We start from the raw sequence: 71,355 nt of genomic DNA on the forward strand, positions 1-71,355 counted from the left end.
GTCCCTTTCTGTCCTGATTCTCCAGGGCAGACGATACTTTGAGTGTGACTCTGCTGGCTGAGCTGCCTCCTACTGTGTTTCCACACTGCTGTCTCCTTGGTTACCTTTCCGTTAAGACGCTCATATAGTAAAAGTGGGTTTGCAGCTGTCCTCACTTCCTGGTTGATGATTGAACACTTCATTTCCTTTTGCCCTTTAAATAAACTATTATCAAAACACCTTACCTTAAAAATATCCTCCTTAAAATTACTTAAAATATTCACTTTAATGTTCAACACAGTCACATTGTAGTTGTCAGTAGATAAAATCTACAACATGGATTTCTTTTATGCTAAGTAAAGTGGAACAATTTTAAAATGTCTGGCTTTTGTTACACACAGAGGGGTGCGTGCGTGCGTGCGTGCGTGCGTGCGTGTGTGTGTGTGTAACAGTGTCTCACTCTGTAGCTTAGGCTGCTCTTGAACTAGCAGTTGTCCTCCTGCACCAGCTTCCCATGTGCTGACCCATCACACCTGGTCTCTAGTTTTCTGTTCAGTCATATTGTTATTTTGGGAGAGAAAAAGCTCAAACATTTGTTAAATATTGGCCATATGCTTTGAAATGGATCTCTCAGTGTTTACTAACTTCCAGAAATGATCTGCAAGTTGACATATTTATTCAGCCTTGAAACAGATGGGCAGCAGCAGCAGGAAGAAACAAATCCTTTCTCAGAACCTGATTCTTTCAAAAAGCTTTCCCGTTAATACTGAATCGTGGTCATGTGACAACTCCCATAGTTGTGTAGAAACTGTTTCAAAAAAAAAAAAATGTCTGTTCAGTAAGGACAATTCTCATGTCCCTGGGGAGCATCCTTTCCAGCACTTTGTCTGCATGCTAATGTGTTCCTACTATTTCTGTTTTGCTGCCCCTTTCTCCAGAAAACCAAAAAGGAATCTAGAATGACCGCTTGTGTTGAAGTCACTCCTAGCTCCAGGCCTGTCACTGTTATGTAGGTTTTATTGCTCTGGAATTGTGTAAAGACCAACCATGTTTGGCTGCTGCAGCTGGCTTCTTTCGCTCCACTGTGTTTGCGAGATCTACCCGCACAGCTGTAGAGCAGCCCCCGCCCGTTTTCAGTGCTGTATTGTATTCCAGTGTTCTGTGATGAGTCAGTGTTCGCGATTTCAGTAGGGTGGACATTCAGATTGTTCTCATGCCTTCTTTCTTGTGTCTTTGGTGAATGAATGCCTTTGGTTTCTCTTGGGCCTCACCCAGGTCTGTGATCTACGGTGTGGCAGACAGGGTTTAGCTCTGGCACCTGTTACCGTTCCTCCCAAGCTGTGTGCGCCTGCTCCGTGTCCCCGCCAACATCTGATGTTGTTGGGTTTTAGTTTGAGCCACCTGGTGAGCGGGCACTGTAGGAGTTGAGTGTGCTGTGTCCTTTTTGTTGTTGTTCAGTTTCTGTTCATGCTGGAGACTGAGCCCAAAACTTTGTACACATTGAGCTACAGGCAGCCCACAATTTCTATGTGTATTGCACAAAATTGTACAGATTTCATGAGCTGATTTTTTACATTTTTGAGGGGCATTTGACAACTTTCTATTACCTAAATAGAGTTTTAAAAATATTAAAATCTCTCTCTCTCTCTCCCTCTCTCTCTCTCTCTCTCTCTCTCTCTTTCTCTCTCTCTCTTTTGTGTGTGTGTGTGTGTGTGTGTGTGTGTGTGTGTGTATGTGTGTGTGTGTGTACCACAATTTGTTGTCTGGAAGTCAGACTTGATTCTCCTCTTTCACTGTGGATCTGGAACAGACCTAGATTGTTTAGCTCTTGAGGTAATCGTCTTTACCTGCTGAGCCATCTCGTTAGTCCTAAGTGACCTATTTTAAATTTATTTATATATTTATTCTTATGTGTATGTGTGCTTTCCCTGAATGTATGTCTGTGCACCATGCACATGCAGTTCCCAAATAAGCTATCAGAGGTGTCTGATCCTCTGGGACTGGAGATACAGATGGTTGTGGGCTCATGGTGTGGGTGCCAGGAATCAAACCTGATCCAACAGGATCTACATCAAATTGTCTCATCACTGTAAATCTATAGTTTACACAGGTACATGTTTGTGAGTGGGAGCTACACTTTTAACATGAAGCTGGGGGCACAGGCTTTTGTCTCTTTTCAAGACTTTTCCTCTCAATCTCTGTGTTTACATTATCAGCTCAACTTGGCCCTTTCTGTCCTTTTCCCCACAGTCCTTTTGTCTTGATAAGGTTTCACTATTTTGCTCACACCATGTTTCAGAAGGGGAAATCAGAAGGATGGCTTTGCTTTCTTAATGTGAAATAGAACACAAGCCATGAATGGAAACTCTTTACGTGTTTGTGCTTGGGATGAGTACAGCATACCAGACATCTGATCATTACGACCTGTTTCTGCTGCCTCTGCATTTGCACACTCAGAATCGTGGTGCTGGTGTGGAATTGCCACAATCTTTACCGCACACTCAGGTGGATCTCAGAATGAGAGGACAGCACAGTTGTGGGCCTGTCTATTACCGTTGCTCTCCTGCACGAGTCTCTTCGAGGTGCTGTGGAACTTTGACTATGAAATAAATAGTCCTCCTCCTCCTCCTCCTCCTCCTCCTCCTCCTCCTTCTTTTTAGTGTCTAAGACTCTGTTATGGAGAAAGGAAAAAAACAATTAAGATACACCTCAAGTTCTAAAAAAGAAAACCTTTGACATGGAAGACCGTCTTTGCACCTCAAGCTTGACTTGTGTAACACAGATCTCTTGGAAACAGAGAGCATGTGAAAGGATTGAAACAGGAACAAAGATTATCAACGATAGCTGGATTTTCAATATCTTTAATAATCTTAGGTTACTTCACAGCTCTGGAAGTCGACTGAAGTAAAACAAATGCTTCTCCCTACAACTAGAAGCACAAATGAATTTGGTTTGACAGAGACACAATTAGTCCCTTTAGAAAGAATCCACTTTTGCCTCTTATAGAGGCATCTTGATGTGCACGTGTGTGTGCCTGTGCACATGTGTGTGTGTGATTCTTCTATGAGCCAACTGCATCTTGCTAGTTCCCGCCTTAATTGATAAGATGAAGCAATCTCCATGTTGTCTTATAGTGATATGACAGGTTTGATTTACTCTCTTGAGATCTTTAACCATTGTGACCCTCCCCTGGAGGAGGAGGAGGAGCTGCGCTGGCTAGGAGACATTTCCCTTCTGCTGTGCACCTTCTAGGTGGCCAGAGAGGATCTCAAAGCATTGGAACTTCAACTTAGCCGCTATTTCTCTAGCTCCCCACCACACACCTGATTGCTTCAGACCGAATGCTTTGCTTGTGTTTCTGGCTCCCTCTGGCTGGTAAACAGTCTCCCCTGAATCATGGCAATGATTCAGTTTTGTTTTTTTTAATTTATTCTACATTGAGTGACACATGAATCTTTGTTTAGTCTTTTTTCTATCTATTGTAGTTTTTTTTTTTCCATTTAAGACAAAAGTCCTACTACATCTCCCAACTGGCCCAACTTTTGTATCCTATGTCAGCTTCCTGGGTGCTGATAATATTATTTTTAGATGCTCTCTTTGTCTACTTTTAATTCAAATCAATTGAGTCATGTGTCTATTAGGAAGAGCAGACCTGGGGTTGGGGATTTAGCTCAGTGGCAGAGTGCTTGCCTAGCAAGCACAAAGCTCTGGGTTCAGTCCTCAGCTCTGGGGGGGGGGGAAGAGCAGGCCTTTGATATCTTAGACAAAGTTCCATTGTGCCTACTGTAACCCTTCTATGATTTGGTCTTGAGGAGTAGCTGATTTCACAGAGTGAAAGGTGTGAGTTCACAGGGTGGCGATGGCAGCAGCGGCAGCTCGATGCACACTTTTAATCACAGCAGTTGGGAGGTGGAGGCAGGCAGATGTCTGGGTTTGAGGCTTGTTTGAACTACACAGTGAGTTCCAGAGCAGCCAGGGCTACACAAAGAAACCCTGTCTTGAAAAACAAAAGCAAGAAAAGCCATCTCTCTTGGAGAGAATTAACACGTTAGATTATAAGGTCCCTCAGTTGAATGGAACCCCATTCTGACTGGCCATAGAAATTACAGAGTTCATATAAATTGGATATGCTTAAATTACTCATGAAATAAGGAAATTAGATTTCCAACAGCAATTCAGAGTCATTTTAGAGTAGGGGTTAATATAATATTAGTCTTTGGTAAGATTAATTTAATAATTTAAAATGTAAAAAGCCATGTTGCCTTTCTTGTTTTTCCTTTTGCTTGTCAGCAGAGTGGGTAATATATTTTGCAGTTTTAACATGTTTTGTTTATTGTTATTACAATATTAAATCCTTAAAAATCCTATGTACTGATGAGATCCCAGCTGTGCCTACCCAGCGTGTTAGGAAAGGTTCTGGAGCTCAGATTGTAAATTATCAATTTGTTTTCTAAACGTACAGTTCATCTTTCTTCATGAAAACTTTCCTTGCTTTTCAATATACAATACATGCATTATTTTATTTTACTTTGTTTCCTAAACTTTTCCTAAACTCATAAAATAGGCTATTGTTTACCAGCATAGATGGTGGTATATACTTATAGTCCCAAGGCTGAAGAAGGAGGAGTGGAAACTTAAAGCCAGCCTGGGCTACATAGTGGCTTCCTGAGCTGTCTCCAAAAAAAAAAAAAAAAAAAAAAAAAACAAAAAAAAAAAAAAAAAAAAAAAAAAAAAAAAAAAAAAAAAAAAAAAAAAAAAAAAAAAAAAAAAAAAACAAACACCCTCCTATTATTTATAGTTATATATTAGATGGGATTATAAAATAGGGAACAGTATTGAACAGTATGGAACTAAACTCAATCTCAACTGGCACATGTTTTGTTTAACAATAATTGTTTGCGTATACATACTCTTTTAGGTGACTTTAAATTTTGGGTGATATTCATTTCAGTTAGGTCATGGGTAATCTCTAGATGTTTACATGGTTTTGATTTCTAAACATAGATTTGCACCTGGCTTGTATACTGCAGAAGGCTGCATGGCAATTTCAGAAGACATGGGTTGGTGTCCATAGGATGCTGAGTTACATGTGGCCATGGGCTTTGCTCCTCTGCTAAAACAACCGTTCCAATCTGAGTCCCTCTCAAGTCCCTCTCTTTGTGTTCCTGTAGAGTTCTAAAAGTTAATGGAGTGGTTGAGTCTATATGAGAGTCAATAGTGACATCAGTCAAACTGTGCGTGGGATTGTCTTCTACAGAAGGGATCCCCCATCCCCAACACTGATTCCTACACTTCTTTCACCACAAAGTGGGAGCTTTGGATTTTCCTTGGGCTCTTTCAGAAGAACCTGATCATCTCAGCTCAGTGTCTGCTGCTCAGAGATCCCAATCTCCCCACAAAGGCTACTGGGGTCAAACAATTGCATGTATCTGCCTCATGCTTAAGCTCTCTTGGCAGCTAAGAGCACTCAGCTCTGCTCAGAATCCATTTATTCATTAGTAACTTAGGTGCTGGGAGGGAAATAGATATGAAATTTGTATAGAGTCATGTTGTTTTAGGGGATTGTTGTGACAAAGAAATGGTATGACTGGGAGGTGTCTGCATAGTAGTTAGTGTACACCTGTATCCTAATACTTAGGAGGCAGAGTCAGGAAGATCAGAAGTTCAAAGTCATCTTTGGCTATGTGGTGAGTTTGAGGTCAGCCTTGGTTATTCAAGGCCCTGTTGGAAAAGCAGCAGCAGCAGCAGCAGCAGCAGCAGCAGCAGCAGGGAGAGGAAGAAGAGGAGGAAGAGGGAGGAGGAGGAGGAAGAGGAAACATCAGATAGTCTTTGTGAGCATCCTGCATAGTACCCAGACAAGTGATTGTGTTTGAAGTCTGTCTTCTCTGTTGGTTCAGGTCCCCTTCCCAGGCTCCAGGGTACCATTTCACATTCTCAAGGAACCTCATAAAACTGCTTCCAAAGGACACACTGGCAATGCCATCCCCACCCAGGCTGGACTCCACAGAGACTGCATTCATTTTGTTCTGGTCCACAACAGTGTAGACAACTTGTCCAGCTCCCGGCCAGGCAACCAGGCTCCTGCCCAGTAGAAATAAGTTTACCCGTTGGCAAGGTACCAATGCTCTGTCCACCTCCACTATCTGGGATCAGCTGGCCCAGCTTCACTCTGCAGGAGTCAAGTTTCCAGAGTCCACTGAAACAGGAGGAACTGTACCCACCTCTTCTGTTAGCTAACCCAAGTCTGGGTTGCGGATACTAACAAGGATCAGAAACGCAGGAAAGATGGGTCAAAGATGCATCCATCTCTCAATGTGGCCTGGGGATAGTGCCAGTGCAGGTGGCAGGGGAGGGGACAGCTGACAGAGCACTGGAAAAGAAAGAGAATGCATAGGTGGAGTCCTCTAGTCCTGTCCTCAGAATCTGGGGCCTGGGGGACAGACCCTCAAAGAGCAGTTAGGCAGGGAAGGGCTTCAAGCAGCAGCCACTGGGGTGAGTGCAGAGATTCATGGAGAAGGGAGGTCTGAGGGGTCCAAAGCCTGACCACACAATGTCCTTCACACTACATGATCCAGGAGAAAGGGTGCTGGCTTCATCAGATTCTCAAATGATCTCCCTTCAGTTCACAATATGAACCATGGTACGAGTGGGATCAGTGTATCCAGTTTTTGTATGGAAGCATAGCTTGCTGCCTCAGTCCATCCTTTGCCCAGGTAGCAAGTATTGCTGGGAAGTTCTCCAGAGCCCAGCAGGTCCTGTGTCAGAGCAACCCAAGGCCACTCATGTATATACACTGAAGCACGTGCCACCCCACTAACCCCAAGGCCACTCTGCTCAGGCCTTGACCTTGTGAGCTCAGGCCTTGGAAGCTGATAGTATCCTCCACTCTTGCCAGAGTCAACAGGGCTACGTGCCTGTTGTCAGTCTTTTCTGTAAGGGAGGGGAGTGCCACGTTGACACCTGGTTAGCAGGTGTGTTCAGCTTTTGTCTTGACCGGTCCAATTGGCTTCCACTCCCTATCTTTTTGCCCTTAAGGGACTCACAGTGGATCAAGGCCCCTTTCCTCTGCCTTCTGCTCTCTGAGATTTCTGACAATAGCTACAACTCTTCCTGTTTTAGCCCCTTGGACACTTTCCTTCACTGACAGAGATCCTGTGCTTCTAGAAACCATTGGGCAAGAATGCAGAGTCAGCCCTGAGTGGGCATGACAGGGGTGCCAGTCCCTGCTGTGATGGGCCAGCCTCTGCAGAGGCGGACAGAGGGCAGAGGGGAGCAGCACCTTTGCAGGTTGATTCTATGGGGTGATGTCAGTCAGTTTTCCTGCACTGTGATGAAACACCTGAGACGGTCGAACTGAAAAGACAGAGAGGTTTACTTGTTGCATGGGTTCACAGGCTTTAGAACACATGTGTTTGGCTCCATTGCTGTGAGGACTGTAATAAGTCAGGCACAGGGAGCGAGTGGTCTAGAAAGTATTCTCACACCATGGCAACTAGGAAGCAACGGGAGAGTCCTACCATCCTCTACTGACCTAACTTTCTCCCACAAGCCCCAGCTCCTAACGTCTTCCCAAATCTTAGGGACAGCAGGAGGGGATAAGAAGTGCCTTACCCATAACTACCTGAGACCTCTTCTCTTCAAGCTCAGCTTGCAGAGTTGGAGGTAATGTGGCCTGCACACCCACTGTGGTTTAGATCTTAGTTATTCCCCAAAAGTCCTTGTGTAGAAACCACGAGTCCTACCTGCAGACCCTCTAAGAGGCAGGGCTTGGGGAGGAAGGAAGATTTCTAGGGACCTATCTCGAAGGGACTGTTAGGACATGGCCCCTTCCTGTTTCACTTGTTGCTTCCTAGACACTACGGTGGGAGGACTTTTCTCCAGCCCTCCCTCACTCCGTGTCTGCCTGCTACACCCCCACCCCATCGGAACTTTAACATACACACTGCCCTTTTGCTGCTTGCTATTCACCGTGAGACTCACAGGCTGCAGCACCCATGTTACCACTCCCTCAGAGCTTGAGACAGATGCAGACCCTCAGGCTCCACCTCAGATGCCTACATCCAAATTAATTAACTTGTGAACCAATGGTATATTAGCTACTCTGCTCATTGTGTGAGAGTTGTCAGCATTAAAATGGAGTGGCTTGTGTCAAGCCCTGACTAAAAATAAAAATAAAGGCAGAAGGGTCCCCAAAGATACCTTGTACACGAATGCAGTACCAAGGACCAAGAGAACCACAGCCTTGTTGAGAGACCCTTGTACCCCTAAGCAGAGAAAAGGTCTGCAAAGATGTGTGCCCAGTTACTGTCCAGCTTATGACGAGTACCAGCCTTGTTACTGACCCTTGTGGTCATGGATCATTTTGCCTTGAGAAGTCTTCCGTTCTCTCTCCTTGTGCCTTACTCCCTGACAGTGATGTCTCACATTGTTGCAATGCTCCCTGCTTCCTCCCCAAGAGCATTGCCAGCCTTCAGTGTCTCTCTGCCTGTTAGGTAGACAACTCCTAGCCAGTGACAACGGCATCACGAAGTTGGCTGACTGAGCCACAGAGACCTGGCTTTATATTTTGCCTCCCTCCCTCCCACCCAGGAAAATTGCTATATATTTCTCAACCTCTCTGAGCCTGTTTTTTCCTGCTGGAAAATGAGTACCATGGAGGTACCTGCTTAGGGCTGGCAGGAGGATTTGGTGGGTGATGGTATGGGAAGTTTCTGGTGCCTGGCAGGTGTGGTACATGGGAACTCTCCTTCCTTGGCTACATTTCTAGTAGATTCTCTGAGGGCGGGGTTAAGGGTAGGTATTTTTAGAAGCCTCAGGTAACTCTTGTGCAGGGCCAGGTGACACTGCTTCCTATCGCTTACAGTACCTGACACACCTGGCACCGTACCCAGAGAGTGTATTTGTTCACTGGGAAGGGCTGGCTGGGATTGTCAGGTAAAACGTCACCATGGAAAGGAGATGCAGTCTACAGATGGCTGGTGGGAGCCATGGCCTTAGAAACTGCTAAGAGACAGGGCCCCATCCTTGAAGCCAACCGTGTCTTCTCCACTGACGTACAGCTATGGGGAAAGGAGAGGTCTAAGGACGGAGCATCGATTTCAGATCAGCCACATGAGGAGCTTGGTTGGAAAGGAAAGATCCTGTAGAGAATAGGGAGAGAAGGTGGGGTTTAAGAAAGGATGGTGTGGGGGTTGGGGATTTAGCTCAGTGGTAGAGCGCTTGCCTAGCAAGCGTAAGGCCCTGGGTTCGGTCCTTAGCTCCGGAAAAAAAAAAAGAAAAGAAAAAAGAAAGGATGGTGTGAGCAGTGCTTCAGGAATGAGTCAGCACATGACATTTTCTAAGGGTTGATTTTTATTATTATTAATTATTATTATTTTGGGGTGGTTTTGGGTTTTTTGTTTGTTTGTTTTGAAATTATAAAACATGCGACATACAGGAAGTGCACAAACCAAACACGTTTGACTAACCAAATACAAGAATGCGCGGCTTCCCCAGTCTGGCCACCACCAAGGACACCGCCGCCCCGCCCCTTTGCCTCCTCACTTCCCAAAGCTCCAACCTCCTCCCTTGCCTTCTGCAGCAGTTAAGCTGTTTCCACGAGGGAAAGGAATCCTACTGTATGTCCTCTGCCCGGAAACTCCACTCTTCCGTATGGCTTTTTCTCTTGTTGTTGAAACAGGATCTCTCTGTTGTGTAACTTGGCTGTCCTGAAACTCACTATGTATACGGGCTGGCCTCTCACTCAGAGGTCTGCCCCTCTTTACTCCCCGTGCTACTACTAAAGGTTCCACCACACCTGAATTGCTACCATTTGGATCACTTTGCTTGGGGTGGGATGGGAGGTATCTCTGCAAATGCCACAGACAAGAGAGTAACAATCTGCAGGAAGCAAGAAGGAAATACAGTTTAACACAACTCAGTGGTCAGTGTTGGTTCAAACAAACTTCAAGAGCCTGACATTGGGAAGTTTAGTTTAGGAACATTTACAGTAAAATTGGGGGGAGAGCTCCCCATATAATGTAATCCTGTATGCACAGTAAAGCCTGAGGCATGGCTATATTGAAACTCTTCTCAAAATACACATCACCTCTTCCATAAAAACAGGTTCTATAGATAGACTATGTGTGTCACCTTAAGTGCCTGGGGAGGATCTGGTGTGGTCTTTGTCACAAACAGTGCAGAGGTCACCTGTCACCTAGAATAGTAACTCTGGTCCTGCTTGTGGGAACTTGGGGGACTCCAGGTGTTACCCGTTCCTAAAGATAGCACAAAGATATTAGGTAGAATATTAGGTACCTCCATTCCCAGCCTTCTGAGTGGAAAACAGGTTGTGCATCTCTCCTGCTGAAGAAACAACCCGGCAGGTTCAATGATCCTGATTTTCCTAGTGCTTATACATGAGCACAGGGATTTTGTGCTTCAGACTGTTGAGATCGGCTCCTTTAAACCTGAGCTCCTGAGCTCCTGAGAACCGAACCCAGGCCCTTGTGATTGCTAGGCAAGCGCTCTACCACTGAGCTAAATCCCCAACCCCTCTCCTTCTTCTCCTTCTTAACCTCCTCCTCCTCCTCTTTTTCCTTCTTCCTCTCTTCCCTCTCCTACTCCTCCTTCAATCCAGATTATACACGTACACGCATGCATACAAAGCACTCATACACGAAAAGGTTAATAAATTACTTAATTAAAGATTAAAATCGGGGCTGGGGAGATGGCTCAGTGGTTGAGAGCACTGACTGCTCTTCCAGAGGTCCTGAGTTCAATTCCCAGCAACCACATGGTGGCTCACAACCATCTGTAATGGGATCTGATGCCCTCTTCTGGTCTGAAGACAGTAACAGGATATTCACATGAAATTAAAAAAAAAAATTAAAATCACATTTTTAAAAAGCCCAAAAAGAGAGTTCCTCTTGGTTATTTGTTTCGAGGCAGGACACAGCTTCACTCGTTATGTCCTGTGCCTTAGCCCAGTCGGGCCTCACCTGTCACCTCGTTGGCCCCATTTCCCTGTTGAATAGAAGGGGTCACAGCTAAGTGAGCTGCCAAAGATGGCGCCAACCTTGCTGCAGCAAACCTTTTGGAGGTTCCATGTCCTCGAGAGAGTTCATCCTTCTCCTAGTCTGTCTGTCTGTCTGTCTGTCTGTCCAGGGACAAGATGCTCATCAGGATCACCCGCACTGGGCTGATGTGTTCTGATGGGACTGGGAATTACAGGGAGTTGGGTAAATTCCTGGCAGCCGGGATTCAAAGGGGTTCTGGAGGCACAGACAGATCCTTCAGTTTTGTGAACTGCTCCATCCAAGGGACTCTGAATGGTGCCAGCCGGGAGACAGGAGGGGGAGCATAAAGAACCACCTGACGGAGGTGTCTGCATCCTGACATGACCTGGATCAACACAGCAGGCCCTGCAGTCACCACGGGCAGAATGCGGCAAGTGCTCAAAGTTGCACAGTTTTGAGGTTCATCGGTTCACGCTCCAGGTAGCCAGGTGTATGAGCTGGGAAGATGATCACCATCACTCTCTCTGGCCTCGCCCGGCTGTCTGGCTCATCTCAAGGTTGCCTTGGAAGTGGCCTTTGGGTATGGAGCCAATCTTCCTAAGTTTGAGGTAAATGGCAAGGGGTTGTCTGTAGCTGCCATTCAGCTGGCTCACATGTAGGTTCTGTTTGTTTGTTTGTTGACAGAGTTTCTCTGTATAACCCTGGCTGTCCCAGAACTCATTCTGTAGACCAGAATGGCCTCAAACTCAGCAATCTGCTTCCTTCTGCTTCCCAAGTGCTGGGATTAAAGGTGTGCACTGCCACTACCAGCCATTTTCATGTCCGAGAGTCCTTCGGGATATTGGGTATCCATCTGGTGTTAGGTACTTGAGCTCAGGTCCTCAAAGGAACTTGTAAAGTAAGACTCATCCAGCAGTGTGCTCAGTCAGTAGAGGGAGAGGCAAGCAGGTGCATGGCAGACCTAAAAGTTAGAGACAGAGAGAGAGAGAGAGAGAGAGAGAGAGAGAGAGAGAGAGAGAGAGAAGAGAGAGAGAGAGAGAATTTATAGAGTTTTAATTCTGATAAATTACTCCATGCTTGGTCCATGGAGAACAACATCAAAATGTGTGTTACTCCAACAAATAGCAAATTCTGACACTCAAAGGTGCCAAGGAAACGAGTTAACTGCACACACAAACATTCCATGCTGTTCCAGCAGAGGGCGCCTTAGGTTCTACTAACTGTGGTGGGTGGCCGGCCAGCAGTCAGAAAGCAGACTTGTTTTCTTAGACCTTCTCTGCTGTGGTTTGAGCAAGGAGCTTATAGAGGTGGGAAGCCAGAGGTTGGAGCCCAGAATAGAAACCAGGAGACTCCAGCTCATCGCCAGCTCTGTCTCTGGCTGACTGTTAAGGAGCCAATAGTGCTGGCTTTTGATCCAGTACCAGGCAAGGGTTATGCCCCAGCTACCACTTTATAGCCCCCTGCCGACAGCACACGTTGCTACAGTAGCTGTGTCCCAGGAAATCAGTGGAATCAATATAAAGCCATGGTTTTGCATGCTCCACCTCCAAGCCCCTGGGAAATCCCCTGCCTTCTAGAAGTAACAGTGACTGTCTTCGTTTAAACAGAAACTTCTTTGCTTAAAAGAAATCAATGTGTGCCTCCTGCGTACCCTGGCACATTGTTATGGCGGTAGCTTTAGCTTCTTGTTCCTCAGACTGGCAGCTGTGGAGGTCAGGGCGGTTGTGATCAGGGGAGGAGTATTAAAGGTGATACTGCGAGTCTCCTTGGGCCCCCTGAAGATCAGAGTGGGGGCGATCGCCTGCTGAGGTCTAGGTTAAAAGGATGATCTGGGAGGCTGAGGGTGTCGCTGGCAGAAGCTGGGGTGTGGCCTCACAGAGAAAACAGGTGATGGGCGAGCGTCTGTAGCCCATAGACCTGGGGGTCTTCTGCTAGGCAGCTGGCTCTACTGTGCATTAATTACTCTTTCGTGAGCCTCTGATTCAGAAGCTACGATTTCTAGGCCCTGTTCTTAGAATCGACCAGAACAACTATGTCCAGGAGGGAGGAGATAGCAGAGCCGGCAGGAAAGCCTAGTGTATAGTCTGAGATTTGGAGCCAACAGCGTGTGAAGGTGCACACCTTAAATCTCGGCATTTGGAAGGCATGAGAGTTCCAGGGCTACACAGAGGAATCCTGTCGTGGGGGCTGGGCAGGGAAGCTCCCTCCCTCCCTTGGATTTTCTTGTTCCTGTTCTTCAGCCTCCTCTCTTCTACATTCTCTGTCCCTTCAGGCCTTTTCCTAACTCTTTTTTTCCTCTCTTGTGTTTTCTGGGGCTTCTTGCAGGGGCTGCCCTGTGGAGCTTAGCTTCCAGCAGAAGGGCAGGGACTCAGCTACTTACTGGGAGAGTGACTGGCATGCAGACGCCTCCTGCTGTGGTCACATAGAATGTGCCTGGGCCATCTCCCAGAAGAACGGCAGCCTTGGCTCCCGTCCCATCAAGCACAACCAAGAACCACAGCAGGCACCACTCTGCACCACGTTTACAGACAAAAGCTGGCCACAGACTTGTTTGATTTCGTGTATGTATTTCAGCCAAAAGGTTTGTGGTCCTTCCGACTTACGTATCCTGTATTGAATTGCTGTACCCGATGTCATGCACATTTAAATGTCCCGGAAGAAGTTAACGACACCAGCAGAAGTTGTGATCTTTTCTTCTCACACCAACCACGTTGTCCTGTTGACTGCCAGAGACTGATTTGGCACACGTCAAGTCCCCGTGGCAGAAGAGAGTCCTTGTGGCTGATGGAAGATTCTGGGTCTGCTTAAGGGCTAAAGGCACAGCCTTAAATTCATAGTTGCTAATGGCCATGGGCTTGGTTCCTTATGTACTTCCCTCAGAGGTCATGTTGGTCCCTAGGACTTGTTCTGGCCCAAATACCCGTGAGAAGTGACACAGTTCACCTCCAGCTGGACGGCTCAAGGGTCAGGAGTGGGAGGAAAGAAGAAAGGTCAGAGAGGAGAAGCAGACATACTACTTAGGTGGTCTAGTATTGTTTCTGTTGCTCTGATAAGCACAAGGAACCCAGAGGAGGAATGGCCTGTTTGTCATTACAGTTCCAGGTCATAGTCTGTCATTTTGTGGAAGTCCAGGCAGGAACCCAAGCAGCTGACTACAAATATATCACGGTCTTGAGCTGAGAGAAGTAAGTGTGCCCATGCTGTCTGCTTGCTTTGCTAACTTTCTACTGTCCAGTAGCTCAGGACCCCCATGCACCTCTCACAACGAGCTGGGTCTTCCTACATTAATTAGCAAGCAACACAATCCTCCAATAGATGTGTCTATAGACCAACCTGGAAAAAAACAGTTACTTAATGAGGCTCTCAGGTGAGTCAGGTTGAGAGTTAAAACGTATCACAGCTATTGTCACAAGTACTGCAGAGTGGGTGGCTCAAACAGTAACCCCTATTGTCATGATTCTGAAAACCAGAAGTCTGAGTGTGAGCAGGGCTGGCCCCTCTTCCTGGGTTGACAATGGCCATCTTAGCCTGTGTCCTCACATGGCCTCCGTCTGTGTGTCTGTGTCCTACTCACCTTTGAAAAATAAAGATACCAACTACGCTTCTGAATGACTTCATCTTAAGCTTTCACCCCCATAAAGACCTCATTTCCAGATATGTCTATTCTTAGGTCCACGGTGTTTCACCATCCGACCTTGGCAGAATGAAGTCCAGCTTGTGACACCTAGAACAGCCATTGTTTCCCAGTGGCCACAGTAGGCCCAAGACAGACACAAACAATGGCTTCTGAGGAATTCCCGGAATGAATTCAGACCCAGCTACCCAGTAGGAGATCCCCAAGCCTGTGAGCTCCATTGGCCAGAGGAGTTTGCTTCTCACTGTTGTCCCTGTGAGGTGACACCCCAGTCAGGGAGAAGAGTTCTAGGAATCACTTCCACTGGCTGTCTGGTCTGCCCTGACTCCTCTTCCCTTCCTATGGTTCCAGAAGCTCTCAGTCCTCCTCACCCCTTTTCCCTTTTTCCCTTCTTGGAAGTCTCAGAGTAGCTTCCCTTTTCCCAACCATTTAGGTGGGCACATGGAGAAGTTATGTGTCCCAGCACTAGCCTCTTGCAATCCTTCCAAACAAGGCTTGGGAGTGTAGGCTTGGCCAGGCATGATTTTGTAAGACTCTCAAGCCTAGCGGGAGTCCACTGAAGGAGAGCCTACTGGAGGAGGCAGGAGCCTGGCTTGGCACTTGTGCTCATTTTCTCTGGAGACTTATCACCTTCCTTGGCAAGTGTGTTCTCACCTGAGTGCCTCTTCATCCCTGAAGCGGGTGAGAAGCAGGCACCATGGGACCATTCTGTCTAACAGATGGCTTAGGAACATCTCAAGAAGCCTCTGGAGTCTTGCCGCCACCCATGGCTGGTAGAAACCACTCGTGGCATAGCAGGACTCACCTCCTTGTGGCAAGTGGGGCGACCACTTATAGTGCTTTCCTGCTCTTCTGAGGTTTCCTTCTTCCAGGATCTCCCTGTAGGCTGGGCTCTGTGGCCACTTGCTTTGTGCCTAGAACAGGGTATGTAATAATGGCCACATCTATAGCCTTCTATTGGAGCAGCTCCCATCAGAGAGGGCCTGGGGACTGGGCCTGTCTGCACAGCCCCAGCAGCTTAGCTACAAATCATTTCCCTCAGGGTAGCAGCAGCTCAGCCTTCCCCCAAGCTAGTACAATCACAGAGAGCAGGGTTCTGACATGGACAGTGGACAAGAGGGGAGTCCTCTGTACCCACTGAGGAGCAGGAAAGGCTGTGGGATCATTTCCCATTCCCCAGCATCCAGATGGGCCATGAGATTCAGGGTCTGGATGTGGAAGCTGTAGGTTGAGCTGGTGACAAAGCTCCCAGCACGCTTAGGCCATTGGCCCAGCATAGTGAAGCCACAACTGGGCTTCTGAACAAAGGGCTGTGTCACTTCTGAGAGGTCACATCCACCTTCCTCTGTCTAGTCAGCTCCTAGGAGCATCTCTGTTCCTCCACTTCCCTGTGTATACATTTCTAGAGATGATGGGGTTGGGGGTAGCTGTTAAACCCCACCCTAAAAGTGAGCAATGCCCTCCAATAAGTGGGCAGAGAAATACTGCCTGCCCGTGTTCCTCTTTGTCCTGACCAGCCTGTATATTGCTACTGTAGCCATCCTCCACTGACGTCAGAGTCCCTTGGCCTTGGAATGCAGACTCAACACCAGAGGCTCCATGGAGTTTCCAGGTCTTCAGCATCTGAAAGACTTCTCAGACTGAGTAGCTACTGGGTTTAAACATGCAGATTACTATTACTGGACTACCGGAGTCTGTCTGTAAGCCGGTGTAATAAGTGCCCATATGCAATAGATATGCATCCTATTGGTTCTTTCTAGAGAACCTTGTCTAGTACATGGTTACCTTGTTCAGCTGGCTTGAAGAAGTCGACATGCATCCTAGGCTTTGGTGTGAAAGAGTCCGTGGTCCCTGTGTAGTAGTAGATTTTCCTTTTCTCTTTTCTCTCTTTTTTTTCTCTCTCTCTCTCTTCCTTCCTTCCTTCCTTCCTTCCTTCCTTCCTTCCTTTCTCTTCTTCCTACTCCTTCTTTTTGAGGCAGGGTCTCACTATGTAGCACTGGTATACTGGCTGCTCTGGAACTCACTAAATAGACCTGTCTCAAACTCACAAAGGTCCACCTGCCTTTGCTTCCTGGGTTCTGGGATTAAGGTGTGTGCCAACATGCCCAACTTAGGTGGTGGACATCTAAGTGACAGCTGTACTCCCTCACCTTGTGTCCACAGGTTTCATGCTATGGCTCTTTGAGAGAGCCTAGTCAGACCTGCTTAATCTCAGTGGAGTTGCTGACAGGTGTTCCACAAAATGGAGTTTGGGACCCACCTTGACCTCTGACTTGGCCTTCCTAGGTTATGAAGACACAACTATTTCAAGACCCCACCTACCATGGTACCCTTGGTCCTCTGTGGAAGAGCAAATGCCCAGATCTGCTCTGGAAGTGCCCAGCCAGAATCCATTTCTCCAGGACATCTCCACAGCTCTCTTGTACTAATTTCACGTCTATGAGTGAGTGGCTGAAACATATGCTTCCCCAAAGTACAGTGATAGTACTTATTAGAATCACTATGGAAAGGCCACTACAGGTTGGAAAGGGCCACCCCTGCTTTGGCTTTAGTCAAATGCAGCCATGATGGCTACATGGGGTGTGCTCACATGGCCTACAGGATGGGACTTCATGGTAACCACCTCCAAGTGACCCTTCTTGGAAAAAGGTGCTGAAGAAGTTCTCCCTCCCTTCCATATCTTCATCTAATTGTTCAATTCATCCATGCATGCATGCATCCATGTACGCATCCATGCATGCATCCATCTATTCATGCACCCATCTATCCATGCATCCATTCATCCATCCATCTATCCATGCATCCATCCATGCATGCATCCATCCATGCATGCACCCATCTATTCATGCATCCATCTATTCATGCATCCATCTATTCATGCATCCATCCATGCATCCACCCATCCATCCTCTTGTTTATGTTGTAACTATGACAAGTAAAAAGGCAGTAAATGTCTCTATTTGTATATCTCCTTTTGAAATATTTTTATTTCACTTTTTCTACAGTAATATAGAAACAAATAATCATAAAAATAAAACTGTAAATTGTCCATTGATTATGTAATAGCACTTGGTATTGCTACAGGGGTAGATCTTGGATGAGGCCAGGTTATGGCCAGGCCTGGCCAGGCCCTCTAAGCCTCTGTGATTGCTACTGAGGCCATGAAGGCGTTGGACATGACCTGTGGCAGCACAGTGGATAGTTCATGTCTCGCCTGGGGGAGGGCGGATGGAGATGGCTAATGAGGGAACACCAAACAGGACAATGAACATACAGTAAGGCAGGAAGCTGGCTGAGGAAGGCAGCGGATGCTGCCACTGGCCTACAGACATCTCTGCAGCAATTCTACAGTCAGAGTGAACAGTTAATGGTTTGAGCTCACCACGGAAGGCAGGCAGCTAACAGGTACTAGGCTGCGGGTAAGAAGACAAAACAGCTTTCCCCTCCAACTTTTCAATCCCCTCCACAATTCCCCTCCTCATCCCAAAATAAGATTCCTTTGGGATGAACAACTTAAGCTGAGACATCTAATCTATTCAAACCCATGCCCAGGACAGTTTCCCCAGAGAATAGAAGCAGGAGGAAGAGGCTGGGTGCTTACCCAGCTGGCTGAGCGCAGAATGCTCAGTCACATAGTTGCTGACCACATCCAAGTCGAGCACTGTGCTTTGCTTTAAGCTAAGGGTATCAGTTACTGGAATGACTGATGACTTTTATGTTTTGAGGCATGGTCTCATATGGCCCAGGATGGCTTGGAGAACTTACTGTGTATCATAGGTTAGTCTTCAACTCCTGATCTTCCTCCCTCCATCTCCTGAGTGCTGGGATTAAAGACATACATTACCATGGCTAATGATTTAATTTCTTACAGTTTGGCATTGCTTTTAGAATATGGAATGGGCCTTCTCTTATGTGTTCTCAGTTCACCAGGGGTGGGGTGTGGGGTGACCAGAAGCAGAAATGATGGGAAATAAAGGTCTCTTAGGACTTGGCAGTGTTTTGTGTAGTCTCTAAGGAAGGAACTAGGGTCAAGGCCTCTGGACTTCAGGGCTTATGAGAAATCTTGGTGACCTTGTTCTACCTTTAAAAAGGGAAATACAAATTGTTGGCTCTTTGTAATCACAAAGAAGAGACCATTCAGTACTATCTTTCCATTCCAGTCTCTCCCTGGGTGTGTTGTGGCGTGTATGGACAAAGCCCATGGGGATTATTAGGAGGAAGAAATGTTATATACAGGGAACAGTCAGTGTAGACTGCAGAGCTATGACAAGTGGTGAGCGCTAAGGGTCCACCATCTGGGCATCATGTGTCTCCCATACCTCCAATACTAGTGATTGCTAGGCCAGAGAAGAAGGAGTAGGGGCTGAGAGGGAGGGGGAGAGAAGCTGGCAACTTGTGGGTTTGGCAGAACATCAGTGCCATCTTTTGGGGTTCAAGTTGGTTGGTGAAGATCTGACTCACAGTAATTTTATACCTTAATATTCTATAGCCATGGAGCATCCAGGTAACTAGAGGGAAGTCATTCTCTTTTTGAGCTTCACTTTGCCTTTCTGCTCACGAGCAGGCCTCACTAGACACACCCGGAGTCTGAGAAACTTGTGTTAAGAGGATTGTGGCCAGGTGCACTATACCAGGTCTTCCCTGAACTGAAGAGCTTAATTAACATTTTACTGATCTCAAGCTTGATGCTAGGGGAAAACTCTCAAAACTAAAGCCCAAACTCTGTTTGGCTTACTCAACTAGTTTTCCATTTGGATAAGACTCAGACAGGTATTAACGAGTTAGCAACACATTAGTTAACAGTCGTGGTCAATTGAAATCCATTGCTTAGGTTAGGCACAGTCTTGGGAAAGACTCAGGATGGACTTCTGGGATACCTGGGGTCTTTGGTGTTGAGGATAAGGTGATACAGGTGACAATATCTAGTCCCACCAGGAGGCCTCTGTCATGCCCCTACTGTAGTATTCACTTATGGGAAATCTATCTCCTACCTTGCCTAGTTTAGCCACCAATGGCCAGTGGCCTGCTAGGTGTTCTCCAGGGTTATGGGTGGCAGTGAAGTAACTGAAGTGATTGTGACGGAAGACAGCAGGGCGTCTGGGTCGCTCTACCAAAGCTCTACAAATTACATGTGTCATATGTCATGGAGCAAGCTGGAAATAGCATGGCCTTGTGGTGTCAGGGCTGAAGTTCAAAGTAGCTGGGCAGAGTTCCTTCCCAGGGATGCTGGCAGCCACGGAAGAGAAGCCTGCTTTCCCACGTGTCACCTTGTTATTCCTTTAAGTTTTCCTGTCCTACCACATCTCTGCTGAGTCTCCTACTTAGGGGCAATTAGAGCTAGCACTAAGAAGGTGGTAACAGAACATGAGAGATGGGAATAATTTACATAATCTAATAATCTCAGCTCCCCTAGAGTAGAGTTTTCTCTAAGAACAAGCTTTGGCAGGGGTGTGGGAGGAGTGTCCCCTATGGGATTCGACATCATAGCACCAGTGATTCTAGGACACAGGAAAGAGGCCACAGAGGGGAAGGCCACAGGGATCCTGCTGAGAGCCCTGTCCTACATAGTGTCTGCGACTCTTTGGGTCTGGAACACGAAGACCCAGGTATAGAAAGCTGAAGCCCCTGGCATACTACCACCAGGTCCTGGTGCCTTTCACTCCCCAGCATGGCCTCCGGGAGACCCACTGTGGGTAACTTGGGCTGAGCCCTCTCTTTCCCCCTTGACTCTGGCTCCCCTTCCATCCCAAGGCTTCTCAGCAGAGAGAGAACCTTCTGGAGTTGATGTTCATTTTGGTGACGCCAATGAGCTTGAGCGGGGTGGAAAGGCTGAAGGAGGATGCCAGCGGGGAGTCGCAGAAGAGGTCGGACAGCTCGTCCCGCTCCTCCAGCTCGAAGGCAGCGTCATTGAGCATCCTCCTGTGCAGGCGGCAGGTCTGCTCGATCTTCATCTTGTTGATGTCTCCTCGGAGGCGCATGAGCTGCCTGGCCAGCTGCTGGTCCTGGAGCCGCATCTCTGCCTGGAACGGGAGAGGCCAGACTCGAGTCAGCAGGGGGCCCGGCAATCACGAGTAGCTCTGTAAACGCTGCTGAGGACACTCATTAATAGGAATCCTAACTGACGTCATGGATCATTGACAGATCCATCTGGCAGCAGGCACACATCCTGGCCCAGAGAGGTGAAAAGACACTGACTGCAGTGGAATGGGAAGGCATTACTGCCCGATGAAGCTTTGTGCCAGGCTAGCAACTATGTCTAAATCTTGCTCTGTGCCAGTCCTGGCTTAGAGTTGCTTTCCATCCACTCTCACTCTTTGGTGTCCAAGGGGGATATTCAGATGGAGGGAGACTTCGAGAGTAATAGACACCAGATTTGGTGACATAGCTTCTGGGTGGGAAGGGGGATGTATGGGCTGGACAAAGGGGGCTTTCTACTGTGACAGTGCCAGTTAGGTCATGTATGTGGGCTGCCATAACATGTTCTATTAATTATTTGAAAGTTCATACATTTTATAATGTATTTTGATCATATCCATTTACTACCACCTTCCTCCAGCTTACCCTAGTACCCGCCCACTCTTACAAAATCCATGTCCTCAAAAACTAAAACAAAAACAGAAACCCTGACTCCAGTTAGTCCTGCCCATATACAAATGGGTTTGGGGCCATCTACTGGGGCATGGGATAGTACCAGTGGTCATATTCTTAAAGAGGTGTGGCTCTCCCTCCCTCTGCAGCCTGCTATTTTTTTCTTTCATCAGATGTCACCAATACACATTTTCTTAAAAATAAAGGTTCCTAAGAGCCAATCATGAAAGTGAGCTGGTATTTATTCTCTGTTTTACTATGAACCAGACAAAGCTAACACACTAGAGCTAATCCTCACGATAGCCTATGAAGTGAAATTCTTACTATGTCACAAGTCACAGATGGGGACGTTAAAGTCAACTATCAAAAGGCCCTTGGTGGTAAAGCTAGGATGGGAGCTCACGAGACCGACAACCCAGTTCTGCCCCTTAGGGAGAGGGCGTCTAGGAGATAGAGCTGACCAATGCCTGGGGACCCTGGAGAGGGTTTCTGATATTTTCAGCACCTCTGTTTCCTATTAAGAAAGGGATGCACTGCGAGCAGCTCTCAGCAGTACTTTTCAAAATCCATCAAACCCTGGGTACCTCACAGCCTCCCCAAGGTACCTGCTGTGAAGGTCTATATTTTGCAAGTCAGGATACTGGAACTCAGAAGGCTTCAAGGTGTCCCTCAGCCAGTCACCCAGCTGTGACTTGGCAGAGAAGGAAGGCAACTGTGGTCTCAATAGGCTTCGCAGGCAGCCAGTTTCCCATTAACCAAGCTTTGTCACTGACAGGCCACCAGCTGTTCCTACTTGACCTGAGACCCAGTCCCTCCTGCCATTTACTCTGCCCACGCCAGCAAGTGGCTATTGTTTCAATACTTGTGTGTGTGTCCTCAGACTCAGCTCTGTGGCCTACCAGGTGCCGGGAGCCAGGAGGGACTCCCAGTGCTTATGCAAATGAATGCAAATGTTCTCATTTCCGCATTGGGTTTGGAATACAGAACAATTGCCTGGGAGAAAATTAGTGAGCATTCAGCGTGTTCTCTCTCTCTCTCTCTCTCTCTCTCTCTCTCTCTCTCTCTCTCTCTCACACACACACACACACACACACACACACACACTTGTTTTTCTTAAATGTGAAGGGCTAAGACTTCCAAATTTAAAACCAAAATGAAAAATCTACATAACAAAACATTTACCATCTTGTTCTTTTTGAAGCACAGTTCAGCAGTGTTCAAGACATGCATTGCTGTGCAACCATAGCCACCACCCAACTCCAGAAAATTTCCATCTTTCTCAACTAAAACATGTGCTCATTAACAAAAAGAAAATTTCCCATCCCCCCACCTCCGGCCCCTGACAAGCCCATCTCTGCCTGTCTCTCTGAGCTAGCTGATGCTAGAGAGCCTCCCCACACACACGCACACACACACACACACCCCGCAGGATTCTTTTTGTGTTTGTGCTCTTGTAATGGGCTTATTTCATTTCCCATCATGCTCTTTGGGTTCACATGACTGAGAGGCTTTTTATACTAAATTTCCTTAGCAATGCTGAAGGGACACAGGTCACTATGGATATCAAGATCCCCTCACCCCCTGGCTCTCTGCACTTGACCTCTACTGTTTCCCTGTCTTTTCCCCAACCCCAGGCCAGAGGCATCACATTTACTGTGTTAGAGATGAGGAACTTAACCCAGGCCCTGTCCTCCTGGGAATGGTAACACTCCGATACCCCCGGAGTCAAGCAGTGGCTCTCCCAGGGGCTAGGGGCAGCAGACTTCTTGAGGAGGCCCTGTTGCAAGTGGGGCTCCTTTCTTGGTAGCTAAACCAGTCACTAATGCTTCCTTCATTTCTCCAAGAAGGGGCTGAAGAAGTTTCCAGACCAGACAAGAAGCTGTATGTACCTAGAAGCTGTACTGGTTGAAATGTGGGTCAGTAGCTACCTGTGTTTCTCTCTAGGCCAGGCCAAGACCCAGGGAACACCTAGGCTGGAACACTGGTCTTAGACTCCAGCCGAAGGAACTCAGCTTAACATAGGTCGAATACTGTCCTCTAAAGCTCAGTGTAGAATGTTCTTATTTTCCATCCCTCCCTCAGGGTGGCTTGCCCTGCCTCTGGGGAGACAGGCACAGGCTGGATTCAGAGGTGTGGTCTGTACTTCCAGTAATCCCATTATCGGGGCACAGTGCCTGCTGAAAGGGTGGTGGTGCCACTGGTGAGGGTCAGGATTAGGGCTTAGGAGAATGGTAGGGAGAGGGTCTTCAGGGGCCTGAGGTTGTGGAGAGAGCCAGTGCTGTGTTTCAGACTCTTCTGGTGCCTGTGGATGCTGGCAGTTTGGAGACAAATGAGAAGATTCTTAGGAGAATTAGCTTGTTTCTTCAGGTAGATGGCAAACCCCCAAGGGTAGGATTATCTAATTAAACAGTAATTACAGGGCTCAGAAAAAGAAGGGAGAGGTTTCTTGACTTCAGAGCTCCCTGTGGAGTGAGGAGAGGCAATAGAGATGCTGAAGGAAAATGAAGAAAGCTAGAGAGGAAAAGAGAGTCTGCTGGGAGAATCCGGAACAGAAAGCTCTCACGTGAATGTGCCCTGCTTACTGGAGAAAGATCACACTAAGTACTTTCCTAAGGGGAAAAGCAAAGCTCATGCCTACTTTGTACTGGGAGCACTGACAACGAAGGCTGCAGAAATCCCCTGGATGTCCCGAATAAACTCTGTGGTTACCATATGACCAGGAGTTTCACCCATGTCAACTGGAGGCAAGGACTCCAAAGAGACCTGTGACCCATGTTCATAGTGGCACACTCAACCACAACATAGATGAACACAGTCTCTCCACTCTCTGGATGCTATCCAGGCTTCAGCAGGAGGAGATTGGAGACTTGCCACAGCATAAATGAACCTTGGGGCCATTATACTAAGTGATACTAGCCAGACACAAGAGGACAACTGTGTGACCCATGTGTGTGGAGCTGCTGGAACAATCGCACTCGAGACAGACAACAGAAATGTTTTGCAAGGGTGTGGAGATTGGGAATCAGTGTTTAAGTGTCAGCACAGATAGAAAGTGAATAGCAGGACGGAGGACATGTGCCTAGTCCCTAATTCTGGAGGTTCTTCAGATGTTATCTTAGTCTGAGAGACTCCATTTGTCTCTAACAGATGCTGGAAAGAATTGCTGTGAGAGCCAGGAACCCAGCACGTGTGAAGGGGCGTGTTTCATTTCCACATGGTTGGGCCATAGAGGCCTAATTCTTGGGGATCGCAAACAGTCTTTGTATTCTGCCAGGGTGTTTGTCTAGCTTCCCCTAAAGGTCAGCCATTGTTATAATAAGACATGTATAATGTCAGACATTGTTATAATCAGTACCGTGCTGGAGTCTGTGTAGAACCAGGACAATGCAGCATACTTTAACCTTAGTTTGACCCCTGTGAATCCTGAATTGACAAAGGTGAAGGGAGGCAGGTGGTTTGGGTAAGGTGGAAACTTGAGTTTCTGGGAACCTGGAGAAGGAAAAACTCGAAGGTTCCCAGAAGAAGCTCCACATTGTGAATTGGTTTCCAAGGGGAGTTGTGGACTCAGGTAGAGGGGGGAGTGTACTTCATGGAGAGGTTGTCTCTGCCAGGAGGTACTGGGCCACAGAGTTGGGAGTAGCCTCTCCTGACAATGGGGGAGGGGTGTGTGTGTGTGTGTGTGTGTGTGTGTGTGTGTGTGTGTGTGTGTGTGTGTGTGTGATCTGTAGCCCCTTGCTGTGGGCTGTGCTGAAGAGCTGGTACCTTGGCTCTAGTCCCCTGGGCTGGTTGAGTAGGGAGGAGGGAGCCTGTTATTATTGCTTCCTGTCTGGACTTGGTCTCCTTCCTGGGCCTGTACTGATTGGGAAAGCCGGAACAGAGTCCAAAGCTAGGAAGAGAGCTCTGGGCCCTTCAAGCCCTCCTGGAGAATTCCTGATGTTACCCAAGTGTGAAGCTCTAAAGATGTGATAAGGTTTTCAATTTTTCATACTTGGGATAGTCCCCAGACAAACTATTGCCTTCTTTATGAGAGGGTGGACTTTCAGAGCTACCAGGGGCTCTGGCTTTCAGTCCCAAAACAACCCATTCTTAGGTGAACAACCCTGGACAGGTGTGAGCTCCTTGTGGAAAAGGGCAAACAATGGTCCCATCCTATCCCCCAGACCCCCCACCCCTCCCATCCCTCCCTATCCCCACCCCTCCTCATCCCCCACTCCTCCTTACCCCCTCCCCTCCCCCCTCCCCCTCCCCCCCTCCCTTAATCAGCACCTGGGGTATGAAGGATGGAGGGAGCTGTGCTTGCCTGGAAAGGACATACAGGAGAGGTGAGGAGTTAAGAATGGGTGGGGACCCAGAGCTGACACTTCTCAGAAGTAGCACCGCAGGCAAACTTAGGAAAAGATGTCCAACACCTCAGATCCCTGGGGGAAATGCAAGTCAGAAGTACAGCACACTGTGATTCTAGCCCATGGACGGCTGAGACAGGGAAAGACAGAGAGAGAGACAGAGACAGAGACAAACAGAGACAGAGAGAGAGACAGAGAGAGACAGGGAGAGCCAGAGAGAGAGACAGAGACAGGGAGGCAGAAAGAGACAGAGAGACAGGGAGAGACAGGGAGAGCAAACTATCTGTCTTGACTACCTGAGAAGTTAATGTATTCCCATATTCCCATATTTCCTCCAGGACTGCCCACTATAGCCAAGACATATAATTGACCAAGATGTCCAGCAAGGGGTAAATGACTTTTAAAATGTAATTTATTATTCTACCTTAAAGCTGTAGAAACTTCATGTTTGTACAGATGTAGACAGAAGTAGAATGCATTATGTTAAGTGAAATAAGCCAGATACTTTTGTAACCAGACAGATAAACCCACATGTCCTCACTCGCTTTCGAAAGCCCATAAAACTGAACACTAGGGATCCTTGGAGGCTGGGAGAGGGTGGGAAGTGAGACAGATGGAAATGGGTATCTAACCAGGAGAGATCCATGCCAATACTCTTCTGCAGTCCTGGGGATTGAACCCATGGCCTCACGAATGGGAGACAAGCACTGTACCACTGGACTACAGCCCTAGCCCAGTCCTTACTACCCAGATAACTAGTCTACAACAATTTAGTACATATTTCAGAATAACTCAAGGAGAAGTTGAACAGATAGTACATGAAAAAGTAGAAACGCTAATTTTGGTTTGACCACCACATACTGTACCTAAATGTACTATACCATACCCCACAAGCAGGTCAACATGTTGATTTAAATGCACACACACGCACACGCGCGCACACACACACACACACACACACACACACACACACACTTTTCAGGAAGGGATTGTCCATCCTACATGCTTAAACTGAGCTAGCCCATTTGAGACTTGAGACTACTATGGCTGGGCTCTGTAGTAGCATAAGGCATCTCCTCATACGGAGTGAAAGAATTACTTGGAAAGAGGGCAAAATGGAGTTGACTTTTGGAGAATAACATGGCAAAATGTCAGAGTTGAGAGGACGAGCTGAGCAAGTAGAAGGCAGCTCCATGCTTGCTGACTGAAGGAGCAGTGAGTACAGCAGTCATTTGGAGTATGAGCTCTGAGGCTGGGCAGATATGAGTTCAAATCCCCATGTTGATAATCAGTTTCCTCACCTGTAAAATGGGGGTGGTGAGACTGTCAATAGCACCCGTCTTGGAAGGAAGCCATGAGTGTTAAGTCAACAGAAGGAAACACAGCCCTGATCTTGGCCTTTGGCTCCTCTTCCTCATCGTCCTTTCTCAACAGCCTGACAGGTAGGTACCTGTTGCCCCCATTTCACAGTGTGTTTTACATACAGCTTGTGGTTCACAATGTGAACATGTGCTAGGTCTCTGAAACAGGAAAGACTCCTGGCCCCTGAGTCAGGCGGGTGCCACACTATCAGGCGTATCCACATCCTTGGCTGTTACTTAACCCCTCTGACCTAAGACTTCTGTCTTTCTGAGTCTCTGTCTTCTTTGTAAAGTGGGAAGGGCAAACAGTCTCAAGCTTCTGGGAGCACCACATGAAAGTGCTCTGGGAGCACCACATGAAAGTGCTCTGGGAGCACCACATGAAAGTGCTCTGGGAGCACCACATGAAAGTGCTCTGGGAGCACCACATGAAAGTACTCTGGGAGCACCACATGAAAGTGCTCTGGGAGCACAAGCGTTCTCTCCCCCAGCATCATCACCCACCTCCATCCCACACAGTGAGGATGACTTGTCATCTGGCAGGTGTCCAACAGACACGATAATGGGCACTGGTGTTATATGTGCCAGAGCCCTATGCTTGGCAAGATTTACCATTAAGAACCCTGGTTGGTGATCAAGCTGAGGCCATGGGGCACCACTGCCAGAACCCAGGTCCCCAGCTCTGACACACAGGTCCTGCCTGGCAAGTACCTGCCAGCCTCGTTTTTCTGTTTTGTAACAATTATAAACACCTCTGCCTGCAGGGAGCCAACACCTGCAGGAAGCTAGCACCGTGTAGGTGCTATGGATTCTCAGCTTCTCACCACAGAACCTGGGAGATTAAGGCTTTTGCTTTTGTCTGCCTCTTTCTCACAGAGCAGGAGGTGTTCTGGCCTCTGTTTCTTATCTCCTTGTCTGTCAAGAGCATTTCTGAGCAAGACCACAGAGCCGAGATGGAAGGTGGGTGACTGTGAGACACGGTTGGTTGGTTGGTCGGTGGCTCAGCTCCAGGCCCAGGCCTGGCTCCCTGACCAAAGCAACTGGAATACCACGGTCACCTGCAAGGAGCTGACAGACTCCTGCTGCCCAGGGCCATGGCCTTCTCACACTATTAGGCTGTCCTCTGCTAGGATCAAAACTTCTATTACAACCAGATCCTGGTGACAGAGACCTAAAACCTACTTCTGAAGCAAAGTTAGGAGGGTTTCAAGTTTAAGACCTGCCTGAGTGAGTTCAAGGTCAGTCTGTGCAACTTAGGAAAACCTTGTCTCAGAAAGTTTAATAAATAGAAGGGGACATAGTTCCATGGAAGGACACTTGTCCAACATGAGAAGAAAGGTCTCTAAATCCATTCCCCAGGACTACAGACAACCCTCTGTTCAGTTGGGTGTTTGAAAGTGTGGCGAGGACAAGCCCATATACTGACTGGGGTTACAGTCTCAGTCGGTCTCCTTGGACATGTGGGAGAAAGTATACATTTGCACAGGAGTCTGGCAGATGAGGAAGGAGAGTAGGGGTGCCCAGGGATTCTGAATTTAAATAAATGTGGCATAAGAAAGGTTATGCAAACTACTTTCACAGGGCCTTAAAAATAGTTGGATTTCAGAGGCACCTTGATGTTGAACAATGGATAAATTAGAAAAATAGCACGAAGCTTTGTTTTAACTGAAACAGACAGAGGCAAGCATTCTAACCAAGCTGCTTCAAGCTAGGCATTTTAAGAGCTGCCTTTTGCTGGTGTCTGATCTCTGACAGGGTGGAATTGGGCATGGGAGTCCAGAACTCAGCATCTGAGCTGCTGCTAGCCTCTGGGAGAGCATTGCTAAGCAGGTGGGGTCTCCTGCACCACTGGGCTGGGGATGCTTAGGGAGGAGCGTTCACTAAGACCCTTTGCTGTATGAACTTGGCTTTGTGGGGCTGTTAAGTCAGGGACAGGATACAGAGCTCAAGCTTGGGTAGTCCAGATCTGTCCTCTGAAGTCTCTTCACAGTCCCCTGGGTCTCTTTTCACTCCTTGGTACTCTAGATGTGGTATGGAATATGGCATTTAGTGTCCCTTGGGACATATTGGAAATTCCAAATTCTAGACCCCATCTCCCAGGCCCACAGTATATGATGTTCATCCTTAAAATAGACTCAGCAGGTTCTGGGTGCACAATGGAGTTGCAAGGCCAAATGGCTTTTCCAGCATGATCAGCCCGGCCTTCCCCAGTCAGGTGATCTGAGCCCTGGCTTTGTCACTTCCTGGTCAGGTTCAATGACTCGCAGGAACTTCATTAAACTCATCTGTCTGATGGGAACAATGATACAAGTACATAGGACCCTTGTAAGACTCAATGGAATGTAGGGATTCTCATTCAACTGTGGTCTTCTGTCTGCCTCCAACCTGTACATTCTGTCGTCTGTTGATGTCCCTGTGAGCTTGGCTTTAGGGAAACTGGCTGCCTCTGGAGGATGCTGTATTCTGTGGCAGCAGCTGACTAGCATTGGCAAAGTGACCCTATAATCCAGGGTTCAAATGCCAGCTTCCTTATTCCTGGCTGTGTTCCGCTCTAAGTCTTTTGTCATCTTGAAAATGAGAGTTTGGGAGGGCGAGGTCACACGGCAATGAGCAGTGAGTGACGCAAGTGAAGTACCTGGCACAGAGCGAGCACCGTGACCCATCTGTCATCATCATCCTTGTCATTACTCACCTATGGTCACCCAGGAGAATAGAAAACGTTATACAGGTCTAAGACATGTTACTAACGCACGTATTTCTTGTGCCCACATCAGACAGCCTTTGGCAGCCACATGAGTCCTGACTATGACTGTCTTGTCTTGGCTGGCCTCTTCCTCTTAGCCAGCACACTCTGGGTGGGGTACCTGGCCATGCTTGGTTTGATGTGTCCTGGCAATGGGTGTGAGTATGCCCCATAGATTTCAGACAATGTTCTCAGCCTAGGCTGTGTGCTGCTTAAATACCCTTGAAGACTCTGGACATTTAGCATCATGTCCTAGATGCTCATCATATCCTGAGGCATTGGGATCTTTCCAAAGCTCCCCCTAGGTACCTTTCTATCTAAAGGATGCTGGGAGGTGTCCAGGAAGCTTGGAGGGAGCCCCTTTATTTCTAGTCACTCAGAGGAAAACTTCTCTACTCCCCACTCCAAAGGAGAGACCACAAGGAATGTGAACTTACTTAAATAGGAAACGACTCTCAAATGAACCCCCAAACCAGCAAATTGCATCCTTGGCTAATGGGAATATTTTTTTGTTCCTCTGTGAAGAACAGATCAGAGCAGTTTAGCATCAGGAATTCAGGGTGCAGCATTCAGGGTCTGTCTCTGGCTCTCATGCCCACCTCTCATGCTTCCGTGAGCACCCTGTAGTCACAGAACAAGAATCCACAGGAGCCCTGTCTTCTGTGAAAGCCAACAGCAAGCTTATCCATGCTTGTCCCTAACAGCGTACACAATGGAACAGTGTGTTCTGTGCAGTCTCAGTATCAACTAAAGAAGTTCCCAATTGATCAGATGCCCAATGTTCTGAGCTGCCACAGCCCACAAGGAATTTCAGGCCCCAGTGGAGAGATGACTTGCAGGACTCACCAAAACAAACCAAGCAGGCCTCTGCTTTCCTCTTGGTGGGAGAGTTACCACCAGCTCTGGAGGGCAGCTGGCCCTTGGCTGCTGGCTCCTTGGAGTCAGATGGCTCTGGAGGTGACCCAGGGAAGCAGCTAAAGCTTGGGGGAGGGGCTTTGTTTCAGGTCTGGGTCTGCTGAGAAGCTACTGTTTGGGGCCGGGTGGGAGAACCTGGTGGTTTTCCTGGGGCAGCCTGGGACAATGCTCCACCTCCTTTCCCGGGATTTCCATGGTGGGGAGAGGTTCCTGGTGGGAGTCTGTTTGCCTGTGGGCAGTGAAAGGATCCAGCTGCGGCTCCACTCAGCATCTTCTGCCCTTGCTCACTCCTTCCATCTGGAATGCCCGACCCGCCCTGACTTCTGGGCAGATTCTTACTCAACATCCTTTGACAAAGCCTTCACCCCAGGCGTGATCCGTCATATGCCCTCTTCTGGAAGTTCTGTACACCTTGAATTATTAAACAGCACTTCCCACGCTGAGCCCCAGCACTTACAGCTATGAACCCCAGACTGAGAGCCCTTCCCAAAGTTGGCCACCCAGGAAGACCCACCATCCAGTTAGTACCAACTGCCAGCTCAGGGAAAGAGGCCACTCCTTTGCTCAGTGAGTAGTGGTCCCCAGCCCTGTAGTAACTGAGGTAGATGGGGAGAGGGTTTCGGAGAGAAGTTCAGGTAAACTCTGGGGCTCCCGTAGCTGTCCAGGAATAAGAGACTCCGATGCTGGTGAGGAGAGGGTGGGAACATGTGTGGGCTCAGATCCTTGGACTAACGTACACTTCCTCTAGATCTTTGATTAGGGGCTGACTGACCCCCCATGTATCCACTGAGAAAGGAGATCTACCCTTTGCCTAAGGAAGCCCGGCATGCCCATGGGAAACAGGCAGCGATGGAAGGACAAACATGATGTGGGAAGACAGACAGACAGAAAGATGGAGAGGAAACATGCATGACACATCCATGGCCTCTTGGCGGGCAGCCACTCACCAGTTCCTTTCTGAGCCAGGCGATAGCTTCGTCGATACTCCGGAAGCCTTCCAGCTTGTCTGTGGCCAGTGGCCTGTCACCTCCACTGGCACTCCTGGCAGGTGGAAGAAGCTCTCTGGGTTCCCTTAGAGGCATCAAAGGCTCTCCACCCCCACATGCTCCCTGCTCCAGACTCGCCTCTTGCTGGGCAGCTGGCCTCGGGAAAGGCCAGGTCTGCTCCTCCAGCTTGGCTTGCCATTCCAGGTAGGAAGGTCTTCGGGTCTCCAGCCTCAGCTTCTCAGTGAGGGCCTTCAGGCTGAGGAGGTGGTCGTCGGGAGGTATGGCTGCCCCTGCTGGCCTGTCTTTCTCACCCACTTCTTCCACTTGGATCCGGGGCACAGACATTCTCAAGTCTGCCCTGGTAGCTGGACATGGGAGGTGGTGGGGCCACTTGGGAGGCTTGCTGGGTAGCAAGGTCAAGTCCCGCTCTGTATTGGTCTCATACGGCTGTGGCCATGGCTCCTGAAGGCATTGTTGGGATGGGCGTGAGTTTCAAGGCTTGGTAGCACCTGGAGCCAAGCAAGGCTGTAGAGTGTGCCTCTCAGAGCAGCTGTGTGTCTCAGGGTCTATGATTTGTCCCGTAATCCTGTGGCGGCCATGCTTCCCAGAAGGCAGGATCAGACAAGCATCGGCAGGAATCTTTGGGACAGACTCCTCTGAGATCTCTCTATGCTTGCTGGAGGTGTGCAGGTCAAAGGCAAAGAGAATGCAGAAAGTAGACCTACAGGAAGGAAAAGAATCATATCAGCCCAGGACTCACGCCTCAAGATGGGAAACTGAGGCTCAGCGACGGGGCATCTATGCGCCAGTCTTTGGCAAGAAGTGAGGCGACTTCACAGACTCCGCAGAGAGCGACTGATAAAACTGGACAGAGCTTTACTGTCTGTAAAACCACTCTACCTCTCTGAGCCCATGGAAGACCGTGCAGCAAGTGTAGGTTTGTTTCAACACCTGATTCACAAAGTAAGAACCAGAGTCTCCAAGAAGCCGAGCGACTCACCAAGATGGATTCCTCAGCAAGAAACAGCAGAAAAGGCCAACTGGTCTGGATCTCAGGATACAGGTTTGTCTTCTGGGCAGGTCCTCAGGGCCAGCTGACAGGCCAAGTGGGATCCCACACAGTCTCAGGACAGGTGTCTCCTGCCCCTAGCCACCCTCATATCCACCACAGCCCCACCCTTCATCCACACTCACTCAGCTTCCGGCTCCAACGACAACACCTGACCTCACCTTGTCAGAGGAAGCAAATAAACCTGCAGCCACGGCAGGAAAGAAGCTGCTGGCTGGAGCTAGACTCTGAAACTGAACGCCACTCATGACTCACTCTTGTGGAAAGACGTTTCTCCCCTTTACCTAGACTGCCCATGGGGCCAGCACCGCCTTGCAAGGGATCCAGCTGTGCTCTGAGCCGATCAGCTTGGCTCTAGGGAAGGGCACAAGCCAAGACTTTATCCTATCATATCAAGGCGCAGCTGAGTGAGAAGCAGACCAGAGGCCCCAGCTTTAACATCATATGTCAGGGGAGATCTGGGCAAGGGGAGATCACGGTAGGAGGCATATGACTTGAACTTGGGTTTGAAACATCTCTGTTGAGCTCTAAACAGGAATGAACTGATGTGAAACAATTCCAAGATAAGGCCCAGATGAAAAGCTATAGGTTCAGCTTCTAAGAGCATATGCTGTCCTTGTGTGGAAAAAGAAGAAATAAAGATGTTTATGGACTTGTGTGTGTTTTAGCCCCTGACTTCACGGTGACACAAACTGCTCATGCTGTCTTTACACAGGCAGTGTCTCCACCCTGATGATGAGATTTTCTCTCTTTCTGAGAATGTCCCATCGTGACATTGTACAAGCCCAGCCTTCTTTGGGTTAGTAGGGTACACTTGAGATGTGGCTGGAAGACAATTTATCTTTTTACCTATTGAAATGCATGAAATTGTTTCTGCATTTTAGTGATTGTGAATCAAATCAATATTTAAAAAAAGTTTTAAAACTCCCTAATCCAAAGAAGAATTAATTCAGGAGATACCTTATCGCAGTGGCAGAAACTGGGGATAGATGGAGGTGTAGACTGAGAAAGCCAAGATGGGAGAGGGTGGGAGCAACTGGGGCCATTGAGGGAGGATGTGTGGTTCCTCTTGAGGCACACAGATCCTCAGTAAGAGGAGAGCAGAGCTTTCTGCTCAGGACCATTCCTACAAGCCTGCGCTGTGAGGAGAGCAGACCAGAGCACTGGATATTGCCCTCCCCAGGGCATCATTAGTGAGAAGGACATTCCACCCCACAGAGAGCAGAGAAACCGGGTTTCATTTCTTGCCTTCTCTGGGCAAGGTAATGGTACCTTGAGGATCCTTGATCATCCCGAGGGATACTGAGCCCATTATGTGAGCCCTGAGGCTCCCCCAGTAGCAGCCTCAGCTTCCGGAAGCTCCAAGCACATAGCTAGAAAACCGTCTTTGCAGATGCTGAGCTTGGGATGTGACCCTAGACCTGGGCTGTCAGGCTAGCTGAGCCTCAGTCTGGCGCTCTGTATAAGGGGTTGATGCATCTCTTCACATACACTCTCTGTTAGCACTCCAGGAAGGCACAGCAACTCTTGATGTTCTGCCCCTGTGCTTTCTCACGATTGCCTTCTTCAGATCTCTCCAAGTGTGAAAACTTGGGAGTGGCTTGCTGGGGCCCTTCCCAGGCGCCTGCTGTCTGCTTTTTGTGTGGAGGTGCCAGCCTTCATTCTGAAGGTACACCTGGGGCAGCTGAACCCTAGAAAGCTTCCTTCCTCAGACAAGGGAGCTCTCATTACAGCCAGTGAGCTTTTTGGAGAAAGTCCAATTTAGACTGATGAGCAGCACCAAATCCTGGGAGGGACAGCACAGGTGGGGAGGCCTTCCTACTCCTGCCTGCTTCTCTGCAGGGGGTGGCAGCCTGCAAGGTTAGGTAAGGGTCTTCACTCCAGCCTTGCTGTGTGGCTTTGTTTTAATTACTGCTTTTGAATAGATTCAGAGAAGGCCTGAGCAAGAGCTTAGTGAGATTAGGTAGGGAGAGAGCCTTTGATCCACTAGTACAGGGTATACTCTGGTTCTCTCCAGCCTCTCCCTCATCCAAGAGAACAGGTGCTACAAAGTAGCGAGCGAGCACAGAGATGGAGAAGGTGAGGTGTTTCCATGAGCAGGCCATAGGCATGGACCTGGGCACATAGCTTGTCAGGTCTCTGCTCTGGGCCCATGGCCTCAGGACCACTCTGTGCCTCTCTCTCCATTCTCCTCAGAGATGTTGGTTATAGCCAGAGTATGCACTCTGCAGACTGGCCTCTCAACATGCGAACACTGGCTTCTTGGTTTAAAGCAGAAAAAAAACAAAAACAAAAACCCCAAGAAAACTGTTCCAAAGGATTTCAGGATGATGTCTGCCTCCGTTAAGGGTGTGGATGACGGAGGGGAGTTGAGGCTTAAACAAGGTAACAGAGCTGTTAGCTCTGCACCCAACATGCAGGAGGCCTAAATAAAATTACATTTTTAAAAGGTTGTAAAGCAGATGTAACCTGTGGATGACATCACACTCCAGTCCCGTCACCCCACCACTGCCCTGAGCTGTCATTTGGGGGTCCTTGACCTCTGGATGACCTGAGTTGTCTGCTCTTTTGCATCTTTCCTTGGAAACCGAATGACCCTGATGTTTGAAGAGGCCCAGAGGGTTTCTTCCTTCCTCTATAACTGGTGTAGGAATTGACCTGGAATGTTACCCACACAGGCCTGGAGAGGTGCCCAGAGAAAGGTTTGCTATCAACTGCCCACTTAGTAGGCACTTTGCTAGCTTCATCCTGAGCTGGTGGTGAGGTGCTGGATGGGTGTTTGGGATAGGTGCCACCCACAGACAGCTTCTTGGGTGGGCAGAATGGCAGCAGGGCCCTTCTGTCTCTCTTGACACACTAGGGTATTCTGAAATCTGGGCTCAGTGAGAGCCCCTGACTCGCTGAACAGCAGCACCAGACTCACCTCTCCTACATTCCCCTGGGGCCAGTACATTTAGAGGAAAGCAGGAAGCCAAGGGGCACTGCCAGACCTGGGGCCAGGGCACCAGAGGAAAGCAGACAATCTCATAATCCCACCAGGCTCAGGTATGCCCCACGTGGCAGATACCCCATTAGTAGCAGGGACGAGCCTTGCAGGTGTGCCAGTGTCTCTGAAGGAATGATGTGTGGGCCTGAAGACCCACTCTGCACGCATGGTTGCTGTTCAAACATGCTCCAGGCTTCCAGGATAGCACAGGAGGCTCTGCCAGCTGTGAGCTAATTCCTGGGCTGCTGCTGGAGGAGGCGGGTGGATAGAGCTCCAGCCGTCAGCCGACACCTTGTCTCGTTATGAGCTAATGTGTTCATCTGGAAAGTCTTCAAGCCCACTTCCCCAATTGGTTCCTGGGCAGAGGAAGTCTAGGGGTCTGTTGACTAATGCTCCCCTAGAGTCTTTCCACTGGAACCCATCATTTCCTCTTCAGGAGATACAATCTAACATACACAGAAACACTGCCTTTCCTGCCCCCCTTAAATCCCATGGCTTTGCACAGCTGTTCCTCCCCCCTCCTTTCTCTACCTCAGTTCTCAGGGATTTGAGCCCTTTCTCCTTCCGGAAGATTTCTTTAATCTTCGCTGGTAATGACAGCACACAGGAAAGCAATGATGTCATCACAAGATTAACTAATACTTACTCAGAGCAACCACACCAGGAGTCATCCTAAAAGCTAAGCCGATTCCAACGCAGGGGTGCACATAGACGCCTATGATGCACAAGTTATTGTCCCCGTTGTACAGATCGGGGAGACTGAGGCCCAGAGAGGTGTGCTCTCTTGCCTAAGGTCACAGAGCTAGTCAGGGATGAAGTTGGGACTTGAGCCCTTGGTGTCTGTGTTTAGGCTAGCTCTTCATGGGTGGGCTTCTTAACCCTCTTCTACTACCACACTTATTCCAGGGTCTTTTTATAAGGTTTATTGTACTTTATGTATATGGGTGTTCTGTCTGCATGTATGTCTGGGCATGTGTATAGTGCCTGAGGAGACCAAAAGAGATTGCTATATCTCCAAGAAATGGAGTTATAGTTGTGAGCCACCGTGCAGGTGCTGTGAATTCAACTTGGGTCCTCTGGAAGAGCAGCCTGTGCTCTTAGCAACTGAGCCAGCCCCTAACAAGGTCTTCACGATGGTCTCCTCTACCACCCTGTGATGTTCACAATGTGAAGCAGTATTTTGATCCTAGATCCAGAACCTGAATGGTACTGCCCCACTGTAATCAAGCCGGAGTGAGTGGGCAGATAGATCAGGCCCTGTCTCTGTGGCCTGCACTTGCTCATGTGTATACAGCTGTCTGGGCTCAGAGAAGCAGAGGTGTGGCTCCGGGGCTTCCTGTGGACATCCCCTCCGTCTGTCCTCAGGAGCTACCACACCTACTCCTTCCCTGCCCTGCCTGGGAAGTGTCTGAACAAGAATATGTCTGTAACCCATGTGGCTGGATGCGGGTATAAAGCCTCCCCACCCCCTCTCCACTCAAATCAGGCACAGACTGAGGTTGGCCATGTTCTGAGACTTTAAACTGAAGCAGAAAGGACTCCCTTGGTGATCAACATTGTATGAGGTCATTTCCACTTGGCACCTTCTCCTGCCCTCTTCCTCCAGAAAGACCATTCCACCTTGCGTTGAGGAATCCTACCCCTCAGTTCTTAGGCCACTGATATCTTCTCTCACCTCAGGTGACTCCTTACCCCAAGCTGGCCTTACTCCCAGGAGTCACTGGGGCTGCTAGGGGCCTCTTGTTATCACAGGGAGAACATCTACTGGTGTCTGACACCAAGCACAAAAGACAGTTTGAGGCCCCCAGTGTGACCGTTAGAAGCCAGGCTGTTGTGGAACACTGTTCTCTGGCATGACAAGACTGTTGTCCTTTGAACTCTCAGCAGCTGATATTACCCACAGATGACCCATACAAGACTGGGTTCATATTCCATCATGGGAGAAAGAAGCTCATGAAGCCCCACCTTTCCTCAGGCATACAAGCAATTAACAATTCCTAGGGGGAGCATTTTCTTCGGTGGTGTAGAAGGAGCCCACATTCACACTGGTAACTCCAATTATTCCCCGACTCCATTGGCTCCCTAAGCTATCTTGGGTACATCATTTCTTTGATCCATCATTGGTTCCCCACCTGAGGTGAACAGGCATTTATTCAGTTCCCCACAGTCTACAACCCAGGCTTTGGTGACATAGCCCTTCAGATTCTCCTCTGAGACTACTACTTCTGGCTGGGTTCCTGGCAGTTCTAACTGGCGAGCAGAAACACAAAGCAAGGAGAGGAAAGAAAAGAACATGGCGGATGCTTGCTGAGATTTGGGTTTTGTTTGTTTCTATGCCACAACTAACCTCCTCCTTTGCTGTCTGTAGGGAACTCCCATGTTGTGTGGACCAGAGGCAGGCCTGATACCCATTGTGTTTGTCCTTTGGGACCACAGGACCAGCCCCCAGTCCCCTTCTTCTGCCAAGGCCCTGCCTACTATATTTAAGCATGTGACTTGAGCTTGACCAATCAGACTCAAGCCTGGGCTCTGAATTTGGAGTGTGTGGGGTCCAGATGGAGAGCCAGTGAGATTTCACATGTGGCCACTTAGGTGTTAGTCACAAGACAGCTGTGAAATGCAGAGGTCTCTGAGACAATGGTCTCTACTAAATAACCAGGGGCCGACTCTCACTTCTGGTTCTGCCCTGTATCTGCCTGCTTTCTTCCTTAACACTCACCCCATCTCACCTCCTATGGCTGCCCAGTGGTGCTACCATCTTGCTGGAACGTTGCCTACACTCAGGCACCCTGGCTAGAGTCAAAAAATGTAATTGACAGCCAAGCAATGTCATGAAATGTTGTGACGCCCCAAAGACCCTCTTCGCTTCTCTTCTCTTCTCTTCTGTGTGTCCCTCAGAGAGGGATACCATCTGTGGTTGAGAACTGACAGGAAAAGAAGTTACTTCTTCTTAGTGAATTTTTGCTAAGTCTGCATTCACTGTTGTTTCCTACTTTACAGTCAGCAAGCGGCACCTTTGAGGACAGGATGACAGTTTACCATATGTGGTTCTTTACTCCTCCTCTGCTCCTTCTAGCAAAAAATGTTACCCATTTGAGGACCATCCAGGGGTCCTACCCTGGATCTGTGCCTACCCTGATAGGTTGCTGCAGGACTCCCAAACTGGGGCAAATGTTTGTACGTCTGGCCAGCCCAGCCAGCTCTTTGGCTACCTCAGCAAGATGACACTCCCCATAGCAAGACTTGCCTATGAGTGGTCCTACTGCTACAGCTCACCTTCTACAGCTGTTCTGCTTGGATCGGAGCCTTGTAGCCCTTACACTGGTAGGGTATTCTCAAAAGTAACTCCCGATGTCACCTGGAGACTTTCCATGCTGCCTGAGAGAGGTACAGGAACCCTAGTATTTGGGTTGATTTTACAAGTTGGTAACAAATGACCCATGTCACAAAACTCCAGCCCAGGAACACCAGCATGGGGCTGTGATCTTCATCCAGAAAAGAGGCACATTATTTAGAACATAGGTATAGATGGGTGCCCTCTGCTCAGCACAGGCAGAACACCAATGATAACAGTTCCCAGAGGGCCTTAACACAGTGGAATCTCAATTGTTCTGACTCTACAAGGGTCCCTGCAAGATTGAATAGCTTGGTTCTTGGAAACAGAGCCCTGCTGGGGAAAGCTGGGAGTTCTCTATCTTCTCCCACTGATGTCCACCATCCTCCTCTATCCCCCACACACACCTTAGTCCTGCGACCAGGCATACATGCCACAGTCCACATACCAGGTATGCTGTCTCCTTCCAAGTGTCCCTGTCCTTTGTGCCCTTGGATGTTTCTCTGGGACTCCACTAGTGGTGACCCTTTATCTTCTACAGCACATCTTGGATCCCGCCCTAGGAACTGTGCTTCTTGGTATCATTCATAACACTACTGAGTTTCTAACACCTATCAAGTCAGACACTCTGGGAAAAAAAAAGAGCATTTGCTGAGCTTGAGGACCTGAGATTGCATACTCATTATATGTGGAAACTGAGGCACAGAGATGAGCAAGAACTTAGAGGACAAGGGTTGGAACTAGGTAGGTGTGAAGAGAATGATGCCAGCAGGGTTGAGCTTGGGGCTAAGGGCTTACGCTCTCTCCCTTCTTATATATCTCAGCAGGACAGGGCTCATTTTGTCCTCTGGTAGACAAACTCTCCTGGAGATGGATGGCTCTGCCCCACTCTTGCAGTCCAGTGACACTGTCCCTACCTCAGGGGCCACCTTGACTGTGATTACATGCCACATACATAAAACAAGGAAGGCCAGGGGCAGGTCTTCTAGACTACACAGTTGGGCAAAATGAGCTGCAGACTGAGTGACCAGCCTATGGCTTAGGCTACCTTGATGACAGCCCACCACAGTCTCCCACCACATTCCTTGCGGCCGCCGTACTTTTTTCTAGAACATGCTATCTGGACATGGCTGGCTACTTCCTTTCTGAGTCCCACCCATATAGAAAACTTTCCATTGGCTGGTGTGACTTAGTCATTTAGAGAAGATTCTGGAATGAAGAACTGGCCACACCATGGGTCAGGCCCCCTCAGGACCTGACTTTTCTTAGGAAGGCAGGTACAAGGAATGACTGTCGTCCTCAGTGAGACTGGCTCTCACACTCCAACACTGTCTGGCTGCCCAGTCCTGTATAGCTGAGCAGGGCCAGGCCTGGTCAGTGGACAGAGAGGCTCACCCGAATACAAGGAAGTCTGTGTTACTCTGCTGAGTGCATTTGCACGTCCCCAAGGGCAGACGCCATCAGAAAGCTGTGACCTGACGAAGAGTAATGTCTTTGGCCACCCAATTAATACGCTAGGGCAGGCAGCCCCCACATCCCCCTCTGCTTCCACCCATAGGCTGTGCTCTGAGTGGTCTCCAAGACTGCAGAGTGGAGGGCAAAGTGAGCCAAGTTGACAGCCTGCACACACCGTCTTGTCTCACAATCCGGTCTGGGCTCCTTCTAAGAGGAAGCTGTCATAGAGCCATGGGTGAAATGAGGAAGGGAAAGGCACTCACTGGGCTCTACCATTTTTTTTCAGGGGGTAGAAGAGTTATAGATCTGGGCTTCCTGGGCCAGGCAGGCTTATCTGTTCAGGTTTAATGATAAACCTGATGCTTATCTTGCGTGGGGGTGGGGAACTCCTATCCAACTCACCCAAGCTGGAAGGTGTGCTCCGTAATATGACCATCTGTACTTGGCAGACATGCTTCAGTACTGACCAGCTGGGGATGAGAGGAGGGGACACAGCCCCGCCCCCACCCCGCCCCAAGCTGCAGACACAAGCTAGGCGCTGCCCAGAGCCCTTTCCCTCCTCTTTGTAGTTGCCATGGTGACTGAAGCAGGAGGGACACCCGCTGATCTGGCCCTCTGCCAGTCATCTTTCCCCTTCCCAGGCCCATCTTTATTCCAGCTCCTAGTCAGTGTTGTTGGGAGGATCTGGAATAGGGTGTCCCTGGCTGCAGTTATGGGCAGGAAGTGGGCTAATTGTGCTGGTGTGAGTGTGTGTGTGTGTGTGTGTGTGTGTGTGTGTGTGTGTAGTTGTTTAATTGGCTGTGGAATGGCTGTTCTCTCTCTCTCTCTCTCTGCATGTATGTAGTATGGTGGTTGATGGCTGGTTGTCTTGCTGTATGTGTGTGAATGTGAATGAACGAGCTATCTACCCAGGGAAGCCATCCGTGTGTTGCCTGGATAGTTCCTTCCTGCAATGAAGCACCATGAAAATCCATTCCTTCCTTCCAAAGAGGCTGGTGTCTGTCTCTGGGCTGGAAGTCCTCTGCAAACAGGCTTTGCTGTGGGAACACTTGAGCTTAAGGAAGGTTCTGCCACACGACTCTTGAAACTTAGATGGTGTAGTAACTGACTTCTGCCTGTGTGTAGGGAGCTGGCTCGTTCCCGAACTGACTGAGAGGCAGTCCTGATGCTGGGCCTGAGGGCTCCAGTGTGGGAGGACAAAAAGATGACACAGGTCCGATATACGTGATGGGGGCCATGGGGATGCAGGGGCAGCATCTGGCTTGGGCAGCCTCAGATACTGTTCCCTTGGGATTCCATTTCTGAGGAAGATGGAAATAACTCAGCTTGGAGATGGCAAGAAAGACATCAGTCCCAAGCCCACCTCCCTGGAGAAACATGACCGAAGAGTGTGTGCACTGGCCTCTGTTTTCTTCTAGGACAGCTTCTCAGATCATAGCAGCCAGTGTGCCAGCAACCACTTGTTGGAGACACAGACAACAGAACTCACTTACCATCATTCTCCTAGGACAACTTGGTTTGCAGGGTCCTGCGCGAATGGCTGCCCCTCCACTTGGGATCCAATGCTTCTTGCTGTATATCTGAAATAAAATTATCCACAAACATTTTCTAACCACGCTGCCATTTATAAGCTTTTTCTGTGGCCTGGGTGAGAGAAAACTTCCCAAAAGTTAGGCCCCATAGAAACCCCAAACCAGAGAGAGACATCATGAGACTGGCCCAGGATCCCACAGCTCCAATAGTAGGGCTAACTAGACTTGAACCTGAATCTTTAGACTCTAAGCAGAGTCCCACTTTCATTTCTAAGAAACGGGTAGTCATGTTTCACCACGCTGAGACACTGTGAGGGAAGAATCTATTAAAAAATACGTATAAAACCTTTGCAAATGCAAAGTGCTGGGTCCGTGCTGAATAATTGATAGGCTTGGCTCCACAGGCCTCCTGCAAGACGCCTGTGAGTTTGCTTTCGTTTTGCCCAGTGAGAAAAGTTGCTAAGAAAACTGCCAAGAAAGATGTGTGCTTCCTTATGGCTCTGGGAGGGGTCATGACTTCCAGGATCCATACAGCTAATTTATGCCTGAAAAGAGGGCAGAAAGCATGGAGCTTCTGCAAGGAGGAGAAGAGCTGGACTCCTCAGCATGTCCCCTCCATGGCCCTGGGCTAGGGCTTCTCTGGCAAGTGTGGAAGAAGGTACCTGAGAGGCCGAGTGAGAGGGCAGAAAGGAGCCGTGAGAAATGAAGAGAAGGAAGGGGGTCCTCCTGGAAAGTCAGTCTGTCAGTGTCTCAGCCAACCACCCCATGTGACCACAGAAGTCTGCAAAGACCACAGTGGCTCCTAGGAATCAGACGCAGACTCCTCTGGAGCAGTTTGTGGCTGTTAAAGCAGAGGGTCGCTGAGGTGTGTATCCTCGCTACAAGAGTAGTGTATGCTTCCCAGGAAACTCAGATACCACACTTCACAGTTAAGGACACAGTGGCTCCCTGGAAAGTGTCCCAAGTGGCATTTGTCCCTGGCCCCCAAAGAAGGCAGTTAGGGCTATTCAAATCTATGGTAATAGGGCTCCAACTTCAAATAAGCAAAATCAACAAAGTCTGGTTCAAGTGAGAATCTGTTCTGTTTGTTTTCTACTTCACTCTGCGAGTTCCCAGGGTTTAAATGTTTTGCAAGATTTTCTTAAAGGGATCCAGGTGCACGGTGTGTCTACTTGAGTACCTCCACATCACCTGAGCATGCTGACTGCTCAGAGACTGGAGGGTCTTAGGGCTTTGTTTTTGTTTTTTGCATTTGGATGGGACAGTAAAGGGTACAGTCGAGCCACAGTTGGTCTAAGCTGGGATGGGAATGTCCAAGGTGACCTGCAAAAGGAGCATGCTGTGCCCATGGCTGGGATACGGAGAGTTTCTTTATTCTAAGTGCATGAAGACAGAGGAGAAATGGGGTTGTGTAACCCTGCTCTCCATCCTGTCAGCAGAAGCTGCACCTGATGGGACATATCAGGAGGGGATCTGGTGCTTCAGAGAGGTAAAAGGCAGAGACAGGACAGAAAGAGATGTTGGAACCTGGCCACTAACTACGTCTGTGATATTGAATGTCATAAACCTAATGTCTCAGGCTTAAGTGTCCTCACCCATAAAGCAAGATCATAGCAGAAGCAACACAATGGTCTAGGATGATCAAATGAGATAAGGCATATGTGGTACTAATGATACCTCTAATTGGACTGCCACCTCCTGCCCTTGACTGTGCCTGGCTGGCGTTCTCCTTGGCCTGTCCCTGAGAAAGCAGCTTCCCAACAACAATTGCCACTCAGCAACACATGTCTGTGAGTTCTAAAACGGGCAGAGCACCAGTTCAAGGTCACCTCTGACCAGATTCTTTGTTCCTTGAGGGTAAGACCACCTTTATAAGAATCCTCTTCCTGATGCTCTTCTTGATCCTAAACAGCTTTGGAGGTAAAGAGAGGTGTTCTGGGTGGTTTCATCAGGCGAGCTGTCCCCAGCTGCATTCAAATGGAGACTCCCTCCTCCCATGGTTCACTGGGTGGGAAATCCCCACCCCTTCCAGAGGCAGCAGTGCAGGTGTGCTGTTCTCTCTCGCAGCAGCAGACGCATTCAGCAACCAGCAAAGCTAACATGTTCTTTTTTTTCCTGATCTTTTTGAAGACAGCAGTATTCCAGAGGGGTGGGTTGATGCATGACTGTGAAGGACAGATGGACTGGTAAACGAAAGGTATCTAGGGAGTACTCCAAGGAGGAGATGGTCAGGGTACCAAGAGGCAGATGGCTGGGATGTTAGAAAGCCCTCAGGAGAGGCCCCCTGGATCTGCTGGAGCTTTGGAAGTAAACATGTCAAAAGACACCTATGTGTGGGCAGAACTTGCCATCCTATTGGCTTTTACTCAAACTCGATAATGGGCTTGCAGTCCGCCATGTTTTCAGCAGCTGCTACCAACCGATCAACAAGACAGATGAGGCCACAGTGCAGGCAGCCCTGGGCCTGGAGCAGCTGCTTCTCTGACTACTTGATTTGGTAAGGCTCAGGTCTGTCTTGTGTCCCCAGGGTTCCGCACCTGTGCCTGCTCAAAGGCTAGGTATCTGATGTCACTTCTGACTTGATGATAAAGAGGGGAAAGCCACCCCCTACCCCGTGGCCTCCTGGTCATACAGGTCCTTATAAAAACTTGCTCAAGGTTTTTACCCCCCACTTTCTCACCCCAGGTCCTTCCAGCTGCCATTGGTCTGTCCCCAGGCACTGCTCAGAGGTTCTGCTGGCCTCTTGGAATGAGGAAATACAGACCAGCCTTTAAAAGTTGGCACAATAGCCACTGTATAGGCTGAAGCCCGGACTGATGCAAATTTGCCCTTCAACATGAAAAATGGGATTTGCCCCAGGTTTGCCTTACAGGCCCCATGTAACACATCCTGGGATCCACTATTGACCAGTTCCCACATTTGATTCAGGGTATCCTAAAAAGAACCTTTAGCACCAGTGAAGAAGAAAGGCTCAGCCCACCACTCTGAGGTGAGAAACAGAAGCTTGTCCCATTGAGTGATACTCCATAAATTCCTCCATGAAGGTAGTTTCCATATGCCAGGGACTCTTGGACAGGCTGAGGTGTGAAGAGGGCCTGAATCAGGGGAGCTACCTTAGAGAACACTCCCCCTCCGTACCCTTGAGACTCAGAGTGACTGTCCACAGAGCTGCTCCTGAGATGATCTGGCATGGTGGCTTGGTAGAGGGGAGAGGGTGGGGTGCTCAGGAGGACAGGTGGGTATAGGAAGGGTGGGGACGGGTAGGGTAAGACAACCTCCGATCCCTGGTGTCCTCTTCCCTCTCCTTTCCTTTGCTCTACTCAAGAGAGAAGTGGTAATGTTACTGGGGAGAGAATTGGTCCTTGAGGGGCAGGACCCCTGGCCCAGGTCCCCAGATCCTGTCAACTTGGCCTTTATGGAAGCTCAAAGGCTATAGGTAACTGCCAATTAGCAAGGCTCAACTGCTACTTCCTGTTAAACATTAGCCCACTAGCCTAGCCTTGTTTCTCATGAGCTGAGCCAATCTCATCCTTCTAGGTCTCCTTCATAATGGGTCTGTCTTCCTTCCTCCTCACTGACCCAGAGTATGAGATTCTGGTTGCTGCTGCTTCTCCTGCTCCTCCTGTTCCTCCTCCTGTTCCTCCTCCTGTTCCTCCTCCTCTTTTTTTAAAATGAGGTTTCATGCAGCCCAAGCTGGCTTTAAATTTGCTAGGTAGCCAAGGATGACCTTGAACTTCTGATCCTCTTGTCTCCAGCTCCCAAGTGCTGGGATTATAGGCACCATGCCACCATGCCCAGTGTATGCAGTACTGGGTACAAAGTCAGGGCTTTATGTATGCAGGGGACTTTCTTAGGCCATGAGACAAGCCCCTCGTGACTGTGATTTCATGTGGGTGTGAATAGTGTCTTCCTGTCCCGGGCCATGGTGGATTCCCTGGGCTCCTGAAGCAATCTTTTTCTAAGAGAGTTTCTGGAGTGTAAGGGGTTAGACCCATGGATGTCTCTGCGTTTTCTAAAGCCACACAAACTGCTCCAAGTTTCTTTGCTTCTCCGTCTACAAACAGAGCTCACACTGTCTCCTCAAAGGGTAATCACACAATGGCCAAGGGCACATGGGTTCTCAGCAGGGAGATCAGGAGGCCCTCCGGAGAGAAGCACCTTCACTTTTATTGCCTGAAGTACAGCATTAGAGCTTTCCCAAGCTCTTGAAACCTGCGCCGGCAGGATCCATCTCACAGGAGGACAGGCTAACAGGTACCTCAATTACCTTGGCTTTGCCAGGACTTTAACCAGTAAGTCCCAAGTTTGGTGGGAGAGGAGAGAAAGGAGAGAGAGAGGAGGAAACAGGAGGAAAGAAGAAAGGGAAGAGGAGAGAAGAGAGAGGAAGGGAAGAGAGAGGAGAGGACTCTGGTGTGTGGAGGGGAAGCTATGTTGGAGCTACATCTACCCAGCACTCTGTACAGCACTCGGTCTCATCCGAGATGCTCCAGGGATGACAGTTTGGTGGTGGGAGGAATGGAGGTAGAATTTGCTGGTAAGTGAATGAAGCTGGGGACACCAACCTGGAGCCAACTCATCTTCCTGGTGTCCCCAGGAGGGCTTACCCACAACAGAGCCCATATACACACACAGGAACCACATCTGAGAGAAGGCTGCACCCCCCGCACCCCCTACACCACCACACTTATTCTTTCTGGCCATTCAGAAGCCCAGCTCCATTGGCTGACCTGCTCATTTGTTTGTGTGTGCAGTCCCTCTGGTGTCCCTGGCATCATTCTTGGGGTGCCAAAGGGCTAAGCACCCTAGGTCATTTCAGAGTTAGCGATTGAACCAAGAACGCCCATCTCCCTTAGATGTGTAGGTGTGGGAGTCACCAGCCTAGATGAGTAGTTCTAGACCAGAGTCCCAAGAGGTTCAGGCATGGAGTCCACACCTGGTCCCCCACGCCTTCCAGAGAGGCCCGAAACCCCAGGAGCAAATAAGAGGGAACCACGCTGTCCTATGGAGGTGTCTTCCTTCCCTCCAGGGCTGTGGGATCCAGGGCCCCCACTGCCCACCCTGAAGACCTGGGCACCCGAGCTCCTTAACAAAACCTTACCACCGCGAACCCACCTTCTTGAGCTCCAGTCGCGTCGTCGGAGCTGTCGCGGTCCCCGCCGCCAGCCCGCGCCCGCCCCTCGGAGCTCGGCTCCCGCCTCCCGAGCTCCCGAGCTCCAGATCGCTGTGAATTCTCCGCACCGTTCTTTTTTGAAGGGACGTTCTTTTGCGTTGCGTCAGGGCGGTTGCCTGGCGACCGCAGAGCTATTCCGCCGCCAGCCTCCCGGCGCCGCCGCCCGCCTCCCATTCAAGCCGCGGCAGGTCGGCCTCCCGGCATCTCTGGTCCAAGTGCGCCCGGGTCCTAAAGACCCCCGATTCTCCCTCCCCGTGCACGGGCAAGCCCAGGCAGGAACTCTCAGCAAGCCCCAGACGACATCAAACCCAAACTTTTTTTTTCCATTAAGACCAAAACGAAGAAAGTCCTGTCCCGTCCTGTATCATCCCCCCTCCGGTCCCCCACTTCCCGCACCCCCCCCCAGCATGGCAACGTGGCTTTGCCACTGTCAGCAGTTCGTTGAGGGAGTGGACAGGGAAAGCAGGCTGCATGCACTCCACCCACGAAAGGCTTGGGATCTTGATCCTAGCAGCAGCCACCAAGCCAGACCAAGTGGCAGCGGTCTGCTTGTGCCACACCATCGCAGGACTCCAGCTGGGTGGGCATTTGTGGGCAGCTTTGGCTTAGCTTTCAAATGGGGAAACTGAGGTTCAGCACGTTAAGAGGAAAGGGCTGTGGATAGTGCTGGTGAGTCTGATCCGAGCCTGTGGCCTCTCTAACTACATGCACCTCAGTCTTGGGAACTGCAGCAGCTGCATCTGTCCTGAAACTCTTAAGGTCAGGCCCTATTGCCCTAAAGTCCAACCCTGCCCCGTGGGCACCTCGAGCTGCTAGCACCTAGGGCCATAGAGAACAGAAGCGGGACTGACATGCCTGTAGACTCTTAGGACCATCCTGACTACAGGCTGAGGCAAGGGGTCCACACAAGAGACCAGCTTCCTCAAGAACATAATGCCTTGGGGATGATGCCAGAAGGTGGTCTCATTGTCCCAGACCAGCTCCCTAAAACCCTAAGGGTTTAACGGTCTTTCCAAGAGAATGTCACTTTCGTCTCCTCTTATCCAAAGGCACCATCTGTCTCTTGAGTCATGTTGCTGTGGTTTTATGGATGATCCTTGACCCTTGACTGACTAGAGAAGCACTTGAGGTGTGACCTCAACACCCAACCTACCCCTCCCCACGAACCAGTGTGTCTGGACTCTGGGTAGACTGGGTTAGGAGTGAGGATAGCAGTACGTAGATTATCTCGTAGCTGGTTAGGTCTTTGCCACACCTCCCACCTGAGTGCTCCTTGTAGGTCAGCTAAAGTGGTGTCAGAGAGATGTCAGGGAACTTGTTTGAGCTCAGTGTTGGCTGAGAACCTCATGGAAGGAAGTGGCTCAACAGTAGTCTGCAGCATGTTCCAGGGCGTGTGTGTGTGTGTGTGTGTGTGTGTGTGTGTGTGTGTGTGTGTGTGTGTGCGTGCATGTGTGTGCACATGCATGCATGTAGAAGATGTGTGAAGGGATGCTGCACACACACAGGGACCAGGAAGTTAAGAGCCACCTCTCTGGGGGCGTTAACCTGGGACTAAAAGCCAAGGCCTTGATTGACCCTGTCGCTTCTCATCACAGGTCACTAGTGCCCTTCTGGAAGGTTCTGGAGCTGCTCTGCATGTCTGAAAGAAGCCAGAAACCTCTGTGGCTTGCGTATGATTCTGGGAGGAAATAGGCCCCTCTTACAAAGACAAGTAGACCTGGAGAGGTGGAAGACTGGAGCCTTAACTTCCCAGGGCTTCCTGGGAGACTTTCCTCTCATGCTGGTCATTTGCAGCTTTACTGAGACAAGCAGGACAGGATCCATCTTCTACTGTGGAGGTTTTTAAAATTGAAACACAAAATGCCCATCTTCCTGTTTTCCTGGATTGGCTCTTCACCCATCCGATAAAGACTTATTATCTTATAAATATCAGATCCTGCTTCGGGCTCCCGAGGATCCCTTGGATAAGACCTTGACCTTGCCAGGCTACCGAGGTACTCCTCTCTCACCAGAGAACAGTTAGGATGATGCCAGGGCCAGAGTCTATCTATTTCTGCCAGCTGCTCCTGGAGAGACTTCCCCACCAAATGGTAAGATGTGATTTACAAGAGATGCCAGCAATTGTTTGTCACTGGTGTATTCCTCTCTCTCAGAGGGGTCCATTCAGCAACCGAGGGCAGGCTCCTGTCCTGCATGGAGCCCATATGGTCCACTCAGGGGCCAGTCATCCGAGGCACTTGTTACCAACCATTCACGGTGTTGCTGGGGTCAGAAAAGGCCAGATAGCTGCCCAGCCCAGGTAAGGAGCTAGGGGTAGGGGAGGCTTCAAGAAGTGTTGGAAGTGGGTTGGAGAAGTGGAGAGGAAGAGAAGGACTTCATTACTGGGGATGGCCAGTTTGAGGTCAGAAATATAGGAGCCAGGAACTGAGCTGCGGTGTGTGACAGTCCCCAGGGCAGTGGGATTAGGAAGGGAGGTCACAGCTCAACTGTTTTAGGAAAGCTAGCTGAGGAGAAGTGAGACAGGAGGCCTGTGATCAGGTGATTCTCCTTCATTGGAGGCAGGAAGCAAAGGACACAGAGATTCTGGGGGGGCAGAGGAGGGGAGAGCATCAGCTTTGTATTTCCTAGGTGAGGATGCCAGTGGGGGGAGAGGAGGGAGGGACTCGACAGGGATTCAGGAATTAGAAGGGCCTGGGATCAAGTCTTGGCCCTGATGGTGTTTGGTGTATGGGAGACAGTCGCTGAGGCCTTTGATATGCAGTGACTTTGTGGATGAATTGAAATGATTTCTTTGGTATTGACTTGATATGTGGGTAAGAAGACTCCTAGGATGCATGTGATAGCTCTACCCTGGGCCTGCTCCAGATCAGGTGGCTGCAGGCTCAAGATGTGTCTCTCCTAGTCCCCACCCCCCACCCCTTTTGCTTCACAGTCTGGATAGCAGAATCCAGGAAGTTCCTGGAGAAATAGCTGTGCCTGAGGCTAGGGAGATGGCTGTCTGTAAAGTGCTTTCCTTGGAAAAAGGAACTCCTGAGTTCAGTCCCCAGAATCTGTAAGAACACCATGTGTGATGATATGTATACATGCACACACACACATGCACATACACACATACACCCATGTACGCACATACACATACACATACACACATGTAAACATGCACACACATGCATATACACATATACAGTGCAAACAAATGCACACACAAACACATATGCACACAAATACATATACATGCACACACATATACACATGCACATACACATATACACATGCAAACATGCACACACATACACATATACACATACATATGCAAACAAATGCACACACATGCACACATGTACTCACGCAGGCATACACACAAGTGCACACACACACACACACACACACACAAAATAGTCATGTTTGGCTATTCCCTTATGTGCCTGTGGTCTCTTCTCTGGTATTCAAAGACCCAGATAGAGGCTGGACTACTAGACTGAGGAGTTCCTTGTCCAATCCACGTGCCAAGGGTGAGAAAAGAGAAAAGAGAGCGCGTACCTAGTTCCTCTGCCCCTCTGAGCTCCATAGTCCAAGATGTGAAATCAGAGCCTGGCCTTTGAGGTTGTTATAAATGTCTATTTGTCAGGGCAGGAGGGAAGAACAAACCTTATTTCAAAGTTTATTAGTTTGATTTATAATGTTCAAATATTTAGACACATGGCGCGTGGGCCTCCTTCATTGCATTTGCTTTGGGCCTCTCAAATGTCAGGGGTGGGTGTAATCACAGCCTGTGTTGCTGGTTTGTTTAAGGAACAGATGACATGGTGCCCTGGGCACAAGCCCAGGCTGTCACTATCCTCCCTTCCATCTCCACTGTCGCCTCTTGGAGCTTGTTCTTCCCTTTCTGTGAACACTTGTAAGAGCGGAAATTGAGAAAGTGTTTCCAGGTCTGGTACTGGCAACTGCACATCGGTCTCTTCAGCACATGCAGCATTAGAAGGAGGCCAGCAGTCACTGATCCAGTGGTGGTGTGCAGCCTTGAGGATCAGAGGAGAGCCAATGGATGCTGTGCGCCACCCTTCAAGGAGCCTTGATGGATGAGAGAATCCTGAGAAGGAGCCAAGCGATCCAGACCCCAGACTCAACATCGTCACTAATTAGGTTAGCCCATTCCACGTTTGGTACAATTGATTTCAGCTCTGGCCTTCTCTGACCCCAGTTCTGTGATACCCAGCACCCACTGCCTAGGATCCATCACCTCGGCAGTGGCAGGAGGTGGGGCTGAAAACCCACACAGCAGCACAATTCTGCACAGTGCAAATCTGGACCAGCAAGAGGACAAGGAAGTCTGAGGAAGAGAAACAGGGTAGCGAGGCCCACATGAGCTTTTGCTTTGAGACACTACTGAGCAAGGTGGGCTCCATATTGGAGGATGATGGCCTATTTATAGTAGGTACTGTTTTCACCTTGGTGACCAAATCCCAACAGAAGTAACCTAAGGGAAGAAGGGTTTACACAGACTCATGGTTCAGAAGATTACATCCATCATGGTGGGAAAGGCATGGGGTCTAAAGTGGGCTGGTCAGCTTGTAGTAGCAGAAGCTTATAGCAGTGACTTCTGGGTTGGTAGAGACCTGAAATGGATCTGGGTAATTATATATCTCAAAGTTATTATATATGTTCATAGTTGCCAAATTCCAAGAGCCACCCACATAGCCAACCTCCCCAAACAGTGCCACGAGCTGGGGACCAAGTGTTTAAACATGTGCTCCTATGCTGGACAATTCACATTCAAGCCCTAACATTGCTTGTCCAGTCCCGAGCTCTAAACTCACAGTAAGGTGATCCTACATAAGTAGGCAGGAAGAAATCTAGAGCACACCACCAAGCTAGAGAGGCCCAGGGGCTTCTCAGCTCCACAGCCTTCCTCCGACAGATCCAGCAGCTGATTAGTGCTGTCAGACACAGGCCTGATAAGTTGATTTCATTCCCGTCAGCCAGGCCCTAATAATGGATTTAAGGTGGGTCAGGGGCAAAATTGCTGCCTAATATGATGGATCAACCTAATCATTCTGTCACCAAGAAAACCTAGACATCAGCAGGGGATTCAGAGCTGGTCAGAGACCAGATAGTAAGAAATGTGAAGTGTTTGCCTATATCATGTAGAGAACAGGGGAGTCTGGGTGCCTTCATCTTTCAACCCTGAGTTTTTGGGAAGGGTATCCTGGTGACTCTGGTACTGCATGTGAGTTAGCTGCCCCGCTCTGTGCCTCTGCCCCTTGCTAATGTGCTGCTCTGAGCAAACCTTGTCAGACTTTAAGCTTCAGTTTCCCTATCTAAGCACCAAGGCTGCCTCTCTTCCATTGAGCATGGTTGTGAGGATTATAAACCAATGCTTATAAATGCCTGAAGTACCGGTTGGCTGGACACAGTCAAACACGAATGGTGTTCCTTATCTTGTCTGCCATGGAGGACACCTGAGAAAGGGTGTAGCTTCTTTCCAGTCTAGGTTAATGGCTAACAAGCAAATCCTCCCTAGCTGACAGAGCTGAGAATGTCTTAGCTGCCTTCTTTGCCCAGACCTGAGATTGACCTCTTTTGGAATCTGACACCAGAAAGACAGAACAGTACAGAATGGGGTGCTAACAGACATACCACAGTTTTGGGGCGCATGGATGACATGGAGCTCTCATCCTAGCTAAGGATGTATCGAGCCACTCTAGCAAGGGTCGCTGACTCACAGTAATGATCCTGCCTTTGTTTCTGTTTCACAGAGAACTGGATCCATAAAAGTGGGATCAAGAGAGCCAGACACACAGGGCTGGGCTTGCTTATCATACGGGAGAAACTGAGAAGCATGCACTTTGGCAGGGGTCATCAAGAGCCACCTCCAGCTAATGTTCCGATTTGGTACAGATTCAGCCTTCACTGAAGGTGGTCCTTCTGAAAGGGGGCAAATGAGGAAGAGGAGGAAAGAAAGGGGAAAGGATAAGGAAGGCTTCCTTCTACAGCGTCTGCCCTGTAAAGAGCTCACCAGTCTCCCCTATTCTGACCTCAGTTTCCCCATCCACTTCTTTAAAGGGGCATTTCTGAGCCCTTTAAAAATATGCCCATGGTATGGAAGGGGTTGGATTCTTTTTGAAGCTTTCTAAGAGTGAAAAAGCGACATGTTGTCAGTGCCTTGGTGTGACGGTAATCACTCCTCTCAGCCCCTACTCTTCCTAACCAGCTATTCCAGCTCTGGGTCCCAGCCATGCCAAATACTTAGGTCTATGACAGCAGAGTCTGACAAACTAGAGTAGGCCAAAGAACAAACAACAAAAACAACAAACAGGCAGAGGTCAGGATTAAAATATATGTTCTGGGTCCAGAGAGATGGCTGAGCCATTAACAGTGTATCCTGCTCTGACAGAAGCTGTGTCTTCTACCACACATGGAGGGAGGCCTGCAGGGACTCTCATACCCTCTTAGGGCCTTTGTAGGCATCTGACTCTCATGCATGCCCTCACCCTCTCTACACACACACACACACACACACACACACACACACCATTTAAAATAAAAAAGTAAAATTCTTTAAAACTCTTGTTTTGAACCTCTTCAGTTTCTTGCCCCCATTTGACCATCTCAGTCACAACCAAACATACTCACAGGAATGTATCCATAGCCAGCTGTGTGACTGGAAGCCATAGATCTGCTCAGATGTTCCCTAGCGCGCGCGCGCACGCACACACACACACACACACACACACACACACACACACACTTCAGATGTTTCCATTTGCAGAGACTAGAATTCATACACTCTCTAGTATACACACACATACTGCGGCCCTGGAGGACCTGTTTTTCCTATCACCTAGGACAAACTGATACTATGACACATCTCTATGGTCACTCATCTCTCATCTGCCTTCTTGGAGAAATTTCAAGGTCTGCAAGTTGTGGGATGGTCTGGAATGTTCCTTGTGCCAGCCCATAGTTGGAGTGTGAACGCTGCTGTGTAGGTGAATGTACATGAATGGTTTATGCTCTTATCTTCTGTGTCTGTTTTCCTCTATTACAGAAGGCATGGAGGATGCTGCTCCTCTCCAATCTGGAGACATCTGCGTCTTCTTCAAGATGTCAGCTTTGCTTGTCCCTGAGACATGATTTGGCCTTACTGGTTACCTGCTGACCAGAGAGCTCCCTTCAACTACAGTAAAGTGGATATTGTTGCCATCACTGATCCCTTTATTGACCTCAAATTACATGGTCTGTATGTTTTAGTATGACTGTATCCATAGCAAGTTCCATGACACAGTCGAGACTGAGATGGGAAACTTGTCATCAATGGAGAAGCCCTCTCCATGTTCCAGGAGCGAGATTCGGCCAACGCCAAATAGGGGGATGCTGGTGCTGGGTATGTCGTGAAGTCTGGCTTCCTCCCTGCAATGGAGAAGGCTGGGGACCACTTGAAGGGTGGGGCCAAAGGGTCAACATCTCTGCCCTTTCCACCGATGCCTCATGTTTGTGATGGGTATGAACCATGAGAAGTATGACATCTCACCCAAGATTGTCAGCCATGTTTCCTGCACTACCAACCATTTACCCCTTGGCCAAGGTCATTCATGACAAGTTAGGCATTGTAGCAGGACTCACGACCACAGTCTATGCTGTCACTCCACTCAGAAGACTGTGGATAGCCTCTCTGGGAAGCTGTAGCATGAGGGCCATAGGACTTCCCAGAACACCTGCATCCACGGGTGTTGCCACAGCTGTGGGCAAGGTCATCCCAGAGCTGAACAGGAAGCTCACTGGCACAGCCTTCCCTGTTTCTGTCTGCAATGTGTCTGTCATGGATCTGACATGTCACCTGGAGGAAGCCAAGTATGACAACATCAAGAACGTGGTGAAGCAGGCATCGGAGAACCCTTTAAAGGGCATCCTGGGCTACACCGAGGACCACGGATCCTGCAGCTTTAACAGTGACTCCTGCTCTACTGTCTTTGACAATGGGGCTGGCATTGATCTCATTGGCAACTCTGTAAAACCATGTCCTGGTATAAGAGCAAACACAGCTATAGCAATGCAGTGGTGAAACTCGTGGCCTACATGGCCTCCAAGGAGTGTGAAGTCCTGGACCACCATCCCATCAAGGACATGAGAGGAAGTGAGAGGCCCTAAGCTTCGGAGGAGTCTCTGTCCCAACCAGCCGGAAACACTGAGCATCCCTCACAGACCCCAGAAGAAGGGGAGGGGCATGAGAAAACGCACTCTCTTGAATACCATCAGTAAAGTTCACTGAAGTCCTTCCAAACCCTCCCACCAAAAAAGGCATGGAGGGAGAGGGTCTGACCCACTGACGCAGGAATGTTCTGGAAGAGCATTTATGAGGTGGATTCAGGGTAAACTGGGCCTTTTGTCTTCTGTACTAGGAATGAGACAGGGTGAGAAGAGAGGCCCAGGAAGCAGTGGCGGTTTCCTGGGCTACCTTATTCACCTCTGTGGAATGGAAGCTGGCTGCCTCATCCCTAACCTGATTATAGCAAGCCAGAGACAGATATCTCTCCTCTTCTTAATGGGCCTTTATGACCTCTCTCCTCATTTCTAAAGGCTGACGGGGGGCTGTGGGTTATATTGTCTTCATTTTCTGGAGATCGGGAAGGGATAAACTGTGACACAGCCAAGGCTGGATAAGTGCCTCCTGCAGTGCTTTTGGTCTTAGCCAGGCACAGGAAACTGCCCGTGTGCCTTGCTGTGCCCTCCAGCCCCAAGTGTGCAGCAGTCTGGGTTCCTGCCCAGGTTGACTTGTCCCTCCCATGTATTCTTCCCTGGCCTTAAGCTCAGGCTCCTGCGAGAGACTAATGAGTGTTTCTGCTCTGTAGTTACAAGTCAGAAAACACAACTGGCTCCCCGCTCGTCCTGGCTCAGGCTGTGGAGCTCTCTGCACCTGGTGTTTGGAACCCTGTGAGCCGAAGAACCAGGCTGAGGAAGGAAGCACAGGGCTAGTGCATTTCCTGGACCTGACATCATCTCTCCTGGGCCAGTACTTTTGCCTGAGGGAAGGAGACTTGAGGTAGTCTCTGGCTCAGAAACCCTGATTAGGCCTGAGTCACTCTCTCCATGAGCTTGTGTGGGAAACTACTTTGGCTGAAGTGTGGGGTGAGGCCAGGGTTTGCAGAAAACAAATGGGGGGGGGAACCTCTAAAGACAAAGAGGGGTTCCCAGCTCCATGGAAAGCTGAATTTAAAGCAACCAAGGGCCCAAAGCCGGACAGCCTATTCTGATATAAAGAAAAGCCTACAATGCACTAACTCGAGGCCTAGCCCATATGCCCCCACTTAGCCTGCTCCCCAAGGCACACAAGGAATCAAAGGTAGCTACCCCAGGAGCTCAAGGGACTGAACTGGCTATTCTCTCCCCCTGGGTGGGCAGGCAGCAGGATGTCCATGGTTGAGGGGAAGAACTAGCCACAGGTAGGAAGAATGATGTGGGGTGAGGATCCCTTCTTCCCTGTGTTCCCTCTCTGAAGAGGACACCCTCAGCCATCCCTCTGTCTGTAAGCCGTGGTCACCTCTGGTTTCCTAGACTCCTGGAACATTCTTTTCTCAAAGAAAAGGACTCTTTACCTTACTAGATCTAACGGGAGGACTTGAGATTGTAAGTAAGCCCTGCAGACCCACCCCTACCTTCAATCTATGCTTGGTGTATATCTCTCTGCTGGTTTCAAGCATTTAGATTTTTAATTTGGACCCTTTGTTTTTTGGGGGCTTTTTTTGTTGTTTGTTTGTTTGTTTTGTTTTGTTTTGTTTTTAGATATGGGAAATTTAAAAGAAATGAAACCAAATGCCCCTGTCCCAAAGCAACAGTCATTCACATTCTTACCATTCATAGGAAACTGCCATTTGTGTTTTGGCTCTGTGTGTGTGTGTGTGTGTGTGTGTGTGTGTGTGTGTGTGTGTGTGTGTGTGTGTGTGCTTCTATAATGAGCACTGTTTTTAAAAGCATGCAACAGGCTGGAGAGATGGCTTCGTGTTTAAGAGCGCATTTTGATCTTCCAGGAGACCTGAGGTCCGTTCGAAGCACTCACACGGGGCAGTTCACAACAGCCTGTAACTTCAGTCCCAGGGGAATCTCATGCCTCTGCCTCTGTGGGCATCTGCACTCATGGCACATATCCTTTCTCCTCTGCCTACATACACATAATTAAAAATTAAAATAAAATTTGAAAGCATCATATGGGCTGGATAAATGACTCAGCAGTTAGGAGGGCTTGCTGGTCTGTGAGGTGCACAGCCCAGCATATGTAACTATAGCTCCAGGGGAGCAGACGCCCTCTTCTGTCCTATATAGGCATCCGCATTCACGTGTGTGCACAGACACGGACGTGGGGACAGGGACAAATACACACAGTGACAGAGAGAGAGAGAGACCGAGACAGAGAGACAGAGTCAGAGAGACCGAGACAGAGAGACAGAGTCAGAGAGACTGAGACAGAGAGACAGAGACAGAGACAGAAATAGAGACAAACAGAGGAGAATTTTCTCAGCAACACTTTGAGGTGTGACCCGAGATCCACCAGAAAGGTACACTTGGGCTGCTGCTGAGGCAATAGAGATTCTTTTTTGATGCCCATCTGCATTCGTTCCCTGAATACTTTTCTAACTTTTAAATAAATTCCAAAGCTGCTTTTTCATTGGCTCTTCCAGAAATTCTTTTCTGCATCAAGGCTGAAGATCCAGAGTGAGCCTAGTCAAAGGCCTACAAGAGGAAGGCAACTGGTTTATGGATGACAGTGTGGGGTCCGGAGCCTACGTCCCACCTGCAATGACCATATGTGTTATTCTATAATGCTGCTTCCTCTGTGGTAGGAATTTGCTGCTGCTGTGGGCAGATAACCTTCCCTTCCTGGTGGCCATCCCAGGTGTCCTGGCCTCCATGCTGTGTTCCCCTCCAGCCTCCTTATACTTCCCCATACCTCCCTATACTTATAGCAGCGAATAATAAAAAAGAACCTGCCTACCTACACTAGTGTCAGCACCATAGGGCCACATGGCATCGGCGGGGTATTTCATCTTACTCAGCCAAGTGTCTCGACCTGACTCACCAAGCTCCGTCCCACTCTGCCGCCTCCGGCTACGCTGAGCCCAGCAGCAGCCGCCCTCTTGCTGCGGACTCTGCTCACATCCCCAGCATCCACCCCCTGTGGTTATAGTCACAACTCCCAGTAACCCGTCAAAATCAAAACTCAATAACCTTATAATTTAGCAATCAGATTTATATCAAATTCTCATTCCACAAAATGTCCACACAATAAGCTCATAACCAATTGATAATGATGTCAACTGCCTACCTAGATAAAACAAATTGTCCTATAAAGTTCCATCCCTTATGAAATATTTATAACTACCTGTGACTCTCTGGCCACACGGATCTGGGTCGACCTCCTCTTCCTCCATCTTGGTTTCTTCTCTTTTCTCTCTCTCTCTCTCTCTCTCTCTCTCTCTCTCTCTCTCTCTCTCTCTCCTCTCTCCTCTCCTCCCCCTCCCCTCCTCCCTCCCTCCTCCCCTCCCCCTCCCCCCTCCCTTCTCTCTCTCTCTCTCTCTCTCTCTCTCTCCTCCTCCTCCTCCTCCCTTCAAAACTCTGTGCCCACCTTACTTTTTTCACGGTCCAATCACAGGCCTTGCCTTATCTTGCCCCTGCCCTCACCTGCATACAGACGACAATCTACACCTTCGGTGTGGTAACTGACCACACATCTGGCCAGTAGGACCAGCTGACTCGTTACCAAGCTGACTCCCAGATAGTCTAGTTAGGAGGGGAGGACAGAACCCCAGGACATTTTCATTTCCCTGGTAACCAGTGAGGCTCAACACATACTCCATTGTTTCTGCACGAATGTCCGAGTCCCTCAACATCCCTTCAGAGTCCTATTTCCTCTCTCCCCTAGTTTAAAATGCCAATATTTTATTTTAGTTATCCTACTTATTTTAGTATAAGCCTGGATCATTCCATTCAGTTCCATCAATCTGGTAATTTATAAGTTAGTCAGTGCCACATTATTTTAACTGTGACTTCATTACCTATCACCAGACTTACACTTTGCAATGGTGGCAATTTTGTTTGCTTTCTGTGGATGGGAAACTGAAGCTCAGAGTTAAAATGATTTTCTCACAGCCTGCCTCACCTGTTCCCTAGGCAGAAAGGGTCTTTACATAGAGCCATATCTTCTCCTGTCTGCTCTTATCCCCCAGTTCCCGCTACCCCCAGCATGCATTTTTGTGTGCTAGGTAATGCCGAGCTTTGCTCTCCGGCTTTGCCATCAGGATTGGAAAGGCTATGCCCATAGTGTCTCCAGTCAGAAGACCCACTAGGTGCTTGAAGACCCACTAGGTACTTGGAGACCCACTATGTGCCTGGAGAACCACTAGGCGCTTGGGAACATTGAGTGGACAATCTTATCTCAGCCTCAGGAGAAGTAGTTCTGAAAGTGGCTGATCTGCTTTTCTTTGCTAGACATTGATGGCTCAGCTTGTGTGTGCTCTCCACTCTGGGCTCTAGAAGACCCAAAGTCAGGCGTGTGCCCTCAGCAAGCAGAGGAATTTCCCAGGAAATTTGTGGCACGTTGGCCTTCTCTTTTTTATTTCTTAATCTTTTCACTCTTATTTCCCCTTTTGACGTGTTCCCTCAACTCTGTCCTTTTTGGGAAATGAGTTCGTTGGCATGCCGCAACACAATGAGGTGACCATGAATGAAAAATGAGGCAAAATAACCTGGCAGGTATAAAAGGTTTGAGAGGCTAAACAGTTAACCAGGAGGTACCATTTGCTGCTAGAGCATCCTGGATTCTGCCCTTAATGGGGAAGTGGCCTCTCCCTTCCTAGGGAGAATCCCCCAGTGCCAATTCCTAAAACCACTGTGCCGGCCAGCCCAGCCCAGTCCCTGATCTAGCTTGTTCCTTTGTGTGCTGAGTGTCCTTGTGGGGTGGCCCTGACTTAGTATCTACTACTGCTCTGGGGAAACCTCCTAGGCACGGAGGCCTGCAAGAGTTTGCAGTGACTGCACCACAGCTCACTAGGGTGGGCTCTGCAGCCAGGGTGTCCCCAGGGTCTCAGGGGGTCTAGCTGAACTTTACAAGGCTGCTGACCTTTAAGTTACTAAGAAAGCTTAGTTTGCGGTTAGCGGCTCAGCCTTCAGGATTGGATGCTCCCAGCTGCTCTAAAACCGGTCATTAGTGGGATTGTGGAATGGAGGTCTGGAAAGGGTTTTCCAAGAAGAAATGTTGGAGAGAAGAGAGGACTGGACTGCAGATGGGAAAGCCTAGAATTTTGTCTCATGCAACTGCTCCCTGGTTTTTAAGAAAATGTCCCTTTCTTAACCCTGTAGAATGGGAGTAATGAAACCTGGACATGACATGACGATTCCTTCAGTCACTCGACAATTGTGATCAAGTTCTCACTATGATTATTGGAGGCTACTACAGGAACAGTGGCAGGAAAGACATCACCATACCTTCTCACGGGTCCTTTATTCTAGTGTACGAAACAGGCACCAGCAATTGGATAAACGAATGAACAAAGTCTCTTACAGGTCCCTCTAGGGGCTGACAAGTACAGTCAAGAAAACACAATGGTGGTCACTGAGAGGGGGAGGAGAGTATGAGAACTGGTTAGAGGAGCAGACTGTCTAGGCTACCAGTGCCCTGGCTTGAGGACTAGCCATGGAGATGGGCAGGGGAGGGACTGCACACAGCCTGCCTAGGGATCTGCTGCCTAGGACAGGGAGTAGAGAGGACTCTACTCTTCAGATGCCATGGTTGTCCCTTAGGAAATATTGAGGTTGTGATGGAGCCTGGGGTCTGGAGAAGTATGTAACCAGGAAAAATTCCCTGGGAAGATTTAAGATAAGGTGGGACCACAAAAACAAAGCAAAACAAAAAAACCAAAACAAACAAACAAACAAAAAACCCCAAAACACACAACAAACACACACACACACACACACACACACACACACAATTCTGGTAGCTCTATTGCTCAGCTGAAGTTTCAACTTTGTCCCAGAGGTGGGTTTCTGTTTGGGTATAGACAGTTGCTATGCCCAGGGAGAGCCTTGACTTGGTGACTATTGGCAGTTGGAAGGGAGCAGGTTGGCAGGCCTCTGCTAGAAAGCAGTGTCACCAGAGCCTGCAGCCAAAGGCCAGAAGGGGCCCAGTCACCTCTCACATACATTGAGGGGTCAGCATGCTAGGGACCTGAAACCCTTAGAAGATAAATGTCAACAACATCTGCATTTTAAGACAAGGAAAATGTGCTTCAGGCAGGCTAGGCAGCTTTAAGCCGTTGGCCACCAAGAAACCCATAAGGACTCATGTGTGACGACTTGAGATATTTAAAAGAAGTATCAAACATTTGCGGGCCAGCTACTTAACAGGCTCATTGTCACAAGAACCCCAAGAAAGAGCTGGTTTCTGTCGTCTCAATTCTAAGATGAGGAAACTGAGGTTTGGCAACTGGGGGACACAGTGGGACACCCACAGCTGGACAGTTTATAAACTGGGATCCCAGCTTTACCCCACATAGCGCTGAGGCCTGCTGTCTCCCTCCTGAATTCAGACACTTCCTGTGTTTAACAAACTCCTTTCCAGAGACTCCATCCTGGCATTCTCTTTAGCTCCATAGGTCTGGAGGCTTGGGAAGTATTGAAAATCAACTTAGTTGGTCAAACTAACATTAAAGAAATAAAACAGGGGTGAGATGATGTCATCTTGGGAGATCCCACCCCTCGTTTACCCACAAAAACAACGATTTCACAATGACCACAGACGAAAATAGGTCCTGGGAGCTCTGGAGTAGTTAAGAAGCTGCGTCTAACTTGAGACTGGCTGCACTAGCAGAACACAGAGAGCATGTCGAGTGCGTTGTCCTAACCCCAGGGCAGTCTAACAGCTCAGTGCCAAGAGGTTTCTCCTTGGCCATGACTTTCTTCCCTGGATGAGAACAGAAGTGCTGGGATCCACTGAGCATCCTAGCACCTTTGGGGCTGTCATGGTCCTACACAGCTTTTGCCTCTGAGGGTCAGTGCTAACCCTAAGCTGAGAGGGCTGCTTGGAACCTACCCCAGTGCTTCCTTAGAGCCAAAGCTTTCATTGCCTGTCCCTCTGGGACTTTCCAGTGCTTACAAATGTCAGTGTCACAGCTAGTGGCCCCATTGCCACCAGTGCCCACCTAACAAAGCCAGAGCTGCTGACTTCCCTGAGAACACGTGCCCTGGATGCAGCATCCCTGCATGTTAGGAACCTGGCGTTTCCCACACCCCACTTAGTTCCCTTGAGCTGACTCCCAGGCAAAGCTTTTTCCCTACCAAAGACAGCTCACCAGTTGGCAGGACGTTCCTGCCTCTCCAAATGTGCAGATGCCAACAAATACACCTGCGTGCACTCACACACGAGCGCTCGTGCACACGCACACACTCAAGAACACATGCGCACACGCACACATGCAAGCTCACATGTGTATGCCTGTACATAAAACATGTACCGCCGCAGGACACAACAAGCTTTCAGTTAGACAAATTTGGATCTTCAGGTTGCCTGTCAAACAATCCAAAATAACGCTTTTTTTTTTAATAGCACCTCAGCCAAAAAATATACACAGCTCAAGAGTATTAAAAAAAAGTACTTAAATAAAATTAGTTCAACAGAGAGATGCCGTAAAACAAAGAAACAGAAGAATTCTGAGACTGAAGACAGCAGGAGTGAAGTGAAATGTTTCGTCACCAACCATCCCCAGCAGACATCACCGAGCTGAAGAATCGGCAAACATTTGGAGCTGTGCAGTCAGGGGAGGAAAACAACACTACAGCTCTCGGAGGGACCGCATCAAGCAGACCACACATATGGTCACTGTCCCAGAAGGTGAGAAAGAGAGGAACACACAAAGAAATGATGGCCGAAAGCTTTCTAAAACTTGGGAGAAAATAAGTATCCAGATGAAGATCAAAGGACCCAAAAAAAAGGCCAATCCAAAGAGGACTGACTCGAGACTCATTATAATCAAACTGTCAAAAGTCAGAAGCAAAGAGAATTCTGAAAGGAATGAATGCAGCCACACACAAGGGGGTCCCAGTGCACTATAAGCATATTTCTTAGCAGAAGTTTAGCAGTCTAGGAGATGAGATAGCCAAGGAACCGCCATGAACTCGAGAAGTTCCCATCCCATAGCGGGTGCACACTGCATGCAGGAAAGAGTCTCCTAACCTTCCAACCACTCCCTGCTCCCCGAAGCCCACACTCTGACCCCTATGAGATTGACTTGCATGTTTCATAGAAAGTGATTTTATACCAGTCCTCCATCTTTCAACTGTAGGCACAGGCTTGGTTCATGGCTTCCAGTCTCAGTTTTGCTAATTCACAGAAATCCTCTCTCTCTCTCTCTCTCTCTCTCTCTCTCTCTCTCTCTCTCTCTCTCTCTCTCTGTCTCTAGTACTGGGAATCAAACCCAGGGCCTGTGCATGCTAGGAAAATTCTTTAACCACTGAGCTATATCCCCAGCCTATTTGTTGGTTTGTTGTTTATTTATTTATTATAATTTCCGTTTCTCTGTTGAGAGCGCCTATCTGCTGACTCATATTAACGTGAAGTGTAACACTTTACATCTTTGAGAACATCTTCCTTTAATTCTATGGACGTAGCTATCTGTGGTGCCTGCTTTGAACTCTTACACTTCCTTGGTGCTTGGCATTGTTTTCTGGCCACTCTGTCGTTGTTGTTGTGTTTTAGTTTTGCTTTTTTTCTCATGTCTGTAACTTTTGATAAAAACTGGGCATCGCTTTGCAATGTTTCTAGTTTTGTTTGATTCTCCTGAAAGTTACTGGTGCTTGGTTTTAAGAACCTAGTCGGACTTAGTTTATAACACCGAGCCCCACTGCATGCTGCATAGCCACTGTACTCTCTGTGCAGTGTACTATCAGCATTTATCTTTAAGACTTGTTTTTATTACTTTAAAGTGTGTGTGTGTGTGTGTGTGTGTGTGTGTGTGTGTGTGTGTGTGTGTGTGTGTGTGTGTGTTCAGGCACCTGTGGGAGCCTGAGGTCATGGATCCCCTGGAGCTGCAGTTATGGGCAGTTGGGAGCCCCCAGACATGGGGGCTGGAAATCAAACTCAGGTTCTGTGCAAGAACCGAGAGTACTCTTCCCTGAGCCATCTCTCCAACACTTTTACTTTACTTTTTAATCGGGATCCCTCAAGGCTCTAGTCTCTTTCTTCATTGTGATAATCGTTTGAAAGGGGTCACGCTCACACACCTTGAACAAGAGCCCTTCACACTCAGCTGCCCCAGCTGGGTGTGGCTGGAGAGGCAAGTGGCTGTACAGCAAGCCCTTCCGTCGGCCTTTGACCTCACTTTTGGCTGACTCTCTAGTGTCTCCCTCCACCCCCGGCCTCGGTCATACTTGTTTCAGCAATTCACTGGGTGTGTAAAGAGATTTTAGTATCTCGGCTCTACCTCGCCTGAAGTATCTTCCAATTCTGACTGCGTTTCTTTTCACCCCGGATCGAAGTTATAACCTTAAGCCAATAAACTTGGAGTTTTCCCCAACTTCTTGTCTACAACTGAATACATAACCTTTAAGCCATAAACTGCAGGCTCACTTCTCCATCCCCAAGACCAAACCTGCTTCCTCTTGCTAGTACAGTTGCTGGTTTTCATTGGCCTGTGGACCAAGCCTACCACAGGTACCAGCAAACCTAGGATTTTCCTTATTCAAAATAGCACCCGCGTGCTGGGCAGCACAATAGAAGTTCTTAATGACTGAGCATTTCCCTATGATCTGAAAGTTGTTCTTTGTATTTATCTTGTTGACAATTTTTGTCTGATGTTATGCTTGTTGCCATTTAAAGGGGACTAGCTAAAAATGTCCCAGACCAACACCTTTGAGGTAAATCTTGGCTTGGATTATCCGAACGTTTTTCAGCTTAAATATTCTATTGCTCACATCTTTGGGTTTTAATTATAGGCGAGTTGTTATCAGGAGGTTGGTGTAGAGTCATGGAAAGAGAGCCCTGAGATTTGCATAAGTCACCCCAAATGCACAAAAATAAATGAGGGAAATGACCGAGGGAGGCAGTCAGGCTGAGCATAGAAAGAACCCAGAGAGTCAGAATGAGGGTCTGGTCTCAGTCCTGCCCTGACAAGACCTCTTCGGGGCTCCTACCTTCATAAACTGTCTGACAAAGGGTACTGTCTAACCTGATATTCATCCTTCCCATCTGTCTCCTGGGTCTTCTCCCCAACACTTTTCCCAGGGGTCCTGTGACGTTGTGAGGATGAAAATGGTTGAAAATAGCTTTCACTTCTGCTCAGACATCTGAAGCCAACAGCATCACTTCCCTGTTCTTTTCTGAGTGGTTGCTGGAATCCATCTGTGTGTGTGTGTGTGTGTGTGTGTGTGTGTGTGTGTGTGTGTGTGTGTGTGTGTGCTTCCAACATCTGTGGTAAACAGAAGGGTGAGCTTTTCTCAGACTATACCAAGGCCAAGGCCATAAGCAAATTGAAATCTCTCTCCTCTTGCAAACTCTCCCATTTCTCCCACTCTGCCTCTGGGTAGACGAGCCAGTGTCAGAGCAAGCTGGCTCCCTGACTTCCCTTAGTATTCTCCCAACCTCAGGTTCAAGTGCACAGCTTCACGTCCAAACATTCTCTGTTCAAGGTCTGGGAAGACAGTTCAGTTGGCAAAGTGCTTTCGTTGCAAGCAGAAGGAGCCAAGTCTGGTCCTCGGGACTTGCTATGAAATAAAATAAAACAAAACAAAACAAAACAAAATCTGGTATGCAATTATGATTCCAGCCTGTAGAAAGCAGAGACAGGATGATTCCTGGGACTGACTAGTCAGGCATCTTATCCTGCTTAGCAAGTTTAAAGTCAAAGAGAAACCTTGCCAAAAACAAAGCAAAACAAACAAACAAACAAAAAACCCCAGCAAAAACCTGATTCCCGAGGAATAATTCCTGAGATGGTCCTTTATTTCCCACACATGTATGCCTATTGGTTGCAGGCGAACAGTTTAGCTGTTTACTCTATCCTAAATACCATGATAGGGACATTATACATGTTCTTATTAAACCTTTGGGGACAAGCAACAGCCCATAGAACCAAGAGCTCCATAGCTTACTGCAAAGAGCTTCTGATAGCTCTGTCATACACAGACTTGCGGTGAACACTCTCTTAGCCATAAACTCCCAGAAAGGATGTTCTGTATGGGCTGTGGCATAGAAACTGGCAGATTGATGATATACTCTATCTAGGCTCCTAGATATGAATGAGAAGGGAGGATCTGCCCACTGGCCCCCTGAGATGCCGGGATGAGCAAGGTGATCAGTGGTGCATGATGTCATCTGGGCAGCAGGTCCTCTCAACAACCTTCCTGGTCCCATTTGCCCCATGATTGATATGGGAAAGGATATACCCAACCATGGTGTCACAGTCCTTCCCTGTCACCTCACTGTCTCTTCTCTGAGATTTCACTGATCTCAGAGTGATTTCTCACCTACAGTGCTACAGCAAACACAGGGGATTTGTACACACTGAGCATCAATTCTGGACACTGCCGTCACATCCGCTCTGCCACTGAATACTCATACCATCCTGTCATCTCACTAATATTAGCACCACTTAAAAGCAAAGCAAAAACCAACAGACTGAGAGGACCCCACCCTAGCTCCCACAGGTGGTGCGGACAGAACCCTCTGAAAAATACTTTCTGGAGATAGTTAGAGGTGTGTTGACCCCAACAAACCAACGGAGGGAAAACACCAGCCACGTGGTAAACCAAAACCCATGAGAAAACGTTGGGGTACCAAAGGGGCAATATGACCAGCATGGCTGAACGTCAGGTGCCCACGGAACTTCCTCAAGAGGATCTCTGGGGCTGAGGAGCCAGAATTCTCCAGAAGACTTGGCTGGAGGGTGGAGCTCACGTTGAACTGCTTCTTGGGGCTTTTGATGGAAGTCTGATCACAGCGGGGGCACACACACCTCTGAATGCTGTTAGCAGGAAGCCACAAGCCACTGAAGCTGACTGAGATGAGAAGAATCCATCTGGGGATGGGATTGGTTTGTTGTAACTGGGTCCAGAGCTTCTGGTTGCTGCTAGAAGATTCTTCAACCACATGCACCCTGGGATCTGAACAGCTATGTTGAAAGGCTACTGAAGCCCTGCAAGGTAAGTCTGTCAGCTGGCTTCTGGGCAGCTCGTTTCTCTATACAGTGTGAACAGTGCTCTGAGGCCTGTGGGATGGGTGAGTGGGCAGGAGCATTGCTATTCGTGTGAGACACAGAATCCCCATGTGCTCTGTGCTGTGGCTATGAGTGAGGGACCCCGCTGTCTGTTCCTGAGAGGTCTTTGGATTTATAAAAGCTCACCCATCCAGGGTAGACTGTATGTCTGTAGCTCCAAGATGGGAAAGGCTGTGGAGGTCCCCCAGAGGACATGGGACGTGAGAGAAAATGGCTGGGGACATACAGACATACAGCTACGGAGCTAGAGGCAAGCTGCCCAGCCTGCTAGAAAGGAAGGTAGCTGGAGCCACTACACAGAGCCTAATGAGGTTGATGTTACCATACACTGTCTGGCTCAAGGTCACCTCACCCTTTCTGAAGAAGATTAGAATCTAGGTTCAGAATAAAGAATTCCATCTCTGGCAGGCATCTGAAACCCCACCACATTGAATAAACTCATGAAGGCAAGTGTCCACCCAGGTAGCACGAGCTCACACACAAGCCATGTCCGAAGTGCCATTGAGCCAACTCCTGGTCCCCTCAGGAGCCTGAGCCTAAGAGTCTGTGCCTTGTGGATAAAGAAACTGAGAGTGGGCGTAGTTTCTAAAGTCTGATATATATATATATCAGACTTTGTGTGTGTGTGTGTGTGTGTGTGTGTGTGTGTGTGTGTGTGTGTGTGTGTGTGTGTATCTCATCAGGGTGCTGCTGATATGGACAGGACAAGATGGTGACCTGGGGTTAAGCCCAGAGGAGGAGCCAGAAGCTAAGAGAGAGCTGGAGGTGGACTGTGCCCTTCCTGGCTTATTAGTCTCTGAGACTTCACTTCTAGATTGGAGCTCTGGCCTGGCGCTTGGCTGGACAACTTCCTCTTTCTGTGCTTGTTTCCAACAGTGCGTTTGGGGGGAGGGGAGCTAAGCTACCTTTCAAACCACTTGTCAAACCTTAATGACTCTGTAGGCACTGCATGCACTCAGGTCAAATGGTGAAGGGCGGTTAGGCACCTAGATATATACCAGGATGCCTTGTTCTTGGTTGGTCCCCAAGCAGCCCTGTGCTGGTGGCAGGAACCTACTTAGGGGTCCAGAGCTGGGAGGGAACAGCGCTGAGATGCACACTCAGGGCTGTGTCCTTAGGATCCAGCGTTAGTCTGTATCTTAGCACAGCAGCGAGGCAAGGAGGTGTATGGTTGGGAGTTGGGGGGTAGGTGTGGTGTAGAGGTGAGGGCTAAGAATAGACTGTTCCATGGTCTATACACAGAGGCTGAGAGTCGGGAGCCAGGTGATGAGCTCTGAGCTGTGCTGTATAAGACCTCAGGCTGTGACCTACGACCTTTGGCTGAAGGAGTTTCTACCCCCAGGAGACTCTGGCGCCAGCTTGCCTGGGGACATGATCCTGCTGAGTCTGCTTCTATGCCCTGTGGGCTATTCAGGCTATTCCTGAGGTAACCTCCTTGTTCCTGTAGCCTGCGCCGTAGCTCAGGCTCCGTGGCTCCATCTTTCCTGCTTTAGTTTCTCCATATCATCTGCCACCTTTGGGGTTAAGTCCTCCCCACACTCCTTGGCCCCTTTGGCTCTCAGTCTGAAACTGTCTATCAGAGAGCAAGACACTGTGCCAGGCCTGAGAAGCACAGGAGTGAGAGTGGTTATGAAGTCAGTCTCCCATGTCAGTCATTCATTCTGACAAGAGTTCAAATGATAGGACTGTGGAACTGTCCCCCAGGTCCTTCAGAGTGCTTTAGGACAGCAGAAAAGAAAGCCAGGTCACTTGTGAGTCCAGAGGCAAATGAACCCTGGGATCAGAAAACAGGAGGGGCCCCTAGGCTCTTGCTTACTTCCCCTAGCAGCGGGAGGGCTGGCCATGTGAGACAAGCTCTTGGGAGCCCAACTAGAAGAGGTCAGCAGAGCTCTGAGGGCAGACTTGCTGGCAGCTCTCGGAGCCTCTGTATGTCGGCGCTGTCTCTTTCCTTCAGATTTTGCTATAGGAATCTATCCAGTCATCTCTCAGTAGCGTTAGTGGGAGTAGCTGACATCATGCTCTCATGGGGATATCATGAGAACCTCAGATGCCAGGTGGAAGCTGAGCCAGGCCAGGGTCTTGGTAGCCAAGGGGGTTGTAATGTTTCTCAGCACTAATCCGTCACCGCAGACAAGCCATTTACATCTGACTCCAGATGTCAGTCTGTTTTCGAGCGATGTGATATGACCATCAGAGTCTCTGATGGCATGAGAAAACAAGACAACATGTCTATTCCGCAAACCCCATGAATTTAAAAATGGAGCCCCACACCCACCTCATTTATAGGAACCGGTCTCTTCTGAAGACATAACATAGGAGGGGTCTGAGGGAACCAGAATGAATGCTGGAAGTGCTGATGGTGTCTTCTTTGCTCTTTCTAATGCTAGGCTTGGCTTTGTGGTCCGAGTCTGGGGGATTCTGCTAACTCAGCCCTGGCACTATTTACCCCCAAAGCCCAGTCACAAGGGAAGCCACAGGAGGAGCAGGTTGCTGAGACCCGGGAGGGAGAGCCACTGGGAGGGTAGGCTAATTTAACACAGATGTATTGTGTGTCTCCTGACTTCGAATCTGTAAAAATTATGTAACCCCAAAGGTAATGCTGAAAACAGACATGACCTCTGATTCAGCTGGCTTTGCTTATGTTGGTCCTAAAATCTCTTGTTGGTTTACCCTGGACATAGTTTATCACTGATGCACGAGAGACATTACCATGACCCTGCTTTTTCCCCCTTCTCTTTCTGTCGGAACTTAAGCACCTACCCGTGACTCTATGGCGCAATGGTCATTGTGAGGCTGTATAAATATTGGACCACCAGTTTGCTTTGATTTTTTTTTATCATTTTGCAGAGAGCTGTGGTTCAAAAACAAAATAGCACACAGGCAAAGTTAATCTGAGCTGCATCAGTAACCGAAGGCTGTCCTTTTCTAATCCCTCCAAGGAATGACAATTAATTGGGAACACAAAATGCTCATTTGGGGACAGAATGGGGTTGGCACCGAGCTGCGTTGTAAGCGGTGATGATGGTGGCTAAGAGTTTCATCCTCTGTCATCTGGCTCCCTGACAACCATATTTGCTGGCCAGTGCTGTGATGTGGTCTTTGGCTGGAGAACAGACTTTCCTGCCTGGGAAATAAAGTGACTCATAAGGACACAGCCCCTAGAGCTTTGGGCTAGTTTGTTCTTAATCAGAAGTCTGTGAATCCTTTAGGCTTTGCCAAGGAAAAGGGTCTCTGAAAGTGGGTGCCAAATTTAGTATATAAATTCCAGTTTTTTAAAAAAGACCTCTATCTATCTATCTATCTATCTATCTATCTATCTATCTATCTATCTATCTATCATCTGTCTATCTGTCCATCTATCTATCATCTGTCTATCTGTCCTATCTCTGTGCGTGGTATTTAGGGGAGGGAAAATGCCACATGTGTGCCTTTGGAGGCCAGAAGAGGGCATCAGACTCCTTGGAGCTGGAGTTGTGAGCCGATACAGTGATGCAGGGAACAGAACTCTCAAATTTTCTGGAAGAGCAGCAAGTACTCCTAACCACTGAGCCATCTTTCCAGTTCATAAATTTCTATTAAAGAAAAGGTTTTTAACATGCTAATTTTAGTAGTAACAAAAGTAAGCTCTCTTACTATACTTCAAAAATAAAAACCAGTCACTTTTTAGAATTGTCATGTTTACGGTAAGTGTATTTTTCTGAGGACATTATTTACAATTTCATCACAGTTATAAGGGTACTGTGAGCCCCAAAGCATTTTTTAGAGTCTCAAGTGGCTCAGACTGGCCTCAAACTTGCTCTGAGGCTAAAGATGACCTTGAACTCCTCCTGCTCCTCCCACCTCCACCCCCTGAGTGCTCGGATTACAGGTAAGTGTCAGCATACCCACTTTCTGGGGTGCTGGGGATGGAACCCAGGGCTTTGTGCATGCTACACAGGCATTCTGCCAACTGAACTATATCCACAGCCCCATGTGTATGCAGCTCCGTGTGTATGGATCTTAGTT

At 48.7% G+C, this 71,355-nt stretch overlaps 1 protein-coding gene across 2 annotated transcripts; it reads right to left on the reverse strand.

Moving 5' to 3' along the window:
- Positions 1–20,326: 20,326 nt before the first annotated feature.
- On the reverse strand, positions 20,327–47,210 carry Fam167a (family with sequence similarity 167 member A). Of its 2 annotated transcripts, XM_032918078.1 has the most exons (4): positions 47,035–47,210; positions 41,884–41,970; positions 31,508–32,267; positions 20,327–20,630 (listed from the first exon to the last, which is right to left on the reverse strand). In XM_032918078.1, the coding sequence occupies exons 3-4, from the start codon at positions 31,889–31,891 to the stop codon at positions 20,367–20,369; spliced, it is 648 nt and encodes a 215-aa protein (XP_032773969.1). In that variant the 5' UTR covers positions 31,892–32,267; positions 41,884–41,970; positions 47,035–47,210; the 3' UTR covers positions 20,327–20,366. The 2 variants fall into 2 exon arrangements, with proteins under 2 accessions (XP_032773969.1, XP_032773970.1); XM_032918079.1 differs by lacking the exons at positions 41,884–41,970; positions 47,035–47,210 and adding an exon at positions 32,547–32,714.
- Positions 47,211–71,355: the final 24,145 nt, after the last annotated feature.

Source organism: Rattus rattus, chromosome 12 (assembly GCF_011064425.1).
Source record: "Rattus rattus isolate New Zealand chromosome 12, Rrattus_CSIRO_v1, whole genome shotgun sequence".
NCBI lineage: Eukaryota > Metazoa > Chordata > Mammalia > Rodentia > Muridae > Rattus > Rattus rattus.

Bases quoted from the DNA above. Each gene is read 5' to 3' on its own strand.
- Fam167a (XM_032918078.1), bottom strand. From the start codon at position 31,891: ATGTCTGTGCCCCGGATCCAAGTGGAAGAAGTGGGTGAGAAAGACAGG. The intron at 20,631-31,507 runs GTGAGTGGCTGC...CTCCCGTTCCAG, and splicing joins CCTGGCTCAGAAAGGAACTG to GCAGAGATGCGGCTCCAGGA.